Source organism: Rhea americana, unplaced genomic scaffold (assembly GCF_003343005.1).
Source record: "Rhea americana isolate MKP2758 unplaced genomic scaffold, rheAme1 scaffold_82, whole genome shotgun sequence".
NCBI classification, from domain to species: Eukaryota; Metazoa; Chordata; class Aves; order Rheiformes; family Rheidae; genus Rhea; species Rhea americana.
The window spans coordinates 2,709,634-2,780,782 of NW_028187001.1; the positions used below are offsets into that span (position 1 = coordinate 2,709,634).

General features: G+C 44.1%; 3 protein-coding genes and 1 non-coding gene across 6 annotated transcripts in view; 1 reads left to right on the top strand and 3 right to left on the bottom strand.

Moving 5' to 3' along the window:
- Positions 1–4,846: 4,846 nt before the first annotated feature.
- RS1 (retinoschisin 1) lies at positions 4,847–14,845 on the bottom strand. Of its 2 annotated transcripts, XM_085323127.1 has the most exons (7): positions 14,779–14,845; positions 10,779–10,787; positions 7,953–7,978; positions 7,483–7,588; positions 5,748–5,889; positions 5,480–5,675; positions 4,847–4,999 (listed from the first exon to the last, which is right to left on the bottom strand). In XM_085323127.1, exons 1-7 carry the CDS (start codon positions 14,828–14,830, stop codon positions 4,847–4,849), a joined length of 684 nt encoding a protein of 227 aa, XP_085179253.1. In that variant the 5' UTR covers positions 14,831–14,845. The 2 variants fall into 2 exon arrangements, with proteins under 2 accessions (XP_085179253.1, XP_085179252.1); XM_085323126.1 differs by lacking the exon at positions 10,779–10,787.
- A 1,986-nt stretch (positions 14,846–16,831) lies between these two features.
- TRNAV-UAC (transfer RNA valine (anticodon UAC)) lies at positions 16,832–16,904 on the bottom strand. The gene has a single exon. It is a non-coding gene; the product is annotated as a tRNA-Val (tRNA).
- A 10,216-nt stretch (positions 16,905–27,120) lies between these two features.
- On the top strand, positions 27,121–56,297 carry PPEF1 (protein phosphatase with EF-hand domain 1). Its single transcript, XM_085323095.1, has 16 exons — positions 27,121–27,181; positions 31,868–31,995; positions 32,760–32,811; positions 38,115–38,284; positions 40,026–40,140; positions 42,171–42,217; positions 45,799–45,965; positions 47,499–47,535; positions 48,002–48,151; positions 50,093–50,380; positions 51,877–52,062; positions 52,741–52,883; positions 53,474–53,580; positions 54,495–54,658; positions 55,471–55,558; positions 56,021–56,297. The coding sequence occupies exons 1-16, from the start codon at positions 27,130–27,132 to the stop codon at positions 56,212–56,214; spliced, it is 2,088 nt and encodes a 695-aa protein (XP_085179221.1). The 5' UTR covers positions 27,121–27,129; the 3' UTR covers positions 56,215–56,297.
- Positions 56,298–62,057: 5,760 nt separating this feature from the next.
- The window catches only part of PHKA2 (phosphorylase kinase regulatory subunit alpha 2), a 47,384-nt gene continuing 38,292 nt past the window's right edge, over positions 62,058–71,149 (bottom strand). The window contains exons 28-32 of one of the 2 annotated variants that reach the window (XM_085323171.1): positions 70,714–70,767; positions 68,785–68,952; positions 67,165–67,218; positions 65,586–65,786; positions 62,058–64,849 (exon numbers count right to left, since the gene is read on the bottom strand). In XM_085323171.1, coding sequence (XP_085179297.1) covers positions 64,676–64,849; positions 65,586–65,786; positions 67,165–67,218; positions 68,785–68,952; positions 70,714–70,767 — 651 coding nt within the window. In that variant the 3' untranslated portion in view covers positions 62,058–64,675. The remainder of the gene's footprint in view (positions 64,850–65,585; positions 65,787–67,164; positions 67,219–68,784; positions 68,953–70,713; positions 70,768–71,149) is intronic. The other variant, XM_085323172.1, reaches the window with a different exon arrangement.

Sequence of the window (71,149 nt, forward strand, 5' to 3'; positions counted from 1 at the left end):
ATAGACAAAACAGCTGTGAGGCGCTTGGCTGGCCACCCTTTCTATGGCTTCTGTGCAAAAGGCCTTCTGCTTTTTTTCACCTCTTCCATTCAGGGCAGAAAATTCTGCTGACCTGTTTTCTGGACACTGTCAACCCACCAATCCACTCCTCAATTTCTACCCAGGAAATTAAAAGGCTGTTGAAGTTCCCAACCCTTTGCTGCAGAAAGGAATCAAAAATTTAAATAGCGTTTTGGGATTTCCTCATTTCTGTACATAAGATGAGACTCTTCTAGATATATGTTCAGATGTCAGTGATGATACTGTTTGGAGAGGGTCCTCTTGATTGTGGCTTGTCATGACATTTTTTGTGTATGTGCAGCTTAAAAAAAATCTGTTGTCTCTGAGAGTCCCTCATTTTTCAAGGTTATTTGTAAACAGACTGGGGAGTGGGGACCACCTTTCCTTGCTCCCCTTTCTTTCCATTTCCTCTCCAGCAGCCCAGCAGACCTGCTGGCAGCCCAGCAGCCTCCTCCCACCCCATGCTGCACTGCAGAGCTGCCTGGGGCTTTCGCTGCGCTACCCCTCACCTCGCACACCACTGGCCTGAGCTAAGGGCTTGAGCACCCACCAGGACAAGCCGTCCAGCATTTCAAACCTCCTGTATGATCAYCCCCAGCCAGAAATGTGTTTGAGCTGTCTAGATATCCTGAGACATGGTTTTACAGCATCTCTTACTCTCTTACCAACCTCATTGTAGTAACGCCAGTCTTTTTCCAGCCCTTTTCYGTGCTCCTCACAGGGCTCCAGGAAATGGAGTTGCCTCCTCTTTGAAGAAGGCTACAGACACAGCACAGTTACCCCCTGTGCAGTCAGCCTTGGGAGGGGGAGCAAAGTGGGTGCGGAGATTTCTCGCTGCAGCAGCCGTACGTACGCATTAAGAGAAAGGGGTTAAAGACTCTCACAAATGCTGTGGCTGGACTGGAGGGCATGAGGCAGTCTCTTATCCTRTAATTTAGACTGGGCAAGCTTGACTACTCAGCACAGTTTCCTCACTTCTCTTTGTAAGCACTCCAGACTAAAAATTAATGTCATGAACCTGGAAGCAGCTCTTGGTCATTGTTCCTCTTTCAAAATTACTGTGATTTACAATGTTTCAAAGMCGGGTGTTGGTCTCCCTACCTCTGCTTGTAAGTACCTGCTCAATTATTGTCCCTAGAAGATGATAGATGCTTTTTCAGCACTGCTTTGCATCATTTCTTGCAGGCTTTGTTCCTGCCTCTGTTCTGGTTAATTGTGCTTGGAGGCATTTGTGCCAGTAAATTAGAATGGCATTCATGTGCTAGGAAAAGTTAGACTTTATGAGCAAAAGCCTTGTATTTTTATAATTGTATTTTGGCTCATTTTATTGTCCTTTCATGAGGCCCTCAGCCACGCTGGTGCTTCAATATGCTGCATTTATGCTGAGGTGGAAGATGAGAGCAATTCTAAAAGCGTTTTATGAGCACTTAATTAATTAAGCCTCTCAGCACCCCTCTTTACAGATAAGAGGCAGAGGTTAAGTGAATTTCCAAAGGTTGAGCAGCAAGCGAGCTGCACAGCAAGGATCCAAACAAAATCGCCTGCTGCAGCAAGAACCATTGCTATGGYGCAAATACAAGCCAGAAGCAGGTCCCTCCACTGAGGGTCCACCCTGAAGAGGTATCCTGCAAAGAACGGGGCGAGGCAAGGAGCAAATGAGCTGTGAAATTCTGCATATTCCAGCTATAAACAAACAAATACCTTATTTGTCACTGGCTGGAAGGAGGGTCTAGTGACTTCTTTGAAGCTAGGGATAATGGTATCTAGACAGTCTTTCTTCCCTCGGAGGCCTTAGTATGTCCTCTGTGTAGGGTCAGTCATGTGATGGTATGTAATTTATCATGCCTTGGCATGTGATGGGTGTCATCCATCCATTAGGCTGTGGATTATGGCCTCTTTCAAATTACTGAATAGCTCTTGGCCCTTGCTGCAGGGTCAGGCCCTCTCCAGAGCCAGACAACTTGTAAAACCCAGGACTGTGCGTGGAAGCTGTTCAGARGCCAGCCACAGCCAAGGGTTTGCATACTTAGAGCCTAACTGCTTTTGGGTGCTGCAGACATTCACCCACYGGTGCCTGGGGCCCCCTGGGAGGGCCCGTTTTCCTCAAGCCCCCCAGTCACACGGTGACAAAAAGAATACCTCTTTTCCCCATCCCGCTAGTCGCTGTCCAGTAGGACTTGGGGCAGAGCTGTCCATGCTCCTTTTGGGGAAGGGGGAGCCACGTCCCCCAGAGGAGCGGCCRGAAGAGGAAGAGGTGGCAGTCCGAAAGAGAGGAGAAGGCACAGAGAAGGCTCCCGGGGAGCAGCAGGCTACTACCGGGAGTGCGGCAGGAGGAGGAGGAGGGAGAGGCTGGTGCAGCGCTGTCAGCCGTCGCTGTTCCTGTTAACAAGACGGCGACTGCGTGCAGGGCCTGGAGCYGCTTCAGTGTTGTTACTATGAGCGCGGCACAGTTGTTATTACCGGCGGCGAGCCCGTGTGTCCCTGTTGGTTTCTGCRCAGTGCAAGCGGGGAGGCTGTTGCCCTGTGCTGGTCCCGCAGGCCAGCTGCAGGGAGCCCTTGCCTCGGGTTCAGTGGATTCTCAGGAGAGCTTCTCTGGAGAGAGATGGTTGCTTCAAAAGGCTGCCAGTCAGATGTACTAATTTCTTATTAAATGTGTCCCCCTAGCCATTTGGGCATAGGCAAAACTCATGGGGGGGGGGCAAGAGAGTGAAGGCAACACGGTAAGGATCATTTCAGCAGATGTGAATTGTTTCCTACATCTCTGTAGACTTACTGCTTTTGGTATAGTGGAGCAAAAGTTTTCAGACTTGCCAGAACAGCACATTTTTTTTTTCTGACAGCTATTATTTATATCTTTATTCAAATGAACCACATCATTAATTAAGGGGGAAAAAGGAAGACAGAAACTTCTGCCATCATGAATGAATAAAATGCAATGAATTACCCCCACATCCAACCGGGTTTTTCTCATGTTTGTGGTCACATCTCACCTCCCACCCTGCACACTGAGTGTCCAACTCTGCCTGTAGAAACAGGGAGAAGGCGGAAGAGGCAGATCGCCTGTCTTCCCTCTTGGTGCAGCTGCTCTTGCCTTTCCTCCCTCTGCTCAGATGTTTCAGGCATGGATACCTTGATGTTTTTGGATGGATGTACAAATTGTTAAAAAAAAATACAGCAAAGGTCTTCAGTGCCTGCCATATTTCCACCTTAGATACATCACTAGCCAAACAAGACTACCCAGAGTATCCCCAGAGAAACCAAGAGTATCCCCAGAGTACCCCCAGCCTCATCTGCTTTGAAGCTCTTGCACTGTGGCAGTTACAGATGTGCTGAGGATGCTCTTGGGTGAATGGTCCTTCCTTTGCAGGTGAGCCCAGCRTGAAGCTCCTTGAGCACCATGCAGAGTCCAGCATAGGCCACTGGAAAGGGAAACATCTTTGCCCTGACTGCCAGTGGGATAAGACCTAGCACAAGCAGAGGGCAGGGGAACAACAGACGGGGTCCCAGACACATGCCTCATGCGCATTGGCGCCTGCGGTAAGCACTGCAGCAGCAGGCCKCGGACACTGCTGGACACCAGGCTCCCCGGGCAGGGCAGGGACATGAGCAGCAACATGCAGGTGGTTTCTCCAGCACTCCCTCACTGCCAGGCTGCACCCAGATGCTCAGGGGTGCATGAGGAAAGGAACTATGCAGCAGGGGCCACCATGTCCCAAATTCCTCCACAGATGTTGGACGCCCCAAAATCTACCTGGGTAACATTTTGGAGGAGAAAAACAGGGGAAAACCAGCAAACCCAACCATTTTCTGACAGTGTGAATTCTTTTCTTCCTTTTCAGGTGAGGAAATAGAGAATTGTGAAAACTCAAAGGAAGCACTCACGGCAAAGCAGGTTCACCCCAGAGAGGACGCGTGTTTGGAGAGGGAGGGTCAATCAGGCCGGGCTTTACAAGGGCGCTCATGGGAAGGACCTTGTGCTGGCTCTGTGGGGGGCTGCCGGGGCTTGGAGCTGCTCTCAGAGCCCTAGACCAAAGAGTCAAGCACAGACCTTCCCTCYCCGAGCTTGTCTAAGCCCTGATTTTGGATCCCCACTTGCCCTTTGGCCTCCACAGCATGCCATGGTGATGATTTCCATGATTTAACATCCGAGATCAGAAACACCATCTCCCAYATGACTAAAGCAATGAATTGTCCATATTTTGCAGATGTCTGCCCATAAATATCAGTAAGCTTTTGTAGTAGGCTTCAGCTTTATCATCAAGTGCAGTATAAAGCAATGTTTTACTCGAGAAAACCTTCAGTTTGCAGGGTGGGCATTTACATTACAGCATCAGGGCCACAACACAYGTCAATAACAGGACGGGGCGGTGGTACAGGCACGCACCTAGACATCCAAGTCACAGCTATATTTCACCAAATACTATTTTAAAAGAATCCCTTATATCACTACTTGTGAAAGSAAACACTGAGCATAATACAGCTCCTTGCTATTCTCCGGGGGGGAGGGGGGATCAGTGCTTAAACTAAGTCATTGCCAGGGAGCCGATGAAGCTGCGTGAAACAACAGAGCTGCCACAATCTAACGAAGCCTTTGCTGCATTTCCAGCGCGTCAGCGGTGCTGACATGGGAGAAGAAGGACCAGGAGCTTGAGGAAAACCAACAGCGATGCTTTAAACATCTTCCTGGCCTCCAAGAGGGCTCGGCAAGCGTGCGGTCGCGCGGCGGTGGCCCACGGCAGGCGCCCGGCGAGGCCAGCTCGCCTGCACCGGCGCCGGCGCCTGCGGTTCAGGCGCACTTGCCCAGGCACTCGAGCAGCTCCATGCGGATGGCGATGCGCACGTGCCAGCCCAGCGGGATGAGCCGGATGAAGCGGGCCACGATGGGGGGACGCAGCAGGTTCTGGACGGAGGACGAGCGGTCCGAGTTGCCGTAGAAAACCTGGCAGGAGACACGGGTGAGGGGGCTGCGGGGGCACCCCGTGCTGGGGAAGGGGGAAATCCTGGGAAGGGGGCTGCAAGGAGGCACCAGTCTGGGATGCGGGCGCAGAGCGGAGGAGGAGGAYGGCCACTGCAACTCCCCCGCCCCGCCGCCACCAAGAGCAGCACCAAGACAGCTTTCATCGCTGCGTCTGGGTTTTCTGAGTGAGTGGGTCACCTTCTCCCCACTTTTCTCTATTTTTTCCAGCTAGACCAGCCTTACRTGCATTGATTTAGCTCTCACTGGCCTTCCTGCAGCAGGGGTCGGGCTCCCAGCCCTGACAACACAGAGAAGAGCGCAGGGAAGGGGCTTGCGGCTTCCCCCGCCRCTTTCCTGGCAACGGTGCCCTACTTCCCGCTACGACTTTCACCACCCGCTGTTGGGTGAAAGCTCGGCGCCACCGAGCGCGCTGCCCGGGGCCGAAACGCCAAGTCCACTGACCCGGTTGTTGCCAGTCTGGTCCTTGTAGTAAACCCAGTTGAGGTTTTCGTCGGTGCGGTACTGCACGCTGTACTTGGTCATCCACTCGTCGGCGTCGCAGCGCCCTTGCGTCAGGATGCCYGAGATCACCTTCACCTCCTTGAGGTCGATCTGCAGCCACTGCCCGTTGTCCTGGTACTTGGAGAGCCAGGCGCACCTGGGGAGGTGGGGGGTGACACCGCCGTCCCCACCACCGCCAGCTGAAACACCCCCGGCCGCCCCGACTTACCCGAAGCCCTGCCCGTTGAGGCGGGCCTTGTTGGCGGTCCAGGAGGAGTACCAGCCTGTGTACTGCTCCGGGTTGGAGCAGCTTATCTGCTCGGGGGTGACGGCGCCAGACTCAAAGCCCAGGGGCTTGTGGTAGGGGCACTCTAGGGTGCGAAGGAAAACATGAGCTAGCAGCTTGCTAGAGGGGGAACGTGTGGCTTTCATTTCTTGGTCACGTTGGCGCGGCTTCGGTTCGAATGCTGTGGACGCTGAAGCTCCCACTTCCCATGGGCGCCCGTGAGAGCTGCCAGCGGCCTGGGCACAGCCTCCTCTGCCAGAGGCTCAGGGACCCCCTGTGAGTCTTTCACCTTCAGATCCTGCTGCCCCCTTCTAGAGCTGACCCTTGTGGATGAAAATACGGCAGCGGACGTGGCTGTCCCCACGACACCGGCCACATGCTGGCCTCCGCGGCTTGCCTGCTGGCCTGTACCTGCTCCAGGCTGGGGGACCTGGGGGCACTAAGTGCTCACCAGACCTCATGGTCTCTCCAAAGGGGCAAAAAAGCTGCTGCTCATGCTCAGTTGGAGGTCTCGCCCCCGCGTTTCAACACCAAAACAGGGAAGCGGTGGAGACCAAGCATGTTGCCAACCATCCAGGCAAGACATGGCCCAGCCTGGACTCTCTGCACGCAGACCCAGGCACAAGTCACGAACCCTCCTAGAAAAGCCTCGATGGCCACCAAGTCTGGTGGCTCCAGCCCACAACCTTCTCTGCACTTCAAAGCCTTCAGGCAGGAGGAAAAAAAAACATCTTGGCACTGCAGTTATTGCATTTTCTCCTCCCTGCTGCACACAGTGGTTTCCCTCTCCTAGGGGCCCTGCCCTGGGTGGAGGGTGCCCAGTGGGGTGGTCGGTGTCTCCTCAGCTGATGCCGCGAGGCCGTCAGCCCACGCGCAGGCATCTCATTAACGCACCTTGCTCAGTCAATACCTCATTAATGTATTTTTTCCCCCCGAAAACACACAGCTGCCGTCACGGCTCCCTCCGGGCTTGGAAAATATCAAACCCAGCAAGTCGAACAGCAGCTGGAAGTACAGGCTGCCTGAAACCCCTGCGCGCACAGCCTGGATGTCGCCCTTCATATGACATTAAAGCCAAAAAAAGAAAAAAATCCAAAAGAAAGGGCCGGCTGCCCCGATCGCAGCGCCCTGGACAGGTCGCCCGAGCTGCCGGCCGCAGCCCTGCGAGTTGGCCTAGGCACGCGGGAAGCGTCAGAGCGATGTCCAGGCGCTGCCAGCATTGCTGAGGGGTTGGACAGCAGGCGGTGGCTCCGGCAGGGCGAGGGCTGGAGCCTCCTGCCGCGGGGAGGGCAGGGGAAGCTGGGGGAGCCCCCGGGCGGATGGGCCCCCCGAAGGGAGCAGGGCGCACGGGGCAAAGCTCCCAGCGGGCACGGGCTGGGCTGGATGGGGGGCAGAGAGCTCAGCCAGGACCGCGCGAAAGCCTCTCTGCACGTGCCAGCTGCGCGGTGCCGCCGGAGAGCAGCCCTCAGAGCTAACGCGAGCGTGGGACAGAAGCAAGGGCCTCTGCGGGACGTACAAATCCCTCTTCTCAACAGCGCCAAAATGCTGCCCGGGCCGGTCACTCGGCACCAGACAGGGCTCCTGTCTCAGCACRCAACGCTGCAAGGCAGGGTGCAACGAAAGGAAAGCTGTCGCATGCCGCGGTGCAAACGTTGCTAGAAGAGAATTAGCCCCTCACCTGGCATGCACTYTAAGGTGTTGGTCCCACTGGACCACACTGAGTTAGGACCTCCTTGGCAATCGCATTTGCAAGCCTTGCTGTGCCACAGCTCCAGTCTCTCATCCTACAGGAAAGCAAGAAAAAAAAAGACCAACATAGTCATCAAAAATAGTGACATGACGCTAAAGCCGAGTCCAGAAGACTGGCAAGGCCRGCACGAAACGCAGCAGGGCTCCACCTGCGAGTGAGGTTCGGAGAGCCCCGCATAGCCCCTCGAGCCGCCCCAAGGGCRGGATCCAAGCCCGGCTGGATGAGCCCCCTGCCCACGCGCGCCAGCGGCATCTCCACCGAACAGCACCGCCTTGCTGGCTTGGCCCTGCTTCCTTCCTGCGACCTGCAGGGAAATGCGGCAGCGCCGCAGGCTCCGGGCAGCTCTTCCGGGGCCTCCTGGCATTTAAACACCAGCCAAATAAATCGGACAGACTTACCTCACCGGGGGACAGCGGCAGCACTGCTGGAAAGGCAGCCAGGCATGGAAGGAAGAACAGAAAGAGAGATGAGAAATGAAAACGCTGCCAACAAGCACCTGGAAACGCAACGAATACTTATTCCTTTACTGGGTATGAAGGAATCGGGGAAGGGCTAATGAATCTAATATGCTAAAAGGTAAAATTAAAACTTGTAGCCACTGTGTATGCCTGTGTCAGTGCTGTTCCCCTACCGCGGTTTCTTCTTAATCRCTTTGATGTCTCCTCTCTCCAATCAAACAAGCCTGAAACGTCCCGAGAAAAAACCCGTGCTGGCTCCCGATGCCAACATGTTCCAACTTATTTTGCTCCTTTTGTTCCTTTTCTCCCCACTTCCTTCCTTACAGCTTTCCATTTGCCCATAAAACTTGGGAGCTAATGAACCGCAAGGGCGAAATCCCAGCCTTGATCCAACAGCAAATTGCTATCAACTTCAGGGGAGTTACGAGGTGCCTGTCATGAGGTGAATCCCTCTGAACGAGATAGAGGAAAACGAAACATAAATGGGTCTTTCCGAATGACACACACAGCTCCTTTTTCTCTGTTCTCTAGAGAAGACTAGTTGTTGTGGCCACAAAGCAAGAAGTGCTATTTTTGCAACATCTGACCTGCTTTATTGCCTGCCTGTCCCTGAATAATGGCTTTTTCATAAGCCCTTTCCTTGATTAAAGGTCTCTTCCATTTCCCAATGAAGTCAAAAGCAGATTAATAGTACTAATAGCATTTGGGCTGGACTCTCACCGAACAGTGCCCAGACAATTATGAAATTAAAAAAAATCATGTAACTGATAACTCATCAACACAATTTACATGTCAAACATGAAGTTTCCAAAACCTGCAGTAAACTTGCAAGCCACYGAGGACTAAGCTGTAGAGCAGGTAAGTAACTTGAGTGCAGGCGTCATAAGAAAACTGCAATCTTTAAGCAGAGATTTAGTGAATAGGAAAAGAGGCTCTTTTTACCAAACGAATTTGACTCTGAATTATTCACTGAAATCTAGTTATAATTTATTCACTCATGCACTGTTCTATTGCTGAGTCTAGCAAGGTCCAACTAATGCTGGTAATTTACAGCTTACATTTGTACAGCAAGTTTCATCTCAAAAGATTCACAAATGCTGTGCAATTATAATCAGCTGAAACATAAACTATGTACACAGATCTGATTATTACTGAAATGCAACTGCTCCTAGAATTTGACATTTGGCTTTAATGTATCAAGGATCGGAAAGAAAGACCACAATAAAGATTATGATAAAGAATTGCAAAAATTCATTTCTTTAACATGGAGATGTTCTCCTTTGCTTCCATTTTCCACAGCAGCATTTCTGGCATCTACAATTTTCCGCATTAACCTGAGACATCATCCCTCAACAGAAGAGATAAATGCTAGTCTACAATAAAAAGATRTATCTTTTAGTCAGGCACAAGAGAAGGGCAGGAGAGCATCAAGACCCCGTTGAATCCAGTAGGAAAACATCAGCTGTAAGAAGCAATAGCATTTGGCTGAGCACAGCATCAGGAAAAAAAACCCAGAACGAAGGACACACCTTTGGGTCTGGCCTTTGGGAAAGCCCTGGCTCAGGACCACATGCAGTCCAGTGCTTTACCTTTCTCAACACAGCTGCTACGTACCCAAGCCCTGCAATTGCGTTACGCAGCAAGAGCATCAAAGCGAAGGTACGATCTCTAGGTCGCGTAGTGTGCTACCGCTTATCAGCTGCATTGTGCAATACCAGGCAGAACAGGCTAGCTTAAAATAGCACGAGGGCGATTTAAGCTAACACACTCCCTGAGGTCAGATTTAAATGATGCAGATCAGGCTCTTCCCACTTACCGAAACTGCATCCCCTGCAAGCAATGCAGCGTGCCTCCTGCCTGCTTGATCCTCAGCTTAATATCACAAATATTCTGAACGCATAGATGAAGTCATTAGCAATTTTTAACTGAATTATGCTGACATGAGCCCTGRTTAGGTGGACTCAGCCCGCCGTGCTAAAATCAGGGGCAGTCAGATGATGTCTGCTCTAGGAAATAAAATGGAGTGTGATCCCTCCTCCTGGTGCAGAAGATAAGCARCGTGTTCCTGCTAATCCAAGAGGAAGGGCTGAAGCAGTCCGTAGGTTTGAACAGCACAAGTGTGGGGTGTTTCCAAACAATCCTAGGCTAAACCCAAACACAGATGGGGCCAATATGTGTACCCACAGCAAAGTAATTACTGTCCAGCTCTGCAGGGTCACAGGTGTGTTGATGAAGTTAGATAGTCTTGATTTGTTCAGTCTTCAGACATTCAACATTCAAGATGTGCATTTGCTAAAATGTTTTTTCRTCTCTTTATTTCTACTTCTAAAATACTGATATTTTGTGGAAAAAAAATCTTTCAGAATTGCTTCTTGTTTTCCTTCCTGTGGTTAAAGGTACTTTGGCCTAGGATTGACCTCACCAGTAAGTGGAGGCATACAGAGGTGAAAGCAAAGTTGGTAGCACCTCTCCATCTGAATACTGGCTTGGTTCCCATGCAGCATCCAAGGGGATGGGGACATGAATTACCAGGCTGATGTGGAGATCCTGTTTTTGATACATGGTGACCTTGTAAGTGGAAATCTCAACTCCCTCCCTAGTATTGGAGAAGACAAGATCAGAACTGGGCACTTCAGTGACAGATGCTGGAAGCCCAATGGCTGTGAATGAAATGAAAGGAGAAAAAAAAAAAAAAAGTTTCATCTAGGTAGGTGGACAGCAGCACCTACTCAAACAAAGAGGTATAAACTCTCCTATTCYGGCCACATGGCATTGCTTGGATGGCTGCACTGCAGCCAGCAATGACCTGATCTTGAGCTACAAGAGCTGCTGGGCTTTCAGAGCTTATCAACCCAGAGAAATTACTGCAAAACAAGCAAGAGCGTAAATTCAAAGCACAAAAGACAGTCTTAAATGCAGCTATTCTGTGTGACTGGGGAAGCCCTGAGACATTTAAGTGGCACAAATGCAGCATCGGGGCAGGGGGCGCAGACTTGTGTCTTGAGGGCTTCTACCATCACTGCATGGCTCGCTGCTATACGTGTTTGAAGTAGGAGACCTAACATTGCTTATATGAGCWAAAAGAGGTTAAATACAAAGGGCTTACTTTAGTAAGCGGCTTGGCCAGCTGACTGGCCTGGCAGGAGCCACAGCCTTTGGCTCAGGGAGCACCACCAGCCTGCACAGTGATAGCTGGAGGAGGATGTGCAAAGTGGGCCTGGACACCGGCTGTCCCAGCATTACTGCTCAGCTCCCAGGGCTACACAGAAAGACTCAACACTCCTCCATCCATGAAGAAAGCCCCTGGCAGAGGAACAGACTTTCCTTTGGGCAGCTGGCAATACACTAAAACAGCAGCTTTGAATGGACCAAACATCCAACCTGGGCAGCACAGCTTGATGACCCCTTGCTGGCATCAGGAAATGAGAGGAAAGTGGGAAAGACGCCCTTGACTGTAGTTGGCTAGAAAAAGTATTAACGATATATTGGTGTGTTTACAGCTGCGATGGGCCATGTCCTATAAAGGAAATGAAGAGGAAAGCTGGCTGCCAATAGTCTAAAAATGTGATGGCCAGCGTGCTTTTATAGTGAGCGTGTTTGCCTTCAAGGAAGGTTACAAAGATAATTGGTAATTGTAGGTCAGATAGAACAAATTACTGCAATTCATGGGAGAGTCATAGATCTTGCCTGGCTGCTGGGGGCTGTTGTTTTAAAAGTAGAGAATGGAAAAAAAAAAAAAAAAAAAAAAAAAAAAAAAGAGCCTCATTTACAGCCCCTGTACTGCCCCAGGACATTCAGCAAACCATCAGTTCAGTGAAATCAAGTATTATCTGCACGTGTTCATGAGAGATGGTTACATACAGCATGTGCCTTTCCTGTCCTATCCCACCCTGCAACGTGGGGCATCCCAAGCACCGGCGTGCACGAAGGCCACACCACAGCATGGCGTTTGGGCATTGGTGTTCAGGCAACCACCACGGGATGATTTTGTGGTTGTCAAGGCAGATTTTAGGCCTAATACGCATTGCTCAGCGATCATTGCAGGAAATCCTGTTGCTTCATATGAGGTTTTCTGGCTCCTGCACTTTGCAAAAGCCCAGGTGAGGAACTCTACAACATGCACAGGTAGTTGCAGAGGAAACACTTATGCATTTCAATAAACATTGAAGGCAGCCGCCCAGCTGGAAACAACGGGAATTCAAGTCAAGTCAGGTAGAGGCAAGATAAACCATCATGCAATGAAATATTGGCTTTGTAATGACAGAAGCAGATAATTGCATGTCTCCAAACATCTCTAATAATTAAAAATGTGACTAAACAAGAGAAAGAAAGAAGGCAGATAAGTGGGGTCAGGAAGTAATATTGCCAGAGGTTGACAACGTTTCAAGAGGGTCACCTGTGAGAAAACATATTTAAATTTCCCACCCATAGGTCTGCAACAGCAGGGCCTTCTTTCTAGAACAGCTAGAATGAAGGACAGGTCTACAGGCATGAGAAACTACACTATAAAATAAAGTGGACAAATAAAATATAACACAGAATTAATGTCAATCACTTGATTTACTGGAAAAAGTTCACATAAACACAGTCATTGCAGGCAAAGCACGTGGAAAACATCCTGATTTTGTTTATTGGCTTTGTACTTTAGGTGGCCTAGATGCGTGCACTAGCCTGAAAATAGCTAATTTTAACCTCTCCTCATCTTACAGAGCTCAGAGGGATGACCAAAGTTATTTTCTCTCTGCTTCACCTCTGTCCCTAATGCAACTCGTTCCCAGTGCACGGYTCCCAGCACTGCTCGCCAGGACAGGACCGCAGCCCAGGGGGCCTCTGCATGCCAAGAGAAAGGGCTCTGTATTCCTTGGATCAAAGCCRCAAAACGTATATAGAAAAAAAAATAATAATAATCCAGCCCTTGCAGCAGCTGAGACGCACTTGTTCTGCAAAGCGTCGCGAGCCCTGGCGGAGCAACGGGGCGCGGGCACGTCCCACCCGACGTGCCCACAGCACGCGCGTGCCCACCCAAAGCTCGGGCTGCTCTCCTCCACCGTCTGGGCCGAGGGCCAGCAGCTGCTCCGGCTCTCGGAGCAGGCGCCTGCCTCGTGCACCRTATGCTGCTGCTTCGGAGGCGTCCCCCGCGAACGCGCGCCCGGCCGAGGCGAGGGGGGCTGGGGGCGCCCCGCTAAGCCGCTCGTTCTGCTAAAGGAAATCGCTAAGGAGCTTATTAGGGGATCACCGCACGTGGCTTAGAGGACTGACCTGACAGCACCTTCTCGATGGCGGAGGAGGTAGTGCTGGGGGGGGATCTGGACAAAGGCTCGCTGCTCGCCCTTTGTGCAGAAGAGCACGCGTGGACAATGCAGCAGAGACAAGAAAACCATTAAATTAAGGAAATAAATGAAATACTAAATGGGCGATACCTGGAAAGCGATCCCGCACGCAATTTTTCACCGCAGGCTCTCTGAAAATACCCTGACGTGTGGGTGTCTTAAAATTAAGCTGTTTCTGGGATTCACRGCAAGGTATAAATTCATTCCAAGGACTAATAACAATTATGCTACCAACAGGGAAAAAAAGCTGGCTCAAAACTCAGTTCGGAGAAGCTGAGGCACTAACAACCTTCCATGTGAGACTAAGGACAGCAGAGCGAGAACGTACRAGAGCAAGGCACAAATGTTTGATGGATGACAAAAAGGAAGACCTGCTATTTAATTAGCTAGAGCGGGGTACGGCTAATCATAATAGGATGAAACTGAGATGTGGCTCTTCTAGGACCACTTTCCTATTCACTAAATTTGACAGACCAAAATAATCAACGGAAATAGAGCAGCGCTTAAAAAACTAGACAAAGCAAAACACTGAGAATTCAACATCCGTGGAGGGAAAAGCTGGACTGTCTGCTAAGTCTTTCCCACACTGTGATAGATCATATTCTATTTATACGTTAAGGTTGGTAGATATTACTTAGCACTCAGCATGAGTAACCTCAGCCTCGTTTAAGATAATAGGAGCTTTGCTATTGACTTTGATGAAGTCAAATGTTCAAACACAACTCAGGAAATGATCTTCTTGCTCCACAGTTGGGTTAATTAAAATGGAAGGAGACTGTGACCCTGAATTTTCTAGCTTCTTCTAGCTCCTGCTTATCTGCTATCATTGTGGCTCTTAAAASTAAACTTGAGAAAGCCTGAAAACTGGTAAACACTTTTCCTATTTTCTTGACTTACAGTTGCTTTTTATTCTTAAAGCGCCTTTGGAAATCTTTTCCAGGACAAAATACCTGAAAGAGTCTTTAAGAAAAAGCAAGTCTGAATCGGCATAAATACAGTGCCTTGCTGTTAGGGAAAATGACCAGTTTTTGATTAATCAAGAGCTTTGATTAATGAAGGACCCGTCTTTCATGCTATACTGTACCTCATTTTTCAAATCAGCATTATTATTTACTCACTGCCTCAGCTKCACTACAATTTTCCTTGCAAACTCATATTTTGACAAATTATACGGCAATTTTTTTACACTGCAATTACTTYGTGAAATAGAGTTGTACTACTGAATATTCATAGAGCTGTAAGAATGCTGCTCGCTCACGTACATAAATCACCCATCTCCAGAGCTTTTCCGCTCCTCAAGTCACTACGCGTCCGTGGGAAGGCAGGGAAGGCGCTCGCTCTTCTCCTGYGCCGGTGGCACAGCAAGGGAGTCTGGACGACAGCGGGAACGCGAGGAGGGACATCCAAAAGTGCCTCTCAGGAGGCCAAGCGCATACCTGTGTGCCAGAAAAGAAGAGACAGCAGGACGCTTTCCACCTGGAACCGCATCTCGCCCTTCCTCTTTCAGGAACAGCTAGCTCGTGTGCTGCTCCGCTTTCTGGGAAGGCATGAGATTAACTTAAGCATTGCCTAAGCACCTTATTCTCCCCTCTTCTTACGATTTTACCAGCTACCCTCAAGCCAGCCACGCAGTTACCAGTGTCAAGCTCCATCCTAGACGATGCATCCGGGGTAGCAGCCTCTAAAAGCTAAAAAGCAGGTACTAACGTACTGAATAGGAACGTGAGTGCGGATATGGATATACATCCACATGAACGTGGATATTCCTCCCTAGAAACCACACGTATCACCCTCCCGCCCCCACACAAAGGCTACTTAATCTAATGCTTCTGAAGTATTGCACGCGGTCTGTTGTATGCAGTATGTACTAATATCTCCCACCCCAATTATTTACTTTTACACCCTCAATGCCTTTCCTAATAATTGCTAAGTATAGAAATCAGCACCGGCCATGCTGGTCTTTCAGCCAGCTAATTGCAAAGGGCTGGGAACTGCAATTACTTGCAGTTAATATAGGAATAGCACATTTGGGTTGTTTATTTGCTGAGCTGTAAAAATCTCAAACCAAAATAAATAAATAAATAAATAAACCTCCCTTCCCTAACAGTTCTACTTATTGTACTATCAACCAACTTACATCAAAGATGATGATAAATTTGGTTTTAAAATGACCGAAGGATTCGAGACGCTCGGTTCCACMCTTGACCAAATAGAGGTTGGTTTAAGGTAAGAAATGCAGTAGCTCAGAGACAGCGCGCYGTGCCAAAGACTGGCTCACACCATGAGGAGAAATCTTAAAAGCARAGTCTCTGCACAAAACAGCGTGCAGCTCAGGCCCTCTGTGTCTAACGCTGTTCGTTTTAATAGCCCCAAACAGCAAAACCCTGCTGCCGCAGCAGACGGCGTTGCGAAGGGAATCACGCAGTCTGCTCCTAGCAGGCAAACACATACTTACTTTCAGGTGTAGCAGGCAGAAAATATTTTAAAGCCAGCACATGAATAGCGCCAGAAAGGACTACATTTACCCTTGGTGGGAATTAAAAAAAAAAAAAAAAAAGATCAAAATGAACCTGTCATCGATAACGCGGCAAAACTGCACCCGGTATAAACAGCCCTAAATAGGACAATCTGATTATAACCAAATTGCTAAATAAAACAGGGTCAGGAACTGCCTGGGCAGGTTTGCTGTCTCCTGCATTTGGCCGCTGGGCCCAGCTGGTGTCCCCTCGGCCAGGAGATATTTGTGTTTGCCTTTGCGGCCCTCGGATATTATGGTGTTTTTTTTTCTTTCCTCGAAGTGTCTGAAATAACCCGAAGTCCACCTTGCAGCAGAGGGAGATTGCTAAAAATGAACCGAGCACGGATGCCCGGAGGCTGGTGCTCCAGTCTGCACTTTGYTTTATCAACAAATACGCAGTCAACACCTCCTACAGGCTTGCGTATGCAAAATGAGATGACGTGCTATACAATATATACCAGACACAAGAAAATATATATTATATATCATATATGCACTATTTTATTTTTATATATATATATATATATATTTCCTCCATTTGTGTCGATGATGTTTGCAGAAAAGGGGTGGGGAGGAAGAAAAGAGCAAGCGCTGCAGTGACGCCGGCGCGTGATTTATGCTCGTGCACTTAGGGAAACGCGCTCTTGCGCAGGTCCCCTGGAAAGCAGAGACCCCTGCGCTTCTGTCGTGGGCTCTCGGCCCCGAGCGTGCGACCCTCGCAGGCGGATGCTTTGCAAACCAAACTGCTTCTCTTGCCCCCTCCGCCCACCCCCCGCCACACACACCCGTCTCTTCTCTCACCCCCCCCGTGCCGGTCCTGGGGTTTATTTATGTGCTTATAAGCTTGTTCATGGCGGAGGGGGGGGAAACCAAGCAGCGATGAGAAGCCAGGGGGAAAGATGAGAGCGGGACAGGAAGAAAGGAGGAAAAAAGGGGAGGAAAAAAGAGAAGGAAAAAAAACTTCCTGGCGTTGGTTCCACTGGGGCTCGAACCCAGGACCTTCTGCGTGTAAAGCAGACGTGATAACCACTACACTATGGAACCGCCACGCAAACCTATTTTCGCTGCGCTGCCTCTATGCACAGGCCGCTCGGGGCCCGGGGAGTTTGGCGAGGGGGGGGGATCCTCCTCCGCGGCCCCGCCCACGCCGCGCGGACACGGCCGGCCGCGGCGGGTGGGGGAGGCTGGCGGGGCGGGGCGGCCGTTGGGCGCGCGCCGGGAGCCGTTGAGCGCGCTCGGGGAGCCGTTGGGCGCGCGCGGCGCCCCTGCGGGCTTGGGGCAGGTTCTGTGGGAGGGCGGGGCGGTGCCCCGCGGCTGCAGCGGCCGGGCTTCTTCTTACTTTTTTTTTTTCTTTAATTACGGATTAATTTAAAATACGGTAATTAAAAATTTATTATCTTGATGCGTTTTCTGGTCCTCAGCTACAGAGGAGCAGTGAAAGGGGTAAATCACTTTAATAGCTTTCATGCTATGGGGAACCACAGGTAAGGTTTTTCTGCATTTGTAGGCATGCCTCAGTGTGTTAGGGCCTTTCAGCTGGCAGCCTTGCAGCCAGGTCTGCCCACAAAACACGGCCAAGAGACCCAGGTAATCAGCCTGGAGGGCAGGGGCCCTGTTACGGCAGCATCACGCTGCATGCGGTGGGTAGCGTGAGCGCTCCTTTCCTGTGCATGTGGTGTGTGGTACAGCTTTGCGTCCAGCTCATGCACTCCCAATGTCATTGCCATCCAGCCCCTTTCAGAAACGGCTGGCAAGCCTTATTGTGTGTCCTGCTGCTCCTTTGATTTGTGAGGCTGTGCTGTTCTTGAAAATAAGCAGGGAGCAGAGGTTGTCAAGCTGCTGTGTTGCATTTCAGTACGTGGCAGGTTGACCAAGCTGTGAGAAGGGCAGGCCGGGCTCCATGAGAGCTGCATCAACCACCCTGCAGTTCCTGGGGAAATGTGGCTGCGTGGATTTGTTGTAAATCAAGTCATGGGAACGTGCTATACTGCTTGCTGGAGAGCATTTTAGCACTCTTTCAGTGGGGGAGGAAGATGTGGATGATTTTCTTGGTACAGAAGACAGTGTTTTAAATAGCATACCGAGAAAGAATTTTGTCAGTGTCACTAATGCCCTTGAGGAAGCTGTTGCGTGGTGCGTAATGGATCTGCGAAAGTTATGATTTATCCCCTCAGACACAGTGTGGCACATACTAATGAGTGTTTTCAAAAATGGAGCATGGAAACAAGAACATTTGTTTTCAAAAAGCTCTCTTGAGACCATTAAGGACCCTACATGCATGTAAAGCCTGTATGTGCATGAACCGCCCAATTACAATGGTTCGAGTGATGGCTAAACCAAGAGGAACGTGGATTTGGATGTGCTAAGTGCATGGATGGTGTCAGCCATCCAGCCAGCTGAACGTCAGCAGCAGGCTAAGAGTCAGGAGCTTCCCGATGAAGGTCTGTCAGCAGCTTCTCTCCCAGATTATGTAACTCAGTCGGCAGAGGGCTCCCAGTGCTTGCGTTGAGGAGTTCCTTGTTACCTCATTGCCCAACCAGTGTTCTCCCTGTCTCAATTATTTCATTTAATATTGTAGCTTTGCATATGCATGCCTTTGCTGTGAAGCTCCATCTGTGGGTGTCATGAATAATGCTCTTTGTGCGACTAAATTTTTGAAAATAATATMTTTTCTTACATGTTCATATAGCATAATAAGGCCTAAGTGTTTGTAGCTGTGTCTTTGCTAATGGGAAATTCATTGATTTTTACTCACAGAAGTGAAGAAAATTATTTTCTTGAATTTTTCTGACCTTCTCCCACCATATATATGATGACTACACTTACTAGCTGGTAGTTCACAATCCTTTAAAAAAATAGACAAAATTCCTTTGAGATACTGCTCATTAGTGCTATAAATTGCTAGCATCTCTATAGGCCCTGAGTAGTGCAGATTGTGTTACTAGACACTGTTTTTCACGGTAATCTGAAATCACCTGATAATTTGGGAATTTTTCTGTTTTTTTTTAATTTGTTCTAATTTTTACAGAAGGTATGCCAATGTTTTCATAGTGTTCTGGTCTAGCTTCTTGGCCTTCAGCAGTTTCAAGGCCCTACAGCTGCCTTTTCTGGCCCACATTTCAGATTTTGTGTTCTCTTTGCTGAGGATGCTAATGTTGACATCTTTATCATCTTCTCACCTAGAATTGTCCATTTGGGGGGAGAAATTTCTTTTCCTGTTCATCCAAGTTAACCTTCTCCTTCAGATTTGTGCGAACACGTTTCTGAGCTCTCACTGACGTGAGACAGAGTTTAATATGAAAAAAAGCCCAGATAAAATTGTTCTAGCCATTTATTTCTCTCATTTTCTTTTCTTTCTGTTTGTGACTGGATATGCAGGTCTCTCAGTAAGGAATTTGGYCCCTGGCTAGTATTTTAAATATGTTGTTGGGTCATACAGAAATACTTTCCTGAACTTAGATAGGGTAAGAGGAGAGGAATCGTGGTCAGAGCTCAGAAGGAACATATTCATTTTAACTATGATCATCTTTGGTCTTTCTAAAAAAATACCAGTTACATCACTTTGCAGTGCGTGCTTCTGAGAAATAAGCCTGAAGCAGAATTTGAATTATGTATGTGGAATGCCAGCATGGAGGCTCGGTTAGGAGTTTAATGTTTCCAAAATATTCCAAACAGAATATGCACTCTTATTTCAAGAAGGACTGTTTAGAAAGGGATATCCCAGTTCCTGCACTAGCAACATAACTGTTTGTTTGTTTTCGTGGTGCTAGACTGCTCAACAGCATGTTGTCGGAACTGTGTTGCCTCCTGTCTGTTGCAGCTGCTGGCACTTGGTGAAATTCTTTTCAGCATCCTAAGTGTGCATGTGATGCACAGCTGCTGGGCAAATGCATGTGGTATGCGTGGCCACAGTGCTGGGACTGCTATGTTTTCTTTGCCCTATGCAGACAGGAGGATGGTTTCTTTAGGTACAGCGTATGTCCTTGCCTATAGACAGGAAGGTTAATTTGGAAAGCGCATTTGTTCATGTTTCCGCAAGTTGCATGTTACCGTGATCCCCATCCGTAACTGGAGAGGTGGCTCAGGCCAGCAAGACTGACTCTATCAGACTGCTTGGTCACATCAGACCAGTGAGACAGAGGATGAACAACTTCTCTGAATAACAGGAGAAAACATAGGGTGGAGATTTGTATCCTACGGAATCRAACAGCTAAGGATTTGATCCTTCCCCTACTGATCTTGGATGAAGCAATTCTCATGGATTTCTTGGCAGATGGAACAAATCTTATGGCATCTCATTATGCAGAAATCTTGGTAAATGCCAAAATAGGTGAATTTATCAGACGCAGTAAATGCTTTTTAACATTTAGCATTTATCTCCAGAGTGCAGCGGAAAGAGGTTATAATGTGTTTTTGCTTGTGTGCATTTTGGCAGAAYACTGTGATCATACATAAATGATTAGCTACTGTAACTCTGATCAGGGAAGGTGCATCCTGCCAGAAGAACAAACATCAAAACTTTTCTGGGTTATGCAGAATTATCATCCCCACTATGTATTTTATTTACTACCTATTTTCATAGAAGAGAAATAGCTTTAAAAATGTAACTGAGATTTTAAAACCTCAGAGAGCTGGCTGAGTCAGTCAAACCAGTACATACGCACAGTGCATTCTGCTGTGGTGGCTTGGCTCTTTAAAATAAATTTACACATTTGAAAATGTACCCACTGTGTCACAGTAGGGGAACTTGTCTGTCTGTCCCATAATAACGACCCAATGACTGTGTCTGAGTGCCTTCACAGGGAGTGCATACCGCATGTGGCCGTGGTAGAACTGTCATCAGACTGATAGCAAAAGTATCCTGAAAATACATGTTACAGTATTATTAGACCTTTGGGGCAAGAGGGTGGGGATCTTGCTCTTTCTCTCTCTCCTGATAAATCTTTTGTTTTCTATCTGGTCTGATTTCCCTGAAGGAACAGGACCTGTCCTTGGGGAACTCCGTCATGTGCAGTGCAAGGCAGCACTGTGATCCTAGTCTCATGCTCATCCATGTGAGGCTTCCTGCCYACAACAGTGTGCCATATAACCCCTAGCCACCTTTAGACCTCCATCTTCCCCCAGTGACCCCATGAATGTGGCTGCTGCACTCTCTCCCATTGCATTGCACGGAGGGCAGGCAAGCAGGGTGGGTGTAAGGATGGATGAGAGGTCAGGGTGGGGGAATGGGATGACTGATGCTCAGGTCTGAGGTCAGGACTGTATCGGTGGTACTGGAATACCATCCATGTACTGACGCTTAATATTCTTGAGCTGTTTACTATTACATATTATACCATGCTATCAATATATTGCCCCATGTAAGAAGTGGCCAGTTCTTTTGGGGCTGTCAGGCTCACATCAGGCAATAACAAATTGCCTTGGGTTTGACAGTTCTGCCTTTTTCTAGGCACCCATGAAGGGACTGAGGGTCCACTAGTGGTGAGGAGATGTCAGATGTGCTGGCCCCTGCTACCAGACGTCAGGGTTTGATTTCAAAGCGTGCACATCCCTGATCCCTATCCAGTAGTCACACAGGGAACAGATGGACTGAGTTCACTAAATCCCAGTCACACATCCATGGGGAGAAGATGTGCATGCGCATGAAGAAATAAAATATATAAGTGTTGTAACCATAACATTTGGGTGCTTCATACTTGACTGGATATGGTAAGTGTTACAGAGAACATTCACAATACTAACATACAGATACAATGGCTTTGGGCAAAATCAGCTGCCACTCTTTCTTTCCTCAGTTTCATAGCCATGCCAGTCACGCCAGATATCCGCATACCTGAACAGTCCCTATGGTTTTATCCTGCAAACTAGATCTACTAAAATGCAAATCATTGTCTCATCGCAGCAGCAAGGCCATTCCTCTTGAAAGATCATGTGACTTGAGATGTGAAGCAGATAACTTCAGCCTGTCCCTTTCTCTGCCTGAGATTCAGGCAGCATGTTGACAAAACAGCTCTGTAGCTGCACACGTACCGTGCAGCTGTAAAGCTGCAGCCATGAGCTTTCACATCAGGCTGGACGATGAAAATGGCTTTTTCCACTGACTGCTTTTGAAAAGCAAGGATCAAGAAATTTCCTCTCAGGAAGCTATCTAAGTACATGGAGAGCAACCGTATTGCAGTTCGTGAGCTCCAGAGCCCCAGAGAAAATTAGAGCACCTGTTCTGCAGATCTGCACCCCTCACTGTGCAGCTCTGGTTTCAAAAAAAAAAAGGACTGCTTTATCTTTTTAAAAAATCTTCTAAAGATATGGGAAAATCTCTGCATTGCTGAAGCATAAAAAAACCAGGTAATTTCTTTGGGTGGGGTATAGTTTTTCTTTCCTAGCTCACTTATAAAAAGCAAATTGCCTGCCTCCGAACTTTGTGAGGTGAATGACAGATGTATGTGGTGCAATTGATGATTTTGCCTTGATAGAAATCAATGTGCTTCAAGCTATAATGTCTGACCTAGACTGAATCAATTATACAGAACATCAGAGTACAGATGAGGTCAAGTTGTGACTATTGTATTTCATATAATTTTTTTAAGGAAAAAGCGGAGTTTTGTGATGATAAACCTGAAACTGATTATGATGCTTAACTTAAACTTTATTAAAAACAATATAAAATTCAACTGAGGTATGAATTTCATTTTTAAATTGGCTCAGGTTTCAACACATTTTAGTCCTTTCTGGAGCCTTGCTTTTTATCTACTTCCCCCCCTACAAATAAGGAGAATTAAATATGGTGTCATGAAGAGTTTGCTCAGTAACTGCAGGATGGTGGAAAATTCAGAATTCTTGTTTCCCCAAGGTACTGAGATCTGATATTGATCTTACTACAGCCTTTCCCTATTGATTGYTGGCTCAAACACTGATATCTATCAACACAGCCATTGCTAGAAATGATTCCATCAATTCTATATTGAGCTTAACCTCCTTTTTCTGAGCAGGCTGAAGAAATTATCTATTACTTTAATATTCTGATGAATATATTGAAACAGAAACGGCTTTCTCATTTCTTTCTTTCATGTGTGTAATCACTGAAAGTCACTTAATAGAAATGTCACTTTGTCCCACGGTTCAAACTAGCAGAAACCTAAACACTTACTGGTTTGCCTGCGCTTGGTGTTCCCGTATCAGCCCTTGGTAGACCAAATTCAGCACTGGTGTCAAAATTAGAGCTCTTGTATTTCATCGTCAGGGTCTCTTTCACTCCCTCAACTGACTGTGGCTACAACAGCCTACTTTCTGCAGAGTGGATCATTTAGCTGATGAATGTCTTTAACTCATCTCTAGATTCCAAGCCTTGACAATCCCTGGCAACTAGATTGTTCTGAAGCGTTGCCTCTCTACCTCTGCTCACTTGCCTGTTGTGTTCTAATGCCCGGGTTCTCCTCTCCAGCATATTTTGCTCTTTCTTGCTTGATTCCCTCAGCAGTGTGTAGAAGAGAATCCATCATAAACCTATGTTATAGCATGTGTTTCCCCATTTTCTGCAGTCCTCATAGCCAAAGAAAGTAATTCCAAGTCAAGTCTATGAAAATTAAATGGAAAATTAAAAAATGAATAGCAAGAAGACATCAAAACAAAGCCTCTGGCATTGGAAGGATCCATCCATTGATCTATCCTATCTTTATGGAAAAAATTGTCCCCATCTCACAACCACTCCAACCACATATCCATTCTAACAGATGCTGTGGGAGGAGGTCATAACTACCTGATTGCAAATATGGTTGAGAAGGGGGCTAGAAGGGAAAGGAGGCATGTTAAAACAACTTGCAAGGGACAGAATAATTGTGGAAATCCCATCCAAACAAAAATAAAAACTTTCACTCTTTGTTTTATCAAAGGTAAGAAACAAACGGAACGAGGCGAGAATGGTAAGTTAAAGCCTAGTAGCTCTTTTCTGTATGACTTCCATATCTGCAGGCTTGACCTAGCTTACACTTTTCTGCCAGTAGCACAGCTCATCTAATTTTTAAAAAATAYTCTGTGCTTGAAAGGATGGCTCTGTGCCCAAAGGACCTGCAGCCTAATTTCATTAAAAGCCAACTATAAATCTTTACAAGATTTCCATTTATTCCTGAGGCAGCCCAGTCTTTATGTGACTGATAAACGGAAAGCATGATTGATTTTGGGCAGCACCTATTAAATCCAGATCAAATGGTACTTGTTCATCATTTCTGTAAATCAGGCTCTTGACAGCTCAGGTCTTGAGACCTAAGTTTCTGAATACTTGCGGCAGGTTAGGCTTCAATGACTCCTATCCAGAAAAAGAACAGCATATGCTATTCCTACTTAGTTTGGTGCATGTCTTTTGGCATTGTTGGAATGATGTTTTATTTTGTGTCACTGAATGGGCTGTGTACTCAGTGCCTATCCATCACAAAATTTCCTTTTTGCTGAATTGAGAGAAATACAGCAATTTCTGAGAGTTATTTCTGCAAATGGGACTGGTCACTGGCTTGTAGATACTGAATTATTACCTGTTTTTAAATGAACATGACAGTTTTCTCTTAAATCAGTGGTCTAGTAGCCAGAATGCTAACACAGCATTATGTCCCAGATTCTCATACAACTAGCTACTGTGCATCTCCGAAACCTTTTCTGATACTTTGGTAAATGAATATAGTGTTTAAAATACTTGTTTTTCAACCCAACTTGTTTTTCCCAACGATGGGTCTTCATGGTCTTTGCCTGGTGTCTTCCTGTGAGTTGGTTCAAGAAGGCAGGGCTTGGCACTGGGCAAGAGGTGGCTGGAACTGATGTACCTGGAGGGGACGAGACTTCTCTCTTTGGAGCTGCTCAGTTAGGAGCAGTGAAGACTCCTTGCCTGGGCGAGGTACTGGCTCTTTCCACCGTGCGTAGTTCCAGTTGTTCGTGATTCTCTGGTCAGACCAGAAAGTGAGTTTGCCTGGCCTGGGTGGGGTCTCTGCTGGAGTCTTTGCTAGATGCGGCTGTTCTCAAGTCTGGAAATGCAGGTTAGCTGCTAGTGTTGGCTGCACCCACCTGAGAAACCTTCAGGAATTGACAGGAGTTTGAATGTTAGCTGTGTTTGCGGTAGGATGCAGACRTTCAGGCCTGAAGATGATGATTATTCCCCTGGATAGCTCTTTGATGGCCAGGTTTGGCATCTTTAACAGAGGTTTAATGACAGGAGATATTTGTACAAGTTTTCCTCCAAGTTTTGAGTGGATGTTTCAGGCTTCATTTACTACTATTGCCATACAATTTCTGTTCCTGTCTCTCTTATTTTTTTTTTTATTTCTTGGCTCAGGGAGGTGCTAGAAGTGCAAGAATTTGTACAAAAGTGCAGGAAAGAATGGAGATGTTTAGGGGGAAAGCTTAAATGGTTGAAGGTGGTGTATGAGAATGATTCACATCCCTGCTGCTCGGGCCAGCAGCTGCMGGTGTTTGCCCAGCTTGGAGGGAGTTCTGGGAGCCGCCGTGGTTCTGTTTGTCTGTCTTGTTGCCTGGACACTGGGTGCAGACCCACCTGCGCCTTAGTAAAGAAGGTCTTCCTAAAGTTGGGCTTGGATTGTAAAGCTCTGTTTTGCTCTAAGGTTATGATCTGAAGGCTAGGACCAAGTTGTGACTGGTGGGTGTGAGGAAAGACTAATGAAGACTCAAGAGTCTCCTAGGAAGGCAAGGGAGGAGATGGTATTCAGGATAATAACAATTGTTATTATTGGAGACAAAAGCTGAGCTATTAGCAATATCAGTGCTGTATGAGATRTTATCAGAGCCATTGTTTTGCTTAAAATAATGTAACAGCACTTGTTTGGTGTTCAGCATTAATTCCTTTAGAGGAAGCAACAGCAGAGTATATTGTGGGGAAAAATTTAAATCCTTCTTTCCTGAAATAAATATTGACTTAGAAGCTGCTAGTCCTGACACAAGTGTAGGATACCCTTGTGTTGTGGGACCCCCAAAATAGCCCAATAAATGCATTCTAACTTTTGATTTTGAAAATAGACTAGTTATACATTTGTTTCTTTTKTCCTGTCTTTTATCTTCTTGTTCTTTTTATGCTTGCTAGTGTAAAACAAAAGCAAAAAGAATAGTAGTTAAAGCATTCATTTTATGGTGTTGGGTTTCTTTTGTGTTAAATTCAATTAAAAGATAAGCGATTTAATAAATGCCGTAATTTAAACGTTAGATATGCTAGAGAGAAACAGCGGGGGAGGGAAAAGGTGGGGTCAGTGTTTTCCCGTAAGAAATCTTCCGCTAAAACAAAACTCAGTCTCTAAAAGCATCAGTGACTTTGTTACTTAGAAATGAACCCATTTTGTGTCTCAGTGGAATTTTATTCATTTGAACTTGGTATTGCAAATTAGAGAACAATATGAATTGGTGAGGAGACAAGCAAAAAACAGGGGAAAGGCCACATTAGAAAACATATTGTATTCATTTATTTAACAAAACCAAATCTTTTATTTAGAATGCTTCAGGAGAAGTGCAACAGAAAGATGGATGTTTATTTAAAGTGAAATCTAATTACAAAACACTTAGCTATAGCACTGTCTCTCCTCGCAAATTTTGTGGTGGTTTTGATTTTATTGTGCGTAAATCTGGTAGGGATTTCTGTTCATCTAGCCTGCGTGAGAAAACTTCTCTCTGTAAACAAACCGATAAATTAGGACACTGAGGGATAAACTGATAGCTGGGCTGATGAGGCATCTTTTCAAATGGAGAGATTGTGAGGAGGGCTGGGGTCTGGTTTTGTTTAGCAGTAATATCAGAGGTACTTCAGAGTCCTTAAAATTCTGCAGTCCCCATTTTCAAATCGGGAGGATAAAGAGTAACATTCCCCTGTAGTCTCTTGTCGCTGCTAGTAAGGCTTTAAATAGGTATGCTTTCAATTACGAAATTACTGGTGCACATTAGCTTTCAGCTAGCACGTAGGAAGGAAACTGTATTCATTACTGAGTTCATCTGTCCTGATTGCAAGTTGATGGTGATGAGATCTGAAAAAACAAACCCAGTATGATTTCCAAGTCCAGTTTGTGTTGGATGTGCTTCGTAATGAGCTGCAGGTACTTCAGATGCCATGTGGTCAATTACTTTTTTTCCCCCTCTCTCCTACTCCTCTGTGCTCTTAGGACTGGTAGCAAGAGCGCAGGTGGTGTAATCCTTGTGCTGAAAAAACAACACAAGAAATGTTAACAGCTGAGAGAAACGTGTTTCCTATCAGGAGCAATTAAGCTGATGGACAGTCTGCACTGGAGCCATGGGATGTAAAACTTCAATGCCTGACAGTGCAGCAAAAAAATCGGAGAAGGGTAAGTGCTGTCTTTGTCTTCACGGTCAGTGGTTGTTCTCTCCGTAAAACCAGAAGAGGCARTATTTCCCTCGGGTCCACCTGTCAAATACTTTTTGAGATAAAACTATTTTCTAAATGTCTTCTTTCTAAATGAGCGCACAGCTTCTAGGTGCTTTCAGGAGGCACCTCTAAAGCACCTATAACATCTACAGATTGGGTGGGAAAAGATTTGGGTCACCCAGGACAGAAGCTGAATTTCAGATGCATGTGCGCTCTCTCTCTGTTACTGGTAAAGTGTATGGGGTAATGCATTGAGAGGGGCCCTCTATGGCCTCTCATAACACAGGGTTCCCAGGCAAACTGCCCCAGTTTCCCTTCTGCTGGGTGATTCTGATTATGAAACAATTGTAATAAAACAGAGCTACTACAATGACTTTCAGAAACAAATTTCTTCCATACAAAATGGTTGTCCTGAAATTCTCCTTGATGGTCRCTGAAGCTGTCAATTGAAAGTCTCTGCAGGAACTGGATGAAAGTGCAATTAAAAATTAATGTTTTAATTTTTTAATTGCTTGCTTTTAAACACATCACACTGCAGTTTAAACACTCCAGTATAAACACATCTGGGCTTCGCACTGGCATGTGGGGACCAGGATATGTTTCAAGAAGTTTGTTCAAACCTTTCCAGGTCTCGTTCAAGATTTATCATTGCAGCAAAATTCACAGATCTGTCAGGGGCCATTATACTAGGCACTATGGGTTGTCTTAAGAGACTATTACAGTGAGTAGCCACGGGTGAAAAGGAAGCCTATTTCTGGCTACAGAGCCAGTGAACCAGAACGCAAGTGCCAGGAAACCAATGACTGTAAAAAGCAGGACAACTTAGTCATGACTGTGGGGATCTGAGCTGACTGGTTTAAGGTTGGGCTCTTAGCTCTGTCTACACCACTTAACAGCTGCTGCATCACTGATGCTGAATAATAGCAGTAGAGCTAGAATGGAAATTTCTGGAGACCCAGCCCCACCTGTGACTRGGAAGTGGTCCTTTCTCTTCAGTTTTGCATGCTGTGCGTGTGTGTGCCCTGCAGGGCCTCAGAGACAAGTCATCTGGGAACATTGCTGAGGGTGCAGAGCGTGGAGAGGCTGTGAGGAGCGCAACTCTCTCAGTCTGCAACATGCACCATTTCTGTACACTGGTGTGGAGCCAGGCTTCGTTATCCCAAAACAAGCTTATAATTTTTTGTGCTTGTTTGATAATGCTTTGTCATCTCCAGCTTCTGGATGCTAGTTTTTGTGCTCTCCAGCATCAGTCAAATTATGCAGAACTGGCATTCTGTCTACAGTCTCAGGCTGTACATCCCTCTGATGCATTAATGACATGAATTTTACAGGTGTTTGACCCTCCACAACTGGTAACACTTTCTTTTACACAGGCACTTTACCCTACTGTGAAAACCATGTTCTGTCTGATTCATTACTGAGAGTAACAGTGCTGTAATAAGTATATAATTAAAAAATGACAGGAATGTTCTGATAGAGTTGCAGCATTAAGCATAATTGTTAATAAATATRTCTACCCTGTGTGATTTCAGTGGTGCTGTGCTGTGTCTGATCTGATCAGGATCAGATCATTAAACAACCCAGAGGGGTTGAAAGCAATATTTATTGCTGTTGACTCAGGGAAGTTTCATGGTTCTGCCACTGGAAATCCATTTTTGTGCTGGTGGCTATGCTCTGCCCCCATGGTACTCTTCTAAGCAGAGAAGTTGATCCCAACCTTACAGTGATGTGTCAGCCTGTTAAGTGTGTGTGAGGGGGAATTCCAGAAAGGACAGCAAATAAAGGAGACATCAGAAGCTTAGGTAGGGAGGATATTCTTTGTCATACAAAGATTAGATTTCCTTCAGGCAGGAAGACTTTTTTTCTAGGAGGGATGAGATATTTGCAGGGTGGGAGTCCTAACTGATAACTGATCTTGGCCTTGTGGACTAGAAACCATCACCACTTTAACTGTACTGCTGTGCTGTGAATGATAAAACAAGCAAATATGTTGCTATTTTGGTATCAATAAACATTTTTATAAAAATGCTTATATAGTGTTATACATGTATTAATAGAATGACTTTTCCACAGAGGTGGGTTTTTTACCTATGTAACTGCCAGTTTAAGAAAAAATCATTGTCACTCAGCAGGTTCCACTTATCCTAGTCTTATAATGCCTAGTATTTGTGATCAGCTAGAATAATTGACTGGTGTAATCTGTTGTGCCTCTAGTGCAGAACCTTTCTATGCTATTTCTATTCCAAGAAAAAGAAATCACTTGAAGCCCTCAGATGGAATGTTGATGGTTCTTTTTTTATTTTGTGTTATTTTGCTTTAGTAATTGCTTGTTTTCAGCAAATGTAATAGAATATGAATGTATTAGTGTTGTTAGTGTTGTTTCTAGTTTCCCCTCATTTTTTTTTCTTGTTCATAAAGTTGCAGTGTTGCACAGTGGTGATTTTATCAAATTTTTGGAATTCTGGAGCACATTTCAATTTTGTTTCATTTCTTCTCCTGATCGTCTGTGTTTCTGGTCAAAGATGAGCTGTGGGTCTTGGGAGTGTCAGAAGCAAAGGATCAATGTATTCCTTTGGTCCTTGTACCCTTGACAGAGTTGTTCTGCAACTGCTTTGACTTGTTTCTCCAAGGTCAGGAGAAGCATAAAGAATTTCCATGTCATCTCTGTTAGCTGTGCTGAGCTATTCAGGGTTGAGTGCCCTAGGAGACTGATTGACATGAAGTGTTAGCTGCAGGGCTGGGGGCTAAAGCTTGACGTTTCTAGCCCTGTCTACTTATCTGCTAGTGTCCTGCTGAGCGTACAGGGAAAAAGGTAAGGAAAAGGTGCCAGGAACCAGTCAAGGAAGAACAGAGTTACCTTCAACTTTAAGTGAGTGAATATGACATCTCTGGACAGCAGCTCCTCACCTTGCTTTATCTTGTATTGCCAGGCAAGAATACGGCCCTGGCTTTGTGGCACCCTTCGGATAGGTCCAAGATCCGATACCCTTGCTCGCTGTCTTCCGCTCGCTGTTATGCACTGATATGCATTTAATACCTCTTGACTGCTACTGCTGGTGCTCTGCTGGGTGAAGCATGCTAATATAGGGTCACATTCTGATTATAATTTAAGCAAATGACTAAATTTGTATTTGCCGTTATTTCAGCTGCTAGCTCTCCAAGGCAGTAGCTAGCATTTTGTTCTAATTTTRTATGGTAAAATACTGTCCTCCTCTGTTACTGCAAGTACTAAGTATTTAACTACATAAGACAGAAAGGAGATTAGCAAAGGAGATGTTATTGTTAGTGTCAGATTTTGAAACATCAGGAGCACTTCTCTGATTCCCGGAAAGTGTGTTTCTGAATTTAATTGTGAAAAGTAAGCAGCTTAAATGTAGGTAGCATGAGTGGCAAAATCTGGAAATAAGTGCTGCTTAGAATAATGCTATATTTGGGATAAAAAAATTGTCTATTTTCCCACTCGCCCACCTTTAATGCCTAGGGCATGTTTGGCTGCCTTTCCTCTCTGCTTGCTGCAGGCGGTACTGCTGCCACCCAAGTTTCACACCCTGGCTCCTGAGAACTGCTGCCGTTTGGGTACCAGGAACAGCAGTGGGGATCTGTGGCACGACACGGAGAGAYTGGTGGTCATCAGCTCCTGCCCTACACAGCTCTTGCTGGTAGCTGTTGTTGATGCAGGGCTAGCAGCTCGGTGCAGGTGTAAGGAGCTCTCCACCAGCACAGTGTCCAGACCAGGGCCCTTTTGTGTCACCAGGTGTTCTGCTCGGTCTGTTTTTGTCTGGGTGGCCAGTTGGGGTGATCCATTTGGGCCAGGACACAGCAAGTCTTTTACCCTGGGCTGCAGTCTATRCAGTTCTTAGCGACTGTCCTTCAGTGAAGCTTCCAGCAGTTTTCTAGGCTGCAACAATGGTAGACACAGTTGCTCAAGGTGCTGAGTGAGATGTGTATTCTGCACACAGTCCAAAATGGTCTTCTGACATGTCACATTGAGTTGTTGTGGATGAGTTTTCCTTTGTTCACCAAACTAGCTAAAGATATAGCTGTGTACCTTTTGACATGTCTATTTAAGCAATATATTCTGTCCTCTKACAGCATTTGGTAACATTTGATCCTAAGGTTTGAAGTTTTTCTGGCTTGCTGACATAGCTGTGCAGATAAAAACCTTCTGTTAAAAGAAGCTGCTGCAAACTCTGTTGTTATAGTGTGATAACTGTTGTAGCTTGCAAAGGTTAAGGCTTTTTACTGCAGCTTGATAAAGAAATGCATCTAATTTGTAGGCCAAATTGCTGGTCTTTTCTCAACTTCCCCGAACTAACATACCACCCATCAGCTAAACATAGCTGCCTTCTTAAATGGCTAATAGCTTCAGGACAGTGAAATGGGGAAGGTTGGTAATCATATAGGCCTGAACAAGTCATTTGGTTTGAGATCTGTCCCTGCAGACAGAAGGGGTAGATACATCATGTGTTTGTTACAAGGAAACATTTTTTTCAGTCTTGGTTTTACAGGGCTCCACCTTAATGCTGACTGGGCTCAGTGGATTGAATTTGCCATCTGTCTGCAAAATTCTGCAAAGGCAGCATGTGTATTCTTGTTGTAGACTGCTCTGCATCCATGCGTGCTCCACTGCTTTCTGTTTTGGCAGTCATTAGAGCCGCTATCCTCATCCAGAAGTGGTACCGAGTGACGATGGCCCGGATAGAGATGAGGCGCCGCTGTTGCCTGAGTATCTTTCAGTCAATTGAATAYGCTGATGAGCAAGCTCAGCTGCAGGTTGGTATCTTCAGCTCTTCCAATACAAGCAGCTATATTGTTGTCAGAACACTGAAGCTGCACATACAAAATGGTTATGTGGTCGTGTTTCTCCCTGCAAAGCTGTGTCTTGTCTAAGACTGCTACCTTGCCTTGCGCATGAACTATGTGAGTTAGATAAAACTGCACAGACAGCAGGACACCATTCTGCCTGTACAACCATATCTAGGTTAGAAGTTTCTGCTCTATTAACCAAGRATTGCAGGTCATTGCTCTATGGGTGATCTTAACTGTGTCAGTGAGGTAAGATACGTGCAATAGAGATATCAACATCTCAGCAGGTCAGCCCAGGCTTCCTTTAGGGTCAGTACTGGGTATTAGGAACTTCTAGGGCATTGCATTCATGCTATTGTCAACATCTAAAGTGAGTTAGGTGAATTGTGGTAGTTTCTTTTTATTGACCATAGAGAAAATCTRGGCAAATAATTTGGATGGTAGGCAAGGTGAATTACACCCAGAAATGTCAGTAGAATATATATAGCCCTGGGACTTTGTATGTGTTCATACAGTGTCAACCTGCTAATTCACAGTAAAGAGGGAGAAGAGTAAGCTGCAGTTCTTGTAGCAGGACACAGGTTGGCTCATTATTGCAGGCTGATGCTATTGAATGATACAGTGGTGTCTTAGATCCCGTAAACAGGAAATTAATAGTTACTGACTAAGAGAAGAGAATGCTAACACTTCTTGGAACTGATCAATATGTGTTTGTTCTTTTCGTTATAYAGCTATCCAGCTTTTTTGCATTCATGCTGGATCACTTTTCTCGTCCTGATGCAGGTAAGTATATAAGTCAAAGTAATATGGAAATTCTGTTTGAAAGACCTAATGTAAGATGGATAATTTTCCATGTGATGTTTACAGCTTATGCATATACTGYGGCTGAGTTTTGTTTTCCCAAATTCCATAATAAGGATCTGATCCTGAAAGTGTTGATTCTGCTCAGTATCTACACAGTGAGTTGAGATATATGACAGTACAGGTRCCTATTGTCCTTGCTCAGAGTGTGTTTGTGTATGTTCTTGCCCTTAAACTGTTCGCATATAGTCTTCCTGATTCCTATTTGCACAGCTTCCTAAGCATGTTTTTTCCTAAAGAAAAAAGCTACAAGATGTGATTATCTAGAAAGAGTGTGACTAGTTGGTGTAGGGCAGGTGGAAGCAAGCAAAGAGATTGCTTTCCTTCTGTGTTTTTTCTGAAGCAGTTYTGGACCACTGTTAAATTTAACTTGTTCTAGATTTTGCTGCAGAACATTTAGTATCAACAGGAAACAGGCTACACTTAATTATTTTTAAACTATTCTACATTGCAAATATAAAACCTAGTTCTTGGGGATATTATAGTATGGAACGTAACATAGAATATAACTGAATATTTTGGATTGATTAAAAAAAATCTGTGGATTAAATTTTAATCATGTACTTCTGCCACTTTAAAAATATATGGCAAATAATACTGACTTGGATGGAACAGACCTACTGTGATTAACAAATTCTTTGTTGTTGTCTACCTGGTGTTTCCCTCTGTCTGATCCCTTTGTGAATGAGGAAGTCCAAAGCTTACGGAGCAGTCAGTCAGAAAAGCTGGAAAAGCTGAAAAAACACAGTAGACCATATCAAAGGAAGTTTGTTAGAAAGGTTGTATCTTTATCTGAAGAATGTATGGATTGAGCAAACATAACATAGGAGTGTAAAACTTTACGGATAACATAGGATAACATATTCCATAACATGGAATGCAAACACTAAACAATATATGGATGGTTAAAATGAATAAATTTAAACTGCTAGGGATAAGTGTTTAGCAGACAGCTCAATTAAAGCATTCAAAGAATAACATTTAATTTTTGAAGTATTTGGGAATCCTTGAACAAAACTTACTTTTGAGATCAAGTTCAATTGAAGGACAGATTGAAATCAGCTTCCTAATTCCAGAAAACAAACACTGACTTCCCTGAACAGCTTGATAATAGATCTGATCCCGTATGAGTTGAAAGAACACTGTCCACCTCTTACTGAATTATAAGAGAATGTCTTTTATCTTCCATCTGGTCCAGGTACATGTTACTCCAATTAAAATTTGCACAAGACACTGATAGGAGGATGAAACCACAACCAAAAACCTTAAGTGGTTCAGTGTTCTAATGACAACCATTATAAATTGCAATTTTTCTCTCTTAAATACTTTAGAGTGCTTAATGATCTTGGGTGCTCTGCAGAAAGGGAAATTAGATTTGCACCTTGCTCCAGAGCCAAGACAGATGATACAGTAGTCCTTCGTTTTATCATTGTTTTTCTTCACTGCATTCTGCAAACAATATRCTTTATTCATGTGACTTCCTAAGAAAGAAGTGGCAAATTTAAAGAAAATCAGACACTGCTCACATTGTCTGCTTTTCCTATATTCTATTAGTGCGCGTTGGTTCAGTTGAGTGGGAAACAAAGGATTAATGCTAAGTCTGAGAAATAGAAGGATTCCATAAGGTATATTCTAAATGGAGAGGCAGCCCAGGGCCTTGTATCCAGAGGAGTTAGCTTAGATTTTTAGATTTAATATGTTAAATGAGAAATTGGCTATTGAATTTGTGTTGCAGGGTTTTTGGTTAAGCTTATCCAACTACTGGCTGCATGCACGCTTTGCTTTAAGCTCTTGGTTGTCTGCATCTCTAAGTGACCTTTGCTAGCCATCATTTAAGTAAAATCAGTGCTGAATAGAAAGTTTCTTAAGCAAGTGCTTCTACTTCTGCTGAATCACAGTCTTAAGATGTGAGACACTGTGTGTGTAAATGTAACAAGCAGACAGGCTTACAATTAGCTTTGTTATTCCCAAGTACATTCTAAAACCCCACAAACTTTAACTCGCTGGCTTTTTTTCATCTGTGTGTGCTCACTTAGGTTAGGATGATAATTCAAAAGCCCTCTCTAAAAAGATAGTGTCTGACATTCTTACCAGAGCACAGGTTATCTGTCGTACTCAGTGCTGGATGATGAGAAAGCTACCTGAAGATTTTGTAATAGGTATTTTCCCTTCCATTATAAACCACTGAATCTCCCCTACTCATCACATAACTTTCCGCTTTTTAATCTGCTCCTTCAAAATACGTTCCTTTTTTTTTAAATAAATAAAAAAAAAAAAGCAGTCACTTTCTCATTAACACAGTAGTGCTTTTGATGTGATTGTTTATCTGTCATACCCTGTAGCTTTTTTTATCTTCTCATCCTGTTTGAGATGTCAGTGCAGTTTAAATCATGACTGGGATAGTACAGAGCTGTGCATATTGTTCTTGTTCTGGCTGTAATTAAAGGTTATTTTCAAAGGATTTGTGGGAAGTAAGAATTAAAACCTCTTCCATCCTATATTTCATTTCCCTTCATCGTATTAAAAAAAAAAGAAAAAAGAAAGAAACATCTTGCATACCTACTCAGTCTTTTAATCCAAAGATCTCTGGCCAGGCTAATTTATGCAGTGGGATCCTGCTGTTGTCCATTCGTCCTAAAGGTGGCACTGGCTCTGTGCCAGCACCTTCCTTCAGCTGCTCCCAGGAATGTGCCGAAGGTGCATGGGTGGTGACAGAAAGGGAAGCGACTGTGTCAGAGCCAGGGAAGTAGCTGGTTTCCAGTTACCCAGCAGTGAGTAGGTCTTTGTAGTGGCTGGTGTCTTTGACTCACCTTGAACACCCATGGAGAGGTGGCCCTGTCAGGAGAATCAGGTCCCCGGGCTTTTTGTGGCTAAATTGGACTCTGTGTCGTTCTGGGCTTCCATATTTAACGTGGAGTATGGCTGTTGTCCTGTAAACAGCGGGAGAGTCATATAGGGGCTGCAGGTAGCAAAGGCTTAACTCACCAAACCTGGATTACACCTCTAATGTTAGAGCCTCTAATACGGAGCCTTGTCATCACCAAGGCTGCCTCTGCAGTGAGGGGAGAGATGCGTGTTCACAAAAGATCTCCTTCTCCGTTAAGCTAGGTGCTTAAACTAGGCACCTATAGAGTCATCATCCTTATCTTTTTTATGGACTAAAAGAGCCACAACAGAGAGACTGGAACCAGAACTTCTAGATGACTAAAATGAGGGTTCATCCTGCATGGGGCTTGTGGCAAACTGGGGTACTCCTGGGTCAGTGCACACTAATCTCCCGGCTGCTTTAGGACATCTGTTACTGGATGGGATGCTGCCTGTTCCTAGAYGAGTCAGTCATCCTGCACGGGAAAGAGCCTTAAAACCTAGCCGAGTGTTGGGGGGCAGGGGGGAAGTATAAGAGCCTTCCAAAGCTGATGACCACAACTGGCTCTTAACTCTGCAGCAGAAAATGGGATGCTCTTTATGCCCCGCGGGGAAGCAGATTCGGTTTCTCAGCCTGGGCARGCGCCAAAAGGGGAACAGAACCGGCGAGGAGGGCAGGTCTCTGTTGGAGGTGGAGGGAAGGGCAGCCGTGCTGCCTGCAGGAAGGGAGAACTGCAGGGAGAGCGACCTGGGCAGCCGGCTGGTTTGACATGCTGAGCGGAGTAGTGTCAGACGGGGAGAGGGAGTGTGGCACAGCTCCCACTGCTCCGCAAAGAGCTGTAACTCCCTGGCACGCTTTACTCCTGCAGTTAGGTGATGCCTCTGCCGCACCAGAGATCCTTGCTTTCCTGCCCACTGTATGCAGGGGGGTTAAGTGAGGCCAGTGGGCCCCTGGGACAGAACCAGTGAGCAAGAGGTAATTTGGATGGTCTGAGAAAGCAGCTCCGTGATCTGCAGCAAGCCACTTCCAGAGGGGAGGGATGACAGAGGGAGACGCAGTGTGGGGACTCAGGGATAGCACCGTGCCGAGGCTCGGCCCAGCTCTGCTGGGCCGCTCAGGCTGCAGGAACCAGCAGTTTCAGTCCTCGTGCGACGTGCTGGCCTCTGGCCCAGCAAAGCTGTAACTGTGGTGAAAGACTGCAAATCAAACTGCGCTTGGTGGAAACTGTGAACCCTGAGCACCTTGCTGTTACTTGATACTTTAATCCACTTGCATGGCTGTGCATTGAATGTACTAAACAGCTCACAGCAAAGAAAAAAAAAAAAAAAAAGCTTTCATCTACTTGTTTCTTTAAAATGAATTTTCTCCAGGTTCAAAACAAACTGGTCTTTATGAATCTCATAATTTATGAGGCCACACACAGGTTTCAGCTGCTGTCAGTTTTCTGTCACAGCATAGGTATGCCTCCAGCAATAAATAATACATCTCTATTTCCAGTTGCATCTAATGAAGGTTACAGAACACTTAACTGCAACCCAGCAAAAAGTATTTTCACCAGTCACCTCACAGGAGCRACCCTGTCACAGCAACTGCTAGAACACTGTCATATACCATTTTAGCTCTCTCTTTTGGAATAATAGATGATAAAGGCAATCTGCAAGAAGAAAACACTTAATTCTACTTTCACTCAGATACATATTCAAGAGTGTATTAAAAATATTGGATTGAAGCAATTAGCAATGTTCCTGCYTTCTCCATGTTCCAGGAAAATTAGAAGAAGCTGCACTCTACTTTTACCACTATACTTGTGTTTACTTTATTTCATCCAATGGTTTTAATGGCAGCTAGCCAAAAGCTGGCGTTGTCTCTAGTTGTAGCAGAAAGGAGTGCTTTGCAAGTGAACTTCTGATATTCAGCTTGCAGGGAAAATGAAAGTAGATTTTTTGAAAACCTTCATTGAAAGTGTAACATTGAGTTGTAAATGGGTGAAGGTCATTGCATGATCAGCTATGACTTTTCTTTGACTAATCTCCTTGCTCTGTAGGGGACGGAGAAGAAACTCTGTGACTGGTTACCTATCTCAGAGTCTAGGAGAACAGATTGTTCCTGAATCACAGCGCAAAATATTTTACATCCTGACCACAGCGACCGGCTGTTGGGACGTTTTGATTTGTTCTTTTTTTTTAGTATTATGAAACAATTGGGGGCAATATGGAGTTGAATACAAGGTAGGAACAAACTAACTGTAATGCTGCAGCAAGTTAAGCATCGGTTATRCTCACTAGTTCTGGTTGTGCTGTTGTCACATTTTGGGGGAATGGTGGGGTTGCTACGTTGTTTTTCTTCCCTCTTGTTCCAGATTCTTACTTTTCCGAGAGCCCTGTTTCTCAGATGACAGACTCAAGCTTAAGTTTAACAGAATTTGAAAAGAGGATTGATGTCCCAGACTCCTATTGTGGACCACGACTCAAATTCCCCCTCACTACTGCAGATGCCAATGCTCTTCTTGATGCTTTCAAGAACGAAGAGGTAAGCTGCAGTTATTTTGATTTCTTTTTACTCATTCTATGGCTCTGTCAAGCTGTAGCTCCACAATCAGTTGAAATCAATGTAAGGCTGCACTGGTGCTGAGAGGGGTATTTGTCCCTTTTTCTCCATGCCTAGTTATGCATTTCCGCTGCTCTTTCCTGACGTCCGGCAGGGAGCTAACCCAGCAAAACCTCAAAGGGTCAGTTCTCAGCCAGACTAGTTCCCAGGTCTGGCTCACTGCTTGGCTCTAATGACCACCAGAGCSAGGTTTGAGGAGGGAACAGGGACTGCTGGGGACCTCCTCTTCTGGTATTGAAATTTTGGTGATAACGAAATGGGAACCCTTAGCAGCTATGAGATGGGARGTGGGGAGGATATGAGATGGGGGAAGGTATCCTAAGGCAGTCCAGATACTATTTATCTTCGTTTTTACTATATTCAAAATAGAAGCATGCCAGGCATGGCCCAAAGGGTTGCTTTCTTCCCCCCATTCTTTTTAGAGGAATCGAGGTGCAGGGGTTAATCACCTTGTTCCAGTGTGTGAGACCCCACCATAAAGGAGAGAGTGAATACAAAGCACTGCAAACATAGCTGAACAAGATGGTATCGCGGACCTCATGAGCTCTCTTTCTGCTGCTGCCAAGGCACTGAAAAGGCTGTGGTACTGGTTCTCTGCATATGCACTTTAGGAAGCCCCTTTGCCTCCCTGTATAAGATGGGAGCGGCATGAGGGAGCACTGCTTTGCTGGATCTCTTGAAGTACAGCATTTAAACATAACAGTATATTTACTACAAGCAAGTGATAACAATCTATCTTGGTTTTTAATTTACTAAATAATACTTTTTTTCTCCCTGTAATTTTGTTTGGAGGCTGTCTACAAGTAGACAGATATAAAGCACATGTTAAGTGAGAACACCCAGACTTTACGGTCACCTCTCTAATCCCTTACTGTGGCCAGCATTCTTTTAAGGAAGTGATTATGTGTAATTGGCTTTTTTGTTTGTTTTGAAAACATCCATCTTGCAAAGGCAATCTATGGCCTGTCTCCAATACCAAACTTACTCAGCAATTGCTGAGTTTGAATTAAAAGCCTTAAAAATCACTGACTGACAAGATCATCATAAAAAGCATTAAAAGAGCTGAAGACTAGAAGAGCACTTTTAGAGGAGCAAGGACATAAATCTCTTCTGAAAGGAGCTACATTTAAAGAGTGACTGTTTCATTCTCATAACATCTTTACAATGAGCAGGAAGATAAGTGTTAATGAGRCAACCCTCACTGGATTTTCCCCCTATCGTTTGCTTGCAATTTGCTGAAAATTCATTTATGGCTTTTTTTTTTTCTCTTCTCTTTTTCAACTCGCAGCTAGAGATAGATCCCCTTTTAGTTATTTTGAACAGAAGACCTTATGCAATGATTCTAAGTGTGATCCTACCTACTTTCTTGTCCTTTCTGTAGGTGGGGAAAGTAAAACAGCACAGTGGAAATAAGATGGGAAAATAAAAGCAAGTTCATTATGGGCCACCTGTTTGTTCACTGGGAAGCAAGAACAAAGCTACGAACATTCCTAATTCCTGCATTAACCCACACAGCCTGTACTTATATTTTAAGGAGGGCTGTAGTGTAAATAATCTGATACCGCTTCCTTGGCAATATCTGTGTCTGGTATTAATGAAGCAGCCAGACATATTGCTGCTCCTAATGAGTCTCCCTTGTCTCATCCTTTTTTTTTCCTCACAGCTGCTTCATGCCCGCTACGTACTGCAGCTATTACATGAAACCAGGAGGGTTCTTAAGGAGATGCCAAACATCACTTATCTTTCAACTTCCTACTCCAAGGAGATAACTGTCTGTGGTAAGGTGCCAGAGCAAATAACTGCTTTTGGCAGCAGGTTGATACCCTAAAGCAGTTGGAGGATAATATGGATGTTTCCAATTGTAGCCATCACAAGAAAGTTCTCGATTTTTTTTTTTGGCAGAAGTGCAAATTGGCACAAACCAAGAAAAATAAGGTTCCTGAGTCACCCATAGCATATCTTAAGAAAGTCCTTCACCTCCTTTTTCCTTTTCTCCTCTTGTTAAGTGATCCTGAATGAGTCAATATTAAATCAGCTAACACTGCAGTGTAGCTTAAATATTCCTACATTTCCATCTCTAAAAAGGCACCGAGTGTTGTGATGACTGGCTGCCAGTCTCACCATTTTCTCCTCTTACTGAGAAAAAGACTTTGCCATTATAATTTACTCAGTATTGATTTTAATGAAATCTTAATAGGAGTGGCAAATAAGACCTTGCAATGACAGTATGACTGTCTGGAATAAATTGAAGTACATAATAAACTTTCATTTCTAAAGGGACACATGAGGATGAGTCAGTCTTTGCACAACAAATGAATTAGTCTCAGAGAATGGTGTGAGGTGTCACAAGGTAAAAGGCAAAAGGCCTCAGAATTAAGAGCCTGTTGCCCATCCATTTTATTATGCTTTTGTAAATTATGGATAAAGGGATGCCACACCATGACTTGCCACAGGGAGTTACAGTGGCAAAACAGAACGGTAATGGTGACGTTAAGTCTGACAGCTAGCAATGTCTGTGTTGTGTACAGTAGGAAAGTGGTGCGGGGAAGGGCAMTATGACACATGCAGAACAACTACTAATTTTTTAGTAAGATGAGGTTATGCACCTACTTAGATTGCCAGGAAAGGGGTTGTCTCTGCAAACCAAGAGAACACAAATTCATATTTGCTCACTACACAGCGTGCTCTTAATAATCAAAGTGTACCCYCTCTTATTTGCATCTTACTAAGCAGCATCTAAAGGAAGATCTTGTCACTCAAACTAACAGCTTTTTTAACCAGAAAGATCTTCTGCAAAAGATGAGAGACCAGTTTTTAAAGGTAACAGGTCCAAAATGTTGATTTCCTTAAAATAAGATGTCCCTTTCTTCGTATCTTTTCAATTTCAAAACAATAGTGAGGATTAAATGTGCATCTGAAATTCTTGCACCCACACATGTGTTGAAAAATCTATCATAGCCTAAAGGAGTGATTTCAGCAGGCTCTGAAGGAATCAAAAGTTGCACAGAAGACATATGGGCAGGGTAAAAATGTCACATCCCCTCTCTCCCTCTCTCTCGTTTTTTTAATAATTGGTAGTGAAGCTGTATTATCACAAGATAATTTTGAAGCTGACCTGTGCCTTTGTAGTGATGAGGTGCAGATGTGAGAAGGTACATGAAATTTGCTTGTATGCGGAGGGGAGCTGCGCAGTAGGGGCCCTTTGCGCCGAGTGGAGGCTACATGCCTGTTCAGGGGAGGCCTTTCGGGCAGGACCAGATYTGTCCCTCCTGCAGCCTCAGCGCCCAGACATGGAGGCCCAGGAAAGTTCTTGATGTCCTTGCCACCAGATCCCACCATCAGACCCTGGCCCTGAGTCAGACAGATGCCCAGATGTGTTGTGTACGGTGGACTACTTAGTAAAATCAAATCTCATAGTATTTAGAGGTCTGTCATATTTCTAAAGTATTGATCCCTTTCAGTGACATGTTCTGTTTTTCAGATTCATAATATGATGGTTTGTCTTGCTCACATTTTTCTGGACTAACTTTTGACTATGTGAGTGGTCTGATCTTCAGATCCAGTTGGAAAAWCTAAAACTTTTATGCAAGACAATTGTATAAACTCTGTTATATATTTAATTGCCAGGTTTCACTGAGCAACTTGAGCACGTGTCTTAAAATGAAGCTGATGTAGTCTTACTACARAGCAAATTATTAAGGAAAACGTGGGGGGAAGTTAGGACTAACTCATGTTTTATAATTCCAGTTTTCTCTCTTCTCTCTTCTGTGATGAAAAAAGATAAAAATCATATTTTTGCTTCTTCTAGGAGATTTGCATGGAAAACTGGATGATCTTTTGATGATATTCTATAAGGTAAGTAAGTGTCCTGTGACATAACATTTTGACTTCCCAGCTTGTTGGTAAGAATACTTATTTAGGTCTGATAGTTTTCATCACTATTAGAACGGTACATGTGGTGTGCATGCACCATGCACATACATGTGCATACACTTGCACAAGAAAAACCTGGAAAAATTTAAATGGTGTCTGGGTCTGTCATAGTTTTTCCTTCTCTGCATTCTTCTGCTGATTGTGAAGGAGAAGATCCAGAGATCTGTCTCTCTCTAAATGTCAGACTGGAACATGAACCAAAACTTCCTTGCAGTATCTCTGAAGTCCTATCACTGTTTTATATTCTGTATTGGCTCATTTTTTTCTAAAATCAGGAGCTAACTTAGTTCCTGATGTARCTCTACATCATGGATAATTTTGGCCCTCCACAATGAATGCAGAAGTTTTCTTAGATCCATTTACATTTTCCATCAATACCTGCAAAGTGTTCTTTTATTAATATTTGTTTACAGGAAACAAAAAGGAGTGCTATCTTCTTAAAAGTCTTTTAATTCTTGGAAGCAGTCGTGTAGCTTGCACAAAATGGAAGTACTTTGGACACCATTTATTAGCTTTGAACAGCTGTCCACTTTTCATGTTAAATAAAACAGTTCTATTTTATTGATGTGAAAAAAAAGCTTCAGGCTATTTTTTCCACAATTGTRTATTTAACTGAAGATGCAGGAATTTTCCTGTATTTTGTTTCACATTTCTCTCTAGTATGAATCACCACCTTTCATGTAGCAGATACTCCCTCTGATTTGAATTTTCAGTGGGAGAGAGTTTCTGTCTGATGGTTATATATTCATCCACACTGAAAGGAGGCTGTAATGAGTTAAACCAGCTGCTTAAATGCTGCAATTCCCCTGTGCTTCCAGCTCTGATACACTTTAACTGACATTTGCWGAGTGGAAGACTTGGTTGTTTTATCCAAGTGCACACCTGAAGCCTATTTATTTTAAGCATAAGCAGACCTCTACAGGGTTTAGCTTTTTATGTGAATCARTAATGTTTAGCTGATCCTTGGCCTGCTGTATTTAAGCTGTTGCTTTAATTAGACAATCCTCCTTTTTCAAACTGGTTATTAAAACAGTGTATGATTCAGATTGGTTTCATCTACCACTCTTGGGATGGAACAAAAGAGCTGTTTTGAAGATAGATACKCAGGTGTAGTTACATCAGGAGCTGGCCTCAAATTTGCTCTTTTAGAGTAGGCAGAAGATGATTCTTTTTGCTACTCTAATGGGATGTTCCAAGAAGAAAAAAMCATCTTAGAGCAAGGATGAAAACCCAGCTCTAATAAATTCAGTTGCAGAGCTCCCACAGATTTCACGATTCACCCCAGTCATTCACTGACTGTTAAGCTTCTAGGGGACTCCTTCCACCAAACTCCATAAAATGGGGGAGTATKTTGTTACTATTTCAAAGTGGTTGAGAAAATAGAGAGCGCATGATAGAGCTGCCTAGATATGTAGAAGCAAATGAATAGACRCTGTATTTCCTGTCGCCTGTGAACAGTTTACTCAGCTGAGCAGCAAATTCCTTCAGCCCCTKGGATCCATTTTTTCCTGTTCCCTGACACCTCAACTCTAAGTTAGAAGGGATTTCCTCCGCAGAGGTGGCAAGAACCACCTGTACCTTGAAACAAAGTAGTGTGATCCTAAGTGGTACCCCCAGGAAGCGTGTAGTGAAGWCTGTTCTGCGCGGAGCTGGGAAGACCTGACCTGGAGCATTTTGCAGGCTTGAGTCYGGGCTGCTCTGCTCCAGAATGGGGCTCTCTCCAGGGAGCCTTAATCACAGTTCATTTACAAACCTCCAAACCATRAATAGCAGCAAACACACAGAAGCTAGCAGGCTGTGGATTATCAATACAAAGCTACTTGTAACTCCATATAGTTTTTAAAAACAGTTTGGGTGGTGCCAAGATAATTACCTTTTTCTCAATAACTGATTTTTAAAGATTGTTTAAAGATTCATTCGTTGTTGAATTACAGAATTTCTTGAAATTCACTGAGACCCTTGAATTTTATATTATGTATTGCTCAGTTAGCTTGTTGAATGGATGCTATGGATAGAAGTGCCCTGAGGCTGGAGAAAAGACAAATGACAGAGGGAAGTTAATTAATCACTAGCCCAGAAGATACAGTAATGATGTCCAGCAGCAAGTGACCCCACAACACTTTTCTACTCATCATTAGAGGGCCTTATGCCCCTCTTTGACATGTCAGAGGCTGCAATACCCTTTAATTTAGTGTTGCTCTTATTGCTGGTCAAAATTGCAGAAGAGGAAATAAAAACTTAGCATGAGTGTGGAACAGAACTAAATGTCACATCAAAGGTGAAAGTCCAAAACAAACTCTTACTTAAAACTAAGAGCAGTGGCTAAGCTTTTCTAGGAGAAGAATGAAGAGCTCTCTTTCTGTGAGCGCTACAGTTGCAGAGCGGCTGTGCGTATGCTGGCAATCTGCCGGTAATCCACATACCTGTTAGTTGTAAAGCGAAGCTTTGATTAATCCATCTTTCCTTGAGCTGCTGCTGAGTCTGCCTAGTGTGTTCCACTCTTGAAACCCCTTCTTTCTTTTTCAAACCACTGCAGCCCACCACACTGTCAGTCTCATAAGTTGTCACCCTTTTGAGCCCAGAGCCAACACATGCCTCTTCTAAGTTAACCTGGAGAGAGCAGGGGAGAAGCTATGTCAAAAATTGCAAGCTGTATTTACAGCATTCCAAATTGTGCCGCTGTAGGAAGCAAGAGATCAGGATGACTACCGCATTTTGGCCTTCTTAATAAATACAGGGTACYGACTGCGACCAAAAACGGGTTCAGGTTAAGAGTTTAGCTGGGTCACTGACCAAATTGTACGTCCCACAGTAACCGCGCTAAGGCAGTATACCAGGGAATGCTATAGGAATGTAGGAAGTGCTGGACACTCGGGCAGTAGCACTATGCAGTAGGTGTGATGTTTTGCAATGCTGCCAAGCCTTGTAAGAGTGGCTTCTACAATTGGAATATGGTTTTGTAGATTTTGATGAATGTCTCTGGACTATAGTCCTTCTTAGGAACTTTAGAAGCACRGACTGCGAACAGTGTAAGTATATGAAATCTGATTTTTTACTGTGTAAGGAAACATAAGGACCTTCAGACTTGTGTCATAGGAGATTTTTTCACGAAGTTGTTGTCTCACATTGAAAATGAATGATTCTCTTCTGTTTGTAAGTGCATAGCTTCCTGCCAGCAATTGCATTAACAGAAAAGTAGTATTTTACTGGAAGAATAATGTTCCTTTCAGTTTCATTTAATAGATAGAGAAAAGAATTAAAGACAGCAACATGAGAACAGACAGGGAGGTCATCTCTCCTCTGATGGCTTGTACAGGTCGTCTGGTGTGGAGGTGTCTGCACTAAGCAGAGGAAATAAAGAAGTATTGCATTTTAAATCTCTATTATTATGCAGACTCTCTTGCAGAWTTTTTAGCAATGTGATCTCATTTGGAATGCTATTTCTTTCATTACAGTAACACAGCAGGATCTCCCAATTTCCTTGTTTTTGTTTCCTTCTGCAGAATGGTCTACCTTCAGAAAAAAACCCTTATGTCTTTAATGGTGATTTTGTTGACAGAGGGGACTATTCTATGGAAATACTTATAATCCTGTTTGCATTTCTTCTTATCTACCCCAATGATTTACACTTGAATAGAGGAAACCATGAAGACTACATCATGAACAAGAGGTAGACTTTACTGGCCGGGGTGGGGGACATTTGTTTTTTCTTTGGAAATGTTGGAGTCTTTGAATGCTGCTTTAACCACTGTGGCATAGATTTGAGCTCTACGGCAGAGATAGTGTTTTCCTGGGTAGCCTGGTATATTTTCAGCGTTTTTAACGTGTTTGAGGGGGCAAAGATCATTCTCATTACACACAAACACTTCAGTGCAACCCATTTCTTGACTCTGGCCTACTCAGAATCCATTGCAGTCAATGGGCTTAGAGGAACCCTGAGTAATAATTTTGGGGAAAGAGTATGGATTGCCAAACTATATTTTATTTAAATCATTTTTTTACAGCATAACAAGAGACATAAGAGTATGCAATAAAATGGAACCAGGAAGCCAAGAGTTAATATTTTATTTTCCGTTCTTTACTTTGTATTTTTCCTAGGCATTTCTTTATCTTAACTTTTGATTAAGATCTCATTTCCCAGACATAAGGGGCAGGTAAATATCCTAACTTCTACACAGGGCAGGTACATTAGTTGAGAGGTGACGTTCTGTTCCATTTCAGGAACAGCTAAGACCCCATTTCCTAATGCAGACGTTTGTACTCAGCTGTACAGCGCTGCCAAAGGGACATCATAGCCAATGTCTCTGGCTAATGAAGGTGTTACTCCTAGATGCAATCATCTCCTARGTGTGAGAAGAACCCAGCAATCCTGGTCCCTGCAATTCTAAACTATTCTAGTAACTCGTTTGCTGCTTTAGCACAGACATGAAYGTGGGATAGCAGCCCACGTTCAAATCCTGTTGATGATCCATGTAAGAGRACCAGTTTCACATGATACTTACATTTTTTTCAGCACTGCTTCAGAAAAAAACCTAAAACAACAGGAGTTACCTTGTCTACAAAGGAGGAAGATTCTCCCTAAAAGCAGTGGAAAGGCATTAAATAATTAAGGCGGTGATGGTAGAGATGGCAAAGAACCTGGGCAGTCCAAGCTGCAGCCATTTGCTGTACATTTTGGTTGGCAGTGTTTCACACAGGGTAATTTGCAGGTTGAGAAGTAGAGCGTTGTGAAAATGCCCTTCACAGCAAGGACATATTGGTGTTAAAAGAATGAGGAAGCAGAATCCTGGTTCCTCTTGGGGAAATGGGCATTGTAGATGATACTGTCTAAGAAATGTAAGTGATTTAGGATGACAACTCTAGGGAACTGGGAATTTTTGTGAGAATTTTTACCTCACATCCATTAGATTCCTTTGCAAATTTTCATTGGTTTCTAGAAGGTAAACTGTTTCATTTAGATGAGAAATACGCCACTCTAATAAGCACTGGCCTGAATTCTGTTCCTGATGCCTTGTATGTACAAGAAATCAGTTTAACTCCATTCTTAAGACAGAGCAGAAGAAACCACATTTAGACTGAGGTGGAACAGAAATGGCAGGAGAAAAAGAGATAAAAAAGATGATTGTGGGCAATCACTGTAATGCAGAAAGTCAGGCAGAAAGGGTATAGTGCAAATCAGCTCATGATACTGTCCTATTTTCAGGTATGGCTTCACAAGAGAAGTTTTGAGGAAGTATAAGGTAAGAGTCCTCTTCCTTCCTCTTTATTTCTTCTCAGCATTGCACATGTGAAATGAGACTTGCCTAAGCAAGGAAAATTCCTACCAGTTTATATAGGTGTAGTGCAGAATTATTTTAGTAAGGTAATTAATTAAAGGTATTTTGAATTTTCAGTGAAATAACTGACAACACAATTATAAATGTTAGCCTTTTATGCTCAGAGATCTATGTGATAAAGTAAATAACAGTTGTAAGGCCACTCAAGTACACAAGAGAAGATGAAARAAGAGTGAAATGCTTTATATACAATCAAGCAGTTATTAAAGGAAATTTTAGAACATGTTTGTCAATGTTGCAATTCTGGGTGTTGCACAAATGAGTGGAACTGTTCATACAGTCTGTTGCAAGCACATTGACAAAGTCTTGAATTCAGAAGCAACAGAACCTGCCAACAATAGAATCTAATTTTTAAAAGTACTTTTTACAGATCCACGGGAATGTAATTTTGAAACTTCTGGAAGATGTCTTTAGCTGGCTTCCCCTCGCCACTGTAGTTGATAGCAAAGTTCTCATCCTACATGGAGGAATTTCAGACACCACCGATTTGGATTTCTTGAATTTAATTGAGAGAAACAAGGTAAGAGATCATATTCGTGTGGGATTACTTGTTTTCTTTAGAGAATTTAGCAGTACAAGTGATGAAATGTTTGCATTAGGAAAGGAAATGGATACTATGTAAAACAAGTAAGGAAAGAGTTTTCTTCAAAAACTGTTCAGAGAGGGAGGATTCAGTATGTGTTGGAAACCAAATGTTTGGCTGCTGTAAAATAACATGGGTCTYGACTTCAGAGTAGTTAAAAGTCTTCAGATAGATACCTCCTTCCTGCAGTGATGGCACATTAACCAGAAAGTATGAAAACTGCTTAATGCCCAGGCCATGAACACTTCAGAAATCAGTCTAGCAACATCTCTTTAGCGCTGCCTTTTGTCCTGGGGCTGTGCTTCCGCCATCCGCTCTCTGTGGGAAAGCTCTCCGCATTTCAGGTCCTCCACTGGCACAGGCTGAACTTTGCAATTAAATTGACTTGTCCACTTGTGAGCGAGGCACTTAGGCTCTTCATAATCAGTGGAGACSCAGGAGATCCAGTAGCAATCCAGGTCTTACCATTGCCCAGACATAAAAATCCAATGCTGTTAATGGAGGTAGTTGGTAGCCTAGGGATGTCCTATCTACTGGCCTCTAGCTGCCACTGAGAAAGCCTCCTTCAGAGGTCTATGCCACAGGTCTCCTCTAGGTCCAGTTCGTATCTGCCCACCTCATGCTAATGCCTCAGATATGACAGAACAGCTCAAATGGCACAAAATACTTAAGTTTAAGCAACTGAATTGAGGACTTTTTGTCATTAGTGTTAGTGGAATCTAGAGCTTTTTCTTCCTTCCTCAATAGTTTCTAAAACAAAAATGTATTTTTTATTGAGCAGTCTGGTGTAGTTCTGTATCTTACAGATGTGAAAAAGGGCAATGGACACTTCTGGTTGTACSTGTCACTGTCTAGGCTCCAGTGACTATACCACTGTACACTAAAATTGGGTATTATGGATATAGATGTCTTAATCTGTGAGCTGATTTTGACCACTTTTCACCAGATTTGGGCTCAGGATGTTATTAATGCAGCCACTGTGAAATGCAGAATTAACAAATCAAAGTTGCTGCCACAGGAGAGCATTGCTAGTGTGACATGTATGGGACACAACCAAGTCTCTGCTGGGCAATAGCATATGGGGCCAACTGATGTTTTTTAATTGGTACTGTTGGCAATTGACAGGTCTTCAAATAGTGGTCAGTGCATTGGGAAATGGCTTTTTGTTTCAGTGCCTAGGATTCCCTGGAAGAAATATTTTTCTTTGTAAAATAGTTGAATTTTTTTTGTGTCCTAAAATGAGCTAGCGTGAGAAAATATCAAAAGAGAGAGAGAGAGAGAGAGAGAGGAAAAAAAAGATACTCCTGGAGAAGAGTCCATATTAATGGGCATTCACACAGCTCCAGAACGGCAGATGTCCATACATATTGAACATCGTTGAGTTTATTTAACAATAAAGCCCTGAAGCAACACTTGATGAAATTCACTGATATCCTGCTAGTACTCTATTAATTTCAGGTGAATTAACCTAGCAGAATGCTACTGTATCAGAGCAGGGAATGTACTTTGATCATCAGTATACGGTACAGGTAGACATTCAGCTTGCAGTGAAGTTAGGCACTTACCATCTGTCCTGAGCCCAAGCGCTGCATTGCTTGTGACTGACTGGGGCTGGGAATAAGTACATGTATCTTGCTAAGAATATGAGAGCAGTTCTGAAGAGATTGATCACACATCTATGTAAAACGAATTTGCTGCAAGTGCCAAACACCTGCAACTTCCACCAGACCTGTGGGTTCAGGACATTATAGGAGTTAAATATTGAGTAGAATTAAATCCTGAGTACGGGCAAGGGCAGCTGATGCGCCTTTCAGCTGACTTCTTTACGTCACCTCTAACTCTTTCGTTTTTTTTTTTTTTTTTTTTTTTTTTTTTGAGGTGAAATCTTTGATGCGGCCACCAAAGTCAGTTACAGACATCAAGGATCAAGTAAAGGACAAAGTTCCAAGTACCACACCCAAGAAATACAGTGCTAATCAGAATGTTTCAGGGAAAAGGAAAGATGCATCTTCATCTGAGCCCAGCCCTAGAAGAGAGACCTCCCCCTGCGCGATTGCTGAAGAGTACCAGAGACTTGTGAAGAATGGCATGAGCTCAGGCCTCATCTCTGGGACACCCATGTCAGACCCAGACTGGTCTGAGCCCACCCAGAAGGAATGGCAACAAGTATGTGAAACTAAAGACAGATTGATACAGATTACATACCAGTTGGTACAAATTACATATGAACACACAAGAGTGGCAGGTGAGCTGTTCGGAGTGTGTGTTTGAGCCTGAGAGGAGCTGCTGTAAGTAGCTTSTTAGTAAGAAACCCATCATTCTTGGCAGTACGCTAATCAGCCATTAATTATTTGCATGCTTTTTGCAGACCTGGTAATAAGGGCTTGTGATTTTTATGCCTTACAAGTACACATATTTAAAATGATGTTCTTCTTAGCTGTTAGGAGGAAGAAACAGCTCAGCATGAGATGTGTTTGCATGCCCTCACGTGGTTGGATCYGTTGGTACATAGGTTAGGTGGCTGTCAGTTTAAATAGGCCAGACTTTGCAACTGTCAGTGATAGTCTGCACCTTTTTTTTCTTTTTTTTTTTGCTTGTGGTTTTGGCAGCTGAATGTTGATAGTATCCTACAAAACCCAGCTCCTGAGACATGTAGGCTGATTGTTCAGTGGGAAGTTTTGTCCTCTTCATGTTTGTTAGTTTCCTCTTGAATATTAGAGGCAATACGAGCTCTTGCCATGCTCTAATTTCATAAATTGTGACAATTCTGAGAGCTTAATTTGCATAGCAATTTAGAAGCTGAAAATTTTGTCTGCAAGTTTATTGTTTGTTTTTCTGAATTTCTCTTCAGACACCTGCTTTAAGGGATAGATGGTTGTGTTTTGCTWCTTGAGAAGCAAACCTCTCTGTGAAAATGTCATTTCCCCAGATATGCATCTGACCTAGAAACTAACGCAGTAGACAAAAGCAAAYCCCCAAATCTGGCACTCCCCCAGGTAACCGAGTTTCCACTGAGTCCTGCTTGCAAATGGGAAGTAGAACATGTTACCTTAAACCTTTTCCAATGAGGTTTAAACAAAACACATTTTTGCCTTGTGCTGCTGCTGGCCAGAATTAGCTGACAGGTTAGCTGACATTAAACCATGGAAATTTAGCCTTATGTCTGAACCCTGCTGATGGGTGAAATCTAGTCTCAAAACATGAGCTCACCAAATAAAGCCAAAGACAAATCTTGTCATGTTTAGAGCAGCCATCCCCACAGTTTTAAGATTAAACCCACTAACACACACAGTTCTCACCTGCTGGGAAATATGAAATGCCYCTCGCACAAACAAGCGTAGGCAGCTTTTGAAGTAGCCTGTGTACCATTCCTGGTACATCTATCACTACCTGCAGCTGTAAGAGGAGGTGCATTTCTGAAATTATACTTTGGCTGAAAAAGTTAATGCATAATTTAGATACTGTTTCTTAAGAAGCGTAAGTATAAGAAAGGTTTCAGGCCAAAAGCACTTCCTCAGCACTGCCAAAGAAGCAGGTGTTTGTTAGAGGGATAAAACAGGAGACCTACTTGTTAGCTCAGGTTTCTCCCTGTCCTTTGGGGCATTTGCTACGGCCAGCATTTTCCTCTCTGTCCTCACCTGCTCAAATTTGCTATTTTACAGACCCTTGATATTCTCTGGAGTGATCCAAGAAACCAAAGGGGCTGTGYACCAAACAAGTGTCGAGGTGGTGGCTGTTACTTTGGCCCTGACATCACTGCCAAGTTGTTTGAAAGGTACAACCTGAAGATGCTTATCAGGTCTCATGAATGTAAGCAAGATGGTTACGAGATCAGTCATGGTGGCAAGGTAAGGCGCTTGCAGGTAAAGCGGAATTCGCATGTGAGTTTCATGCATGCACACGGCCACAGAGTGGCCTGCCAAATTAATTAGAAGAGGAGGAGTAACCTCTTTTTTTAAATGGATTTGAGGGAATTGTGTGCTGCGTAGATATTAGCACAAATTATGGCATTCTGAAAACAAATGTCTTTACGACTCCAGGGAGCAGGGACGCCCCTACCACTCAGGTGCAAACAGGTGAACATCATAAACAAAATCCTTGAGGATGGTATGTGTAAATACAGCAGCAGAGGTGCTCTGTGGCTCTTGAAGTCTTTCATTTCACTTAATCATTTCTCTTCTGGGCTTTGCTTTCTAACATGGTGTTAACAGGAGGCCACCAGTGATCCTGACAACCAGGTCTATCTTAGCGAGAGGTTTCCGCTGAACAGCATGTTACCATGCTGCTGTCTAAACTGAAGTCTTCCTGTGACAGTCCACAGACACAGGCCTGGAGCTCAGACTTGATAACTATAAACAATTTGGAGAACTACACAGTCATCGCTGATTTCTGCTTTTCATATGTACTTTTTGTATATACATTTGGTAACTAACTTGCACATTTTTCTAAGATCAGTTTTAAAACTCAATCCCCCAAAGGGTTGTTTTAGCCAATCCAATTTCTCTTTTTTTTTCCCCTATATTCAGGTTATCACTATTTTTTCTGCCTCTAACTATTATGAAGATGGAAGCAACCGGGGAGCATACATCAAACTGAATCCTGATCTGAGTCCTCGTTTTATACAGTATCAAGTTAGTAAAAACACTTGCAGACAGAATCTGCAGGAGAGGTGAGGATGTATACTGTATGCAGGCACACTGAAGGAATATGTACTCAGCATGCAAGTACCTGCTATGAATGTATAGCTTAATTGTAATTGAATAGGCATCTATTTTTCTATTTTACAATCCATTTCAAAATTAGTATGGTAGGTAAAATGTGTTCTAAGAGCTCTAACTTGATTTCCTGAGCAATTCCCAGAGGTAATTAAAAGGGATAAGCAGTTAGAACAGCCAATTGTTGGGAACTCTTAAAGAGCCTGTTTCGGTCTGTCAGGTCTGCTTTAAGGCTGCAGCATTAATCTGGAGAAATCCGGTTATGAATTGAGTCCCAAAAGTTTATCATTACAGCTTTGCCATGAGTAGCACTGTGGTCAGATTTACTAAAGCAAAGCAGCTTAGAATTACCTGCATAAACTTGATTATCGCATAAATCCAGATTATTCTTCTGGGATTTTTTTTATTCCCTCCCCCATTAGTGTCTTTTAGGCTGGCTCTGAAGATAGTGCATGTTAAAGGATATCAGCATTTGATAATGAAAGACTAAATTGCTGGAGGACTGCAACCCTTTAATGGGCTGCTTTGCATATTTTCCTCCTAGGGTTAGCACGGTTGAATTGTCTGCCTTAAAAGCCTTACAAGAGAAGATATTCGCACACAGGACTGAACTCATGGAGGCATTTATGAACAGAGATCACACTGGCGCAGGTAATACGCCCTCTCTGCCTGGTGTCACCATGGGGAAAACATCTTACTTGCATGGGGGCAGAAGGGCTAAATCCCATGCAGGAGGGGTTCTGCCTGTCAGCGTCAGGCTGGAGGGAGGCAGAGCCTGACTGACCACGTGTTCTCCCTGTCCATGCAAGAGGACAGATGTTAGCAGGCAAATAAAGCAGCTTTTTTTTGCTGCTGGGCAGGGACTGTGGACAGGCAAATCCGGTTCCAAGAGCTCGGAAGCTGCTGCCTTCACTTGGAGCACCTTCAGAAAGATGTCAGTCAGGGAACTGGGGGCTCAGGTGAAGGGGGCCCTGGACTCCTTCTGCGTCTGGGAAATAGTCGCGTAAAGCTGACTGGCTGTGACACATGCTTACTCATCAGTTGAGGAAAAGTCAGTGATTAATTAATACAGGCACCTTTCAGGTGGGAGCAAAGAGTTGATGACTTCTGGCATAAATGTGACTTTTTTTTTGTGACGGCTTCTCACCTGACTGGGTTATCATCTGTGCCCCTAAAATGGCACTCAATTAGTTCATGGCATTTTTTTTACTTTGGCAGCTAAACAGTGCTTAACATATTTCTGTCTTGGATTTTGAGCCAAACCTTCCTCTACAGTTGCAGCACAATACAAAGCTGCAGTACTTTTTAGGGATAGCAGTTGTTTCTTTTCAAAAGACCTTAAAAAAACATGTCTGGACACAGTTATAGAATCACAAAATTTTTGGAAGGGACACCTGGAGATCATCTAGTCCAACCCCACTGCTCATTATTACGAGTTTTTTTTTTTTTTTTTTTTTTTTTTTCCTGCCCCTGGTTTATTTTTGCAACTTAAAAACAGCTGAAGAAAGGCTGACAACTGATGTGTCAGGTATCATTTATAACCATGAACTGCCCCCTTCTGGCAGGCAAAATTTCTGTCAGTGACTGGGCAGAAGCAATGGAATCTGTCCTGTGTTTGGAGCTGCCCTGGAGGATGCTGCGGTCCCGGTTAGCACAGCTCACCCCAGATGGATGCATCGACTATGCGACATGCTTTCATAATTTGAAACTCGGTAAACCTGTAGAGGAGGTAAGGAGGAAAATATCCTGAAAATCTTGGAGGAAGAGCTTCTCGTGCAGCTTGAAGGCACAAAAGAGGGTGGTTTGCCAATCAGGTAGACACCTACATCTGARCTAGTTGGCTAGCTTCCTTTTATAGGAAGCGGAGGGAGATGAGCATACCCCCTGCTAAGGTAGATGCTTAAAATAAGCTGCATGACTCACATGCTAGATTTGCTTCTGAACTTCTGTTAACTCTAAAGGGAGTCTAGACAGGGTAGCTCAGGAGATGCAACGGATCCTATCTGGTGCACTCAACCCTCACTCTTTGAGATGAGCTTTTCAGAAGTGTTCAGAGCTGACTCAGGCACCTGTAAGACAGAGTTATTTGTAGATAGGCATTTATATGTTTAGTGGTAGCAGAGGTCTCTTCTAAAGAGCCCAGTTGTTACAGTTACTTCATAGAGGGTTGGTGTGTAGCTGCCTCCTTCCTTCTAAAGGACAAGCAGGATTGAATCACATATGTACAGAGAAAGCTCTGTGCAAGTGTACACTATACAGCATCTTCCCTAGCTTATCTGCATTTCTGCAACTAATCACAGAAGGTAGGAGGTGTAAAGGACTCCTTATCCACCCCATTGCATCCTCACCCAGCAATCTGAAAGTGACAGGTTGCAGCCACTTACTTGTTMAGGGCTAGACAAAAAGTATCATTCCTGGGAACTTGAGCATAAGGATTTTTTTCTAACATTTGACAGCTCAAACTTTGGGGGAATAGGTGTATTCTGTTTGCTAAAGTAACTCWGCCCAAGGTCTGAATGGTTTCCTGTGTGATTTCTAAAGCAGGTTCAGCCAGCTTTGATGGAAACTGTGTGCAGATTCAGAAAGGATCTGGAGGTGATCTTCAACTTCATTGATAAAGATCAGTCAGGTATGTCCATGTTCCTTGCTGCTTGGACATATCCTAGCAGCTGCTACTAGTTATCTGTCCCAACTGCGTTTCCTCCTTAAGGCTTTTAAATACAGAGGAAGGAGAGATGATGTCATTTTTCTAGTTCAGTGAAGACTAATTCAAGCACTCAAGCTGTGCCCATATAAGGGACAGTGCACAGAGCCTAACTCAAGAAAAAAGGTTTCACATAACCTGTCTCCAATACTGGAGACTCCAGTACCTCCCTTCCCTTCTCACTTGAGGTATTCACTGCCTTTTTAATTCTAACGTGGAAAGCACCAAATCATTGGTTGAAGTAAAAGTTTACCTTGGGCATGGAATCACAAAAGATGTTCAAGCCCTCAGAGGCAGGTAACTTTTTGCAGTGAGAGAATATGTAGACATGTACATAGGAAGGGGAGAGAGCATTGGAAAAAGCAGTCTGCCATGTGTCCCCTCTAGGCCTGATCTCTCTTGAGGAATTCCACCACACCTGGAGACTCTTCTGTGTTCACATGGGAATCGAAACAGACAACGAAGCCATTGATAAGTTAGCCAAAAGCATAGACTACAACAAAGATGGCAACATTGACTTCAAYGAATTTTTAGAGGCCTTTCATGTGGTTCATAGACTAGATAAAAAGGCAAACGAATGAAGAAGCAGAACTCCTTGTCTCTACTCACCTTTCTGCCACTAGTCATGGGTCGCTTGGGAAACCAGTTTCCAGACTGGCATAMAATGGGCTGCTTGATTTGGTAAGCTTGATTGATAAATACATGGGCTAGAACAAACAAAAGCATCGTGCTCACTGTGTAAGCCTTTATTTAGTCTCTTCTGTATGATATATACCTGCTAATAATGAGACAGGTGAGATGAGAAAGAACACTACGTACAGTATTAGAGTATCACTGGCACATTAACGTGTTAYAATTTATTCTCATCCTTAGTAGTGTCTCACCCAACGATCCACTCCGTGAACACTGCCAATGTAAGACCTATAACCTAGTAGGAGAGAAACCTGGGTAGGTTTCTCAGCAGCCCTTAGGAACAGTTGAGGAACAGTACAGATTAACACTAGGAACATATCAGACTCTCCTTGACTAACAACATGGAACTACAATGGGAACAAAAGTGGCCTTCTGTGGACTATCCCATCCAGGAGTGGACAAACGGGGAAGAAGAAACAGCTAGTTAAAATACGTAGTTCTGCATTTAACGTTTCTGTTTGCATGATGCAATGACATTAAACATTCCAGGTCACTACCCAACCTTACTGAAGTTTACAGACATAAATCTAAAGAATACTATTTTAAAAGTGTTTACACTTGTAATGGATTTCCTCTGCCATCAAGTACTTTTGCCTACATTTGTGGGGGGTGTTGGCTAAGAAGTCATAATTTATCTTTATGAAGGCTAAATCCATAGCATGTTATCATAATATGGTAGATAACAAAAATAAAGCTTTAGCTTTCACAATAATAGTAATAAAAAGGTAGTGTCTTTTTGCCTGTATTTTGGTATCCTACATACATTTCAGTAAAACGCTACTTTTTTTCCTGAACRTGAACTGGGTTTCCTCAAAATGAGGAGATGAGTAAGAACACAAAAGTAAACAGATTTTGATATTACAAACCTAAAGATTCTTGCATAAAGAGTTAAGCGTAAATTCTTTAATCAACTACAGTAAGCTGGTAAAATACCAAACTGAGTTTCTGGACCATGCTAAGATGGAAGATTGCGACCACCTTCCTCCAGCCCCACATGCCACAGGCTGATACTCCCATTCCTTTAAGTGCCAACCTTGCCCACTCTTCAGTGTATGGGGGGAGCAAGGAGATCCAGACCCCCCACACACACACCTTGTGCACTGCACTCTAAAACCAACACACTGCTTCTGCTAAGGTGCAGCCAAATTCAGTCTTAGGAAATATGACAAGAGTAAATATAAGGTGCTTTTGTGTGGGGAAAAGTTCCAGCCTARCCAGTCTCTAAAATTTAATGAAAGATGAACAGAGTTAAGTAGCTAGTTTTTATTTAAGAATAACAGTTTCAAAAGTACCAAAAAGCACCCTTCCCGCTTTATCACCACAGACTGTAATAGCAGCCCATGCTGAAGGTGCTGCTCTCTTATTTTTTAATCAGTTATATACAAAAATGCATTTCCAGAACTATTCTGTAATTTTACAGATGAATGAACAAACATACACTTATTTCTACTGGAAAGAAAAAAAAATTAAGAGTACGAACATACAGCTTATAGTAAAATTTTAGCAGCACTGGAAGTATTAAATATATATTTATAGCACGCTTTTATTCTAATCTATGCACTGTGAGGACTGTTCACACCTTACTCCTGCAGAGCAACCAAAAGAACTCTGCATCTGAGCTGAATGCACCTCATGGTGCTTGGTGAGCTCTCGCTTCCCTGATCCTCCTCATTAGTGTCCACCAGTTTCCATACCGAGGACACCAAGCAACGAGGTGGAGAGGGACAGTGCTACTGTGAGCCCTTTCCCACAGCCTCATTCCTCACAAAAGTGAGAGGGCAAAACTAGGGTGTGCAACAAGACACGAGCGCTCAGAAATGTCTCCAACACTCTCACTTTAGATGTCCCCTTCTAGTTATGTGCTCCTGAAGCTACTGTAAAATTAACTTGAAGGACGCACACCTTAAGGACTCACTTCATGAGCAGGGATGCTAAAGGTAGGTCGTAGTCCAGTGCTTTGCTTAGCAYACATTGAAAAGAGGCTTGTAGGGATATAGTAGTGAACTGTGAGAGGATCCGAGTCATCTAGACAAAAAAAGAAAAAGGAAATAAAAGCCACCTCTGTCAGCCATTATAGGCACACAAGAGCCTATACTGGGGAAGGGGAAAGTAAGTAAGTATGTTTAACATGCAATGCCAGCAATAAGTCATCTAAAACTAAAACTGGGTTTTGGAGAGAGCCCGGTACATGTCCTTAAATCCAAGTTTTCCTTCCTGTTGAAGCTCTTCTTCCACAACCCTCCAAAAATTTTTTTTTACCTTGCTATTTTATTCAGTGGCCTCTTAGACAAACAGATGTGAATGGTCCTTTGAGCAGGGACCRAATAAGCCTGCAGCTGAATATGCTAACTCCTGTCCTGGAGGTATATCCAGTCTTTACATGCACACACACACACACACGTGCCCTGTCCTGGTGACATCGCTCTTTTTCCCCTCTCCCCCTTCCTGGACAACRCCACTCCTGATTTCAGTCTGAACTAGGAAGTTGTTGACGTTGTTGCTGGATTACACCCAGCCTCCTGCTTCACTCGAGCCTCTGGCTGCTACGAGAGGAGCTGTGCAATGCAACACCCCAGACCTGCTTCGAGTGGCTCAGGCATTTCACTACCCCGCTGAAAAGCAAGGGCCCCTTCCYGGGGCTGCCGGGAACAGCGCAGCTCACCTTGCACTCCCAGCAACAAGCAGGGCTCTTCCCCAAGCAGGGAGACCATACGGCCTGACGGAGCCAGGCAGACTTTGCTCCTGAACGATTACCGTTTCCCATCTATTTGTATGAATGGCAGCAGGGTGGGATGAACAGTGCTTTTGGCCTGKGACATACCAGGTCAACAAACTCAGCATCCCTAGTGCAGCAGCACGATGAGGAGCAGTCAAGAAGCAGCGAGCAGGGAAGACCTGCCCAAAGGAGCTGGCCTTAACCCAGCGCATGGTATTTGCCTGGTGCTTGTCACATTTGATTATTCTGCTGAGCCCCCTGAACAACCCTGTTTTGTGTTTGCCTGGCTTCCCGCCTGAGCAGTGTAGGTGTTTCCATACCCACAGCTGCAAACTGTGCTCACAACAGCCGCACCTGTCAGGCTGGAAAGACTAGGTCTCAGGCAGGTCTATTTTAATTCCACTAACACCCTAATTTCTGAGAGGTTTGATGCATCTGTTTACCCTTGCCTTGCTTCTTTCTGTAAATGAGTTTCCAGGGACTTGGAGTTGGGCCCTGTCATCCACTTGTCACTCCCCTGGGAAGCCTGACAGCTGAGTCAAGTCACTGCCAATTAGCTCACCCTGCACTAACTGCAAAGTTGTCATTTGCCTTAACCAGGACCGCGCTCACCAGCCTCCACGCTCACTGTGTTTAACTGCTTAATAAACACACCTGGAGGATCCACCTGGGGGTTCTACATAAACCCTTAATTGCTTAATCAGGTCTGCACTAGCTGTGACACTCCGGTTATCTGGTCTTCCTGTTTGAACAGTAACTATGAAGAAAGCAGCAACAGTGCCCGACCTGGAAGCAAAATGGGTTTTCCTTCCTTCTGCTCATGCTGTTTCAGAATCCCAGCCTTCACCATCACCTTACACCTTTCTCTCTACATGGTGAGTTGAAGAGTTTAGATATTTTTCAAGTGCCTGCATTTGAAGATCTGAGTGTGACAAAGAGATGGTGAAAGCTTCTGATGCTTCTGAACCACGTATGATAATCTAGGTCATAGTATGACTTTTAATTTAAAAGAGGCTCAATACTTCTCCCCTTAAAAAACCTACAGTTAAGGGTGCATATGTACATTTTTGCTGTAGGCTCCAAACCACTGTTTTAGACTTGAATGCAGCTGTYTGTAAAGAATGCTAAAATAGTTGGTTTTAAGATTTGGTGCTGTAGGATAAAAAATAAAATAAAAAAAATTAAAAAAAAGGGAAAATCATCTTGCATCTCTTACACACTATGATTCAACAAGAAAAGCAAAAATACGTACAAATCCTGACATTTCATAGAATCATAGAATCAGTAAGGTTGGAAGGGACCTCCAGAGATCATCTAGTTCAAACCCCCTGCTCAAGCAGGGTCACCTAGAGCATGTTAGAGAGGGTTGCATCCAGGCAGGCCTTGAAGATCTCCAGAGAAGGAGACTCCACAACCTCTCTGGGCAACCTGGTCCAGGGCTCCATCACTCTCACAGGGAAGAAATTCCCCCTCATGGTCAGGTGGAACTTGCCGTGCTTCAATTTCTGCCCATTGCCTCTTGTCCTGTTGCATGGGACAACTGAAAAGAGTTTGTCCCCATCTCCTTAACACCCTCCCTTCAGGTACTGACACACATTGATAAGATCCCCCCTCAGTCTTCTCTTCCCCAGGCTGAAGAGGCCCAGCTCTCGCAGCCGTTCCTCACAGGGCAGAGGCTCCAGCCCTCTCATCATCTTGGTAGCTCTCCCCAGTAGCTCCATGTCTCTCTCGTACTGGGGAGCACAGAACTGGAGGCTGTACTCGAGGCCTCAGCAGGGCTGAGTAGACGGGTAGGATCACCTCCCTCGACCTGCTGGCAACACTCTTCCCAATGCAGCCCAGGAGACCATTGGCCTTCTTGGCCACAAGGGCACATTGCTGACTCATGGTCAATCTGTCATCCACCAGCACTCCCAGGTCTTTCTCTGCAGAGCTGCTCTCYRGAAGGTCAGCCCCCAGCTTGTACTGGTGCCTGGGGTTATTTTTCCCTAGGTGCAGGACCCTGCACTTGCCCTTGTTGAACCTCATGAGGTTCCTCTCTGCCCAAGTCTCCAGTCTGTCCAGGTCTCTCTCAATGGCAGCAGAGACCTCAGGTGTGTCAGCCACTCCTCCCAGCTTGGTATCCTCAGCAAACTTGCTGAGGAGGCACTCTGTCCCCTCATCAAGGTCACTGATGAAAAAGTTGAACAGGATGGGAGCCAGTACTGAGCCCTGGGGGAGGCCACTAGCCACAGGCTTCCAACTGGACTCCACGCCACTGATGACGACCCTCTGAGCTCTGCCTTTCAGCCAGTTCTCAATCCACCTCACTGTCCACTCGCCTAACCCACATTTCCCGAGTTTCTCTAGGAGGATGTTATGGGAGACAGTGTCAAAAGCCTTGCTGAAGTCAAGGTACACAACGTCCACTGCTCTGCCCTCATCTACCCAGCCAGTCATTTCATCACAGAAGGCTATCAGATGGGTGAAGCAGGATTTCCCGTTGGTGAATCCATGCTGGCTACTCCTGATCACCTTCTTTTCCTCCATGTGTCTGGAGATGACATGCAGAATGAGCTGTTCCATCCCCTTTCCAGGGATGGAGGTGAGGCTGACTGGCCTATAGTTGCCTGGGTCCTCCTTCTTACCCTTGAAGGCTGGAGTGACACTGGCTTTCTTCCAGTCCTCAGGCACCTCTCCAGTTCTCCAGGACCTTTCAAAGATGATGGAGAGCAGCCTGGCAACAACATCTGCCTGCTCCCTCGGTACCTGTGGGTGCATCCCATAAGGGCCCATRGAYTTGTGGATGTCTAGCCTGCCCAAAAGGTCTCTAATCCTWTCCTCCTCCTCCAAAGGAAAGTCTTCCCTTCTCTGGACTTTCTCCCTCACGTCCAGGCTACAGGATTCATGAGGGCTGCCCTTAGCAGTGAAGACTGAAGCARAGAAGGCACTCAGTAATTCTGCCTTCTCTGTATCCCTGGTCACCAGGGCCCCCGCCCCATTCAGTAGTGGGCCCACRTTTTCCCRAGTCCTCCTCTTGCTGCTGATKTATTTGAAGAAGCCCTYCCTGTTGTCCTTRACATCCCTTGCCAGACTCAATTCCAACTGGSCCTTAGCCTTCCTCGCTGCATCTCTACATACTCTGACTGCACTCCTATAATTCTCCCAAGTAGCCTGTCCCCTCTTCCACATTCTGTGYACTTTCTTCTTCTGTCTGAATTTGGCCAAGAGCTCCTTGCTCACCCATGCAGCTCTCCTGCCTCTTCTGTTGCTCTTCTTACTCATAGKGATGCACCGCTCTTCAGCTTGGAGGAAGTGATGTTTKAATACATTTCACATAATACTGAATAGAACCAGAAATTGTCACACAGGCTTTGATGTGCTTGTGTTTTTGCACTGTAAGCCTTGTCTGCTTATATTATACAAAGGATTTTATTTTCATTTACCGATAAACAATCTAAGTGATCTCTCAGATCACATATAAATAAATACCCCAAGAAGCATAATCAAAGCAAAACCATTCAAAATAGACACAACATCAATAAAATGTCTTCCACATCCAYGTGTACTAATCACATTTGAACCACATCTTTATACTAACATCTCCATAGGGCCACAGTTTTTGTGGTGGTTAACACAGTAAGTGTCTCTCTGAGAGCATAAGTACCTCTAGTGAGATGCATGTTGCTAGTTTCTTGGACCAACACACACACACACACACACACACACACACACAGGGAATCTAAACTGTCCCCTAAAAAAAGCCTTCCATACCTATTGCTCTGCCCTCACTGCTCAAATGTCTAGATGTTGCAACAGCAGCGCCAACTCTGTAAAAAGACTGCGAGAGGGGTACGACTTATACCTGAAGCCCAGGTTCCCTGGGACCATGGCTACCAGCCACTGGCAAGTGAGACATGGATTTATTTCCCTGCTTCAGATATCAGAATAAGCACTGAAACTGGAATCAAAGAACTTCCTTTCAAAAGCACCACCTACTACTGTTGAAAACAAAACAAAACCAGTGTTTTAAAATCCTGAAAAACAGCAGTTATGTCTTGCAAGASTAGAGGAGAGTCTCACAGAAACATGCCTACAAGGCTTAAAAGCACAGGTTCTGCTTACCTTTTTTATGCCTTACCTGCTCTTTTCCTCCTACCTGGCAAGCCAGACCCATTCTGATCCTTTCAGTGCACAGAGCAGCTGTGCCAGTACCTCTAACTCTGCTGAAGGAGCCAAATCAGTTCTGTGYGGTGGTAAAAACAACAGTGCTAGTAAAGGGAAGAGGTGGAAAATCACAGATGGTGCTTGGGGGAAAGTGGCTTTTTCCCTCCAGAGGCAGTTTACTTTTACTTTCAGTTTATATGGCCATAGCGCCATTTCCCTGCAGGACGTTCCCCTGTTCTCCTTAAAGTGTCTTAGAGGAGCAGCAGAGACTAGTTTTCAGTGGACTCAAGGCCCCTTCTACGTGGGCACTCTTCACACACACACTCGCACACAACCTGACATCTTCTCCTCAGGCCCAGCTGGAGTTGCTGCACCTGGCAAGTGCTGCAGCCCTGCACCTCCTGCCTGACAAATTTGTACAGGTCATGTGTAAGGGCTCAGGGTAGCCACAAGCAGTAGCCTGGGAGCTGTCTGAAGGGAGACCTCTAACTGCAGAGCCCATCCCTAACTGCGTGTGACAAGTGCATCTTCAAGGAAAAAAAAATAAAACAAAACAAAACAAACAAAAAAACATCAAAGCCTCCCATAAATTCACCCTGTGCTGGAAGCATGGCAGTTATGCWGTACTTAACTCTGAGGCTATCCGCAAGGGAAAGGATCCAGACTTGAAARGGATGTTTGAGTGGAAGAGGTTTATCTTTCTCCATTCAGTGAAAAGAATCACAAGCATAAAATTGTCTGTGACCTTGCAGAAGCTGGAGTCTGAGATTTTGCCGAAGTTGGAGTCTGAGATTTTGCCTCCAAAGCTTTAGGGGATGAAGGGAAGGAAGCTATTTTGTTCAGATTAAAAGAGAAATGCAGCTTCCACAGAGAGGCTATCACATCARATTTGTGAATATTGTAAGACATTTGTCTTCACTGGCAGTAGCCCTGCACTAACTAGGTGCAGATGAGATGAGGATCAGGATAAACCTGTATTGAAATATCACCTGTTTATTTCAAGTTATTCCTATTTCTTTAATTTAAATGTCCCTGGGTTATTCACACTGTGCATTAGTGATTCGCAATGATGTAAATTTACAGATAGCAGGAGAAAAATTAATGAATTCCATTGCTTTCCTTCTTTGAAAGACATTACGCTCRAGATATAGCTCCCTCATTTTATTATGCCTTTTGATCTCCACAGAGTAATCTATTTTCCTGTTGGCAGAGCTGTATAATTCTTGCTAATTTAATATGAATTACATTTATGCACATTTGGCAGAATAGGCCTTATCATGTGTRTATTTCCCAGGTACTCCCTTAAAAATAGGCCAAATTCCACCTATCTGTCTCCTGCAGGTAAGCATGCATGTAACATGATGAATAGTTTAATATGCTGAGGTAGTGCATGGACATACGTACAGCAACAACGTACCTAAACAAGAGGTTCATCACAGGGAAAGGGGAAGAAAGAGCTCATTTTTCCCTCCCTCACAAGTCCTTGCCTATTGCATCGTGCAACCTGTGCTAGGCAGGAAATCCTGTAAATAAGTAATTATGGCTTTCGTTAGGTACGTCATGGTTCCATAGGCCCCACTTGGAGCACTGTCATAGAAAAAGTGGCAAATTCCTGTRGCTATGTCTTTCTCCAAGATGTTATCTGTAGCTCCAAATGATTTCTGGAAAGATACAAAGTAGGAAAAATTAGATATTTATGCTTATTTATTGGATAAGAACATCCTCAAGACTATTCTTCCTTTGTGCTGAATACTGAAAGTAGTTGTCTCTTCCCCCATTAAAGCCTTACTCAGAATTATAGGACACGTGAGACTTAGCTGGATCAGTGCAAGTAAACAAGGAATATCTAACTTCACAGTTATCTATTTTTTTCTTTTTGATCACTCAAATATTGGTAATTCCAAGGATTTATTCTTTGCCTTTGTAATACTCTTATGACTAGGAGTTTATGCAGCAAATCTGGATCTGAATGTTCTCTCTCCTTTACTGTCCTGCATGTGCACATTGTGGTCTCCGAGCTATTCTGTCTCTGGTAGTTACACCTGCACAGATCTAGTGACAGAAGGCTGAATGCTTTCTCTCTCTCAGAGTAGCTCTTGCAGTGTTTTGGTAATCAGAACTCTTCAATCTACCCACTTTTTTTWAAAAAAAAGAGATTGTAAGGCACTAGAACTGAAAGTGTGCTCCTTTTAAATCTCCCACAATTCTTGAATTAATTTTCCAAATACATTTCCAGAAGATACTTAAGTAATTTGGTCTCTGTTGGGGGAAAGCATAATGGGTTGRGGGAAGAGGGGGGAATAACCTCATCACACCTACAAAAAACAAACAAATGAGAAAAAAAACAGAGCACAAATTCAAATGTGAAGGCTTTCCACCACTGTACGTTGAACTCACCTGTTCCTGCAGAAATATGTCATTGGCCATGTGCACTATTCGATCCATGTGGATGATGCCCCCGATGCTGTTCACCTCGATGTCAGACAGGAATGTCAGAACGAGAATAGCTTCCACCAAGAGCTGCCTGTACTCAGGCTGGGATACACGGTTCAGCACTGACTCCACATGCACAGCAAACTTGATTTCACAYGGGGTCATCTGGCAAGTTTGAGTGTAAATGGAAAGAAAAACCTGATAAATCCAAAAGACTAGCTCCCCATATCCTCCAAACACTTAAACATATGCTCCTCTTTGCATATAGGGGTAGTCTGACTAAAGCAAACACAACATTTGTATAGCTTAGCACTTGCAGAAACTTTATGTCACAAGGATCAGATCCTGCAAACTCTTATGCAACTTCCAGAAAACTGTTCCTGTCCTACAACATAGAGGAAGAGCGATGCTTCGCTTGCAAATTAACTCTTTGCTTCTAATCCTACAGCAGTCTCCTGCACTCTCTCTTCAAACTATCTTTCTGACACTGCAGATTGAATCACTGAAATAATTTTGGCTTTGCAACCAAAAATAACCACCTACTTAAAATAAATGCTATTTCACACGCAGCTATAGCTACACTATTTGTAGAGTAACCTAATTTGCACAGGCAGAACTGCGTGGATGTTACGTGAAATGCTGATGCCTTAGGAGGTTTGTGCTTATTTAGTTTGACTCCTTTAAACAGCAAAATTAGACACTGTCAAGGTCTGGCGGACTAAAAATATAAGCCTATTTATCTATACAATAGGAATAAAGTTCTCCATTCTAATAAATAAGGTTGAAATTTGGCAGAAAATTCTAGTTCTTCTCTTCAGCTGTTACCACCCTCTCAGAAAAGAAGGAAACCAGAGGCAAATCTTATGGAATCTGAGAGGAAAACAGTCTCAGGTACATATGCACCTTTCTTTCGTTGACGACTACTGTTCACAGGAGCTGTTTGTTATATAGATGTGAATTTAAAATCTGCCAGAGCACCTAGAGACAGAGTGGCAGTCCAGCTAAGGAAAAAGTGTAAGCAAAGGATACGGACTTAAAGAATCAATGCTTTGGTTAGAAACAGTCACTATTAATTGGTATTTACTTTTAAGACTGTGATGCCAAAATTCTCTGACTAAATTTATAGCATTTTAAAAGAGTGGTGAGCAAGCAATGTATCTACTTTACTCCAAAGTAGAGTTTTTCCTCGCTCTGTCTTAAATGATCAGTATCAGCTGCCCTCTTTCAAGCCCTGCTCAACGTGCACAGCTTGCTACCCTCATCAGTGCCCAGTGAAAGTATGCAGAGGGCAGCTGTCACGAAGGCCCCTGCTACAAACCCGCTCCCAGGCCTGCCCAGAGGGAACTCCTCTGCACAGCCCCAGCCAATGCCAGTGGAGGTACTGCAGGGAAGATCTAGACCTTGGCCCCTTCCCACAGTAGCAGTTACTTCAAATGCTCTTAAAGCCAAGGATTTGCAATAATGGTCTTATTGCATCTTATGCTGTGAAATCAAACACTCAATCACATGGCTGGAAAAGGCATTTTACTGTATTTTACCGTACCTCTCTGGTAGTTGAAGAAGGAAGGACATACCCATCAATGGACAGACCATGGCACTGAAACAAAATATTTTGACAATGAATATGGTTCTTGTTAGTAAATCCAAGAGCTCTCTAAACTAGGCTAGCTTTCCTCCTAGAAATACTGCTCTTTGAAATGTAGCTACTTTTAACAGCAACAAAAAACCCCAAAACAAACAAAAAGAACCAAAATCCCCTCAAACCCACTCTTTAGAAGTATTATTTCACCTTTGCTGAAAAAGTTATCATGCAACCAGTTATTATATAACCAGGTAAATGCTATAAATAACCGTACATGGCCCTTCGGCAATGCAGGGTATTCCAATCTAGCTAATCAATAGCAGCAAAGTACTTGGCCAGTCACTACAGCAAGAGGCACACAAAAAATAAAAGCCAGACAAAAGGAACACTATGAAAGGATGTAGGAATAAAATCCAAGGCAAAAGCATGACAGACCATGTAAGTGAGAACCTTTATTTCATATTTTGTTAAAACAATTTATTTTAGTGTTTGAGATTCAGGGCACCACTATTCAGGGATGTCAACATGTTGCAGTTCTTGGAAATGGGCTAGAAATGGTGGGGAGAAAGTGACAGAAGGGTGACAAAACCTAAATGGCAAGAAGGCAGGCTAAGGAATGACATATGGGGATCTGAGATATAAAAACAAATCAAGAAAAAGAGAGCACTTTTATGAATAGTCCRAAGAGTTTAAGAATGAAAGACTGAAGACAACTTAAATATGTATAATAGCCAGAAAACCACTAAATACTCTCAGCCATTACAGTAGGTGAGGATAGAAGTAATGCTCACTGTATTGAAAGATCCCATTAGTAAATCTAGTGGCTAAATATGACTTGTCTTTGCTGACATCAACACTAACAGCTTCAACACAAGTTATTTTAAAAGCACAACCAAAAGCAGTTTGAGCTGCTGAGGCACATCATCCTTCCAACTGCGTAGGCATGAACACCTCAGTACTGCAAAATGTCGAACGCTGGCTGAAAGCCAGCGAAGCAGAACAGGAGCACAATCACTCTGAAATGAATGGAAATTCTTATGGAATGGAAATTCATGTAGAGTTGTTTCAATACATTTCYATACCACTAATCTCCAAGGTGCTAGCAAGATTTACTTCTCATTTGAAAACAAAAACAAAAAAAAAAAAAAAAGGAGACGAATGCTATACAGCTCTGAAGAGTCAGCAAGAGATCTGAAGACATTCTGAAAGAGTAAGTGCAGTCTCTTACTTCATCCCTTACAGCCTTTTTCACCTGGAGCATATGAACTGCACTGCCTTGCACTGCCCCTCAGTGGCAATCACCACAACTCGCATTAGTCAGGAGCGATGTGAAACAAGCGGTGAAACAGAACTGTACAGCTGGAGCTCAGCGCTAGTATTTTCAGAGGAAATATGCCTTCAAACTAACATGTGAACTTGTGTTAATGAAGCCCTTAYGTATTCAACACATACCTTCCTATTAATAATTCCAGTTTCCATGTAAGCCAACTTCAACCCCCAGCAACACAAAACCTCTGCAGCCATCTTCCCACGATACTGTACAACTTACTTGCTCCCTGCTTTCCATAGGTGTCAACTTACCTTCTGAAGAATCTTCCACACTTTCTCATAAAAGCCAACAGGAACTCTATTAATGGCACCATCAAGCCTCCTCCTGCGGAGCCACTGCCCTTGGCGGTTACGCCAACTAACGCCTCCATCAGAGCCCGTGGGAGAAGTACTAGTGGGAGATGGTGGAGTACTGCCCCTCTGAAAGAAACATTAAAGCCTTTGCAAGCTACCTTTTTCTTCTTCTTTCTTTCCCCCCACCCAAGCCACTGGCACCTCTCCTGACAAGATACATCATTCTGCTACAATGCTAACTCAGAGTCAAGAGAAAATATAGACCATGATGTTGTACTCGATGATGGAGAGGAGAGGAAGGTGTCATTCCTGGTCCCCTTCACAACAAACTTCACTTCTGAAGCACTCCAATCATTTCTGGACAGAATAGGCAAGCAGTTCAAGAAGCCATGACTTGATCAACTCCACTGCTTGGTTCAACATCAGGCATGGCTATTTTAACAAGGAAGGGCTGGCTGGCAGTGGAACTGTTGTGAAAGATGATAGGATTTGCAGGTATATCTGAGCTGGACTTCAGGCTCAGTATTGTAAGAGAACCAAAGGGTCCATGACTCCAGCAAGATAACTCCTCCATGCAAAAAAACTCCATTAATACATGTTGATAAATTGACTTTATACAGTCATGTAATTACCATGCCCACCAAAATTCTTTTGCCCATTAGCACAGCAGCATAGGTGCCTTCTGTCTACCATGCAAGCCCAGAGACTGTGCTCTTCTGTTGCCTCATTCCTTTTTGACACCCTCTACTTTCTGCCTAGAAAGAAGTTCATTGACATGAATTTAACACATGTACTGCCTGAGTAAAGTACTAGGAAAGGTAGCAAATTGGACTGAAAAATGTATGTTTGCTCAGTGACACCACACTGCAAAAGAGACCAGCACATGGAAACCAAGCCCCTTTTTGCTCCTRCTGGTGTCAGTGCAAAAGAGGTGGAGGTCAAGTTCTCTTGATGGTTTGATACATTCTAGTTGCCTTCTTTCCCCAGTGACTGATGTAGTCAGTCCATCTCCTTCACCCCATTTAGCAGCACTAAGGGATGCAAGAGGTCAGCAGGAGGGTCAGTGCCTACATAAAGAACTCATTCTGCATACAATAATTAATCTGGCTACTCAGGTAGCTCATAGAAGCAAAGATCTCATTCAACAACTCTGCGCCTTTGAATCAAACACACAATTGAGGTCTGCTTTTCTGCACTAGTGTGCAGGAGGGTGAGGATGCAGGTCAGACTGAAGAGAAAGGGGTGCATGCTTGCAGTAGGGCTCTGCAATACTGTATTCAGGGCTTTTGAGAGGCGTGACATGCATAGTGAGTTTGGAGATGCAAAGATCCACTAATCATAACTACCAGTTCAAAGTACATATGTAGATGCAAGCTTTCTGCCTCGTCATTACAGATCTGAAGTCTCAGACATGAAATTGAGGTTTCTGTTGGCAAAAATATTTAAACAGTTACCTTCCTTCTTAACTGTGAAAGCTTAGGAAGAACTAATGTTCTCCACCTTAAGAAGCTGACTACCTGGGAAGATACCTGTGCTCATAAAATCTCCATCTCAGCAATTTGAAGTAGTACAGGGTTCATTACTGTCCAGAGACCACCAGCATAAATGCCACATTACTTTTACACACCTATGACACAACCCACCATCAAGTAGCTGAATCTGCTACATTGCTTCACTTGCTGCTTAAGCTGTAGAAAAACTAAACAAACCTGAGTGTGAGACTGTAAACTTCTAAGATTACAAATAAGAACACATTCCAATAAAGGTGAACTAAACAAAGAAGTAGAATTTGAAAACAAGTTTTCAGGCAAGAGAAGCCACAAGAAGTGTTTAGACCTAACGCACAAACAGTGAAGAAAAGGTGCAAATTTACAGATGGCATTTTACCATGGACTTGGAAGTGAACATGCTGCTGGACACAGAATGGCCCTCATGGAGAAGCTACGGAACAAAAACAGACACCAACAAGTCAGCCAGACAGACGTGACAGAACAGCACACAAATAAGTTCAGGTAACTCATCCACACAAACACGGATTAGATTCAGTTACTCAGAGGAAAGCCCTGGCAGCGTCTGGCCTCTTGCACTGCCGCACTTCTGCTGGTATCTGATTCCCAGACTCACTATGAGGCCACTCTGATGTGCCAGGAACCTGCTTTGTTGCAATAAAGCCCAGGCTTCGCACAGCATCTACCTAACTCCGGCACAGCAAACACAAACCAACACAGTTTAAGACACAGGCACCCCRCCCCGCCCCATGACTCAGGGCTAGAAAAACACCCCGAGTTTTCCACTTCTATTCACCATCTGTTATAATGTCAGT